The 58,439-nt window shown below is 36.7% G+C and overlaps 1 protein-coding gene across 2 annotated transcripts; it reads left to right on the top strand.

The window, feature by feature from the left end:
* The first annotated feature begins 11,983 nt into the window (after nt 1–11,983).
* TMPRSS11A (transmembrane serine protease 11A) lies at nt 11,984–57,347 on the top strand. 2 transcript variants are annotated; one of them, XM_036021297.1, is made up of 10 exons: nt 11,984–12,223; nt 20,431–20,552; nt 22,367–22,485; nt 32,107–32,174; nt 34,127–34,287; nt 40,901–40,939; nt 43,042–43,213; nt 48,756–49,015; nt 52,237–52,379; nt 54,123–57,347. In XM_036021297.1, exons 1-10 carry the CDS (start codon nt 12,213–12,215, stop codon nt 54,282–54,284), a joined length of 1,257 nt encoding a protein of 418 aa, XP_035877190.1. In that variant the 5' UTR covers nt 11,984–12,212; the 3' UTR covers nt 54,285–57,347. The 2 variants fall into 2 exon arrangements, with proteins under 2 accessions (XP_035877190.1, XP_035877198.1); XM_036021305.1 differs by lacking the exon at nt 40,901–40,939 and having other exon boundaries at nt 11,985–12,223.
* Nucleotides 57,348–58,439: the final 1,092 nt, after the last annotated feature.

The following is a 58,439-nucleotide window of genomic DNA, read 5'->3' as shown; positions in this document are numbered from 1 at the left end:
TTTATATGCACACACACATATATATATATGCATATATGCACATAGGATAGTTGCTCCCTCCAAATAAAACCAATAAGATAAACTATAGAAGAAACATGAATTCCAGGCCAGAAAATTATAACAGAAGTGAGAGACTAGGAGACTGTGCTTTCCTGAACTGGACTATGCAAGGAGGGTGGGCAGCTGAAGCCTGGAGTAGAATAGGAACACTTAAAAGAAATGCTAAGTTTTACTCTCTTGTCCTCCCAGTACCCTGCCTTTCCTGATATTGCCTTGAGATAATGTTCTCTTGCTTTTCATATCAGAAACCAGTCACAGCAATCCAGATCAGAAATTTTGGAAGTATCAAGGCAGATGCCTACTAAGGAGAAGAATTTCTAGAAAAGGTGATAACTAATAAGCTACTTTCATGTATTCTCTTCCTACCCTTGCTCCTCCAGACCTCCAGGGCCAGTGCTGTTTCCTCCCAGTGCAGCTTCACTTGAAGAACCTAGCTCTGTAGCTGCTCTTCCTGTGGTCAGCCTTCACCCACAGGGAAGAGCCAACATTGAACTTCTTAGTTATGCTCTGGGCCACCCCACAGAACATACCCCTGAAGGGTCAGTCTTCCAGTTTCACACAACTTATCAGTTCTATGTGCCTCAGCCTCTGTATTTCTTTCTCCACTCTGTACCCGGACAGATAGGGCATTTCTGCTTCACTCAGCCTTGGCTATTGCTTCCTCAGGCTAAGAGTCACCCTAGAAGCAAGTTTGCTTCATCTCCTTGGGTCCTTGCCAGTGTGTGAAATACCATATATAGAGAAAGTCAATGAATTTTTATTTATTCAAATATCTTCCATTCAGCCCTCCTTCATCAAGCATCCTCAAAAGCCAATGTCAGAAACAGGAGTGTTCTTCTGTAGACACATACTCACTAATTTGTATAGCATTTTCTGTGCATAGTCTTCTTGCCCCCTTGCTGCTAGCATGTACTGTCCATTCCTAGCTGACTTATTGGTCTTGTTGTCAATTGAAGAGGTGGGAATATCTCTTGTGGAGGCACCTGTTCTCTTGCAGGAGAAAGGGCTTTGCAGCATCTTTCAGCAAGGGAGAAAGGGCTGGCTCTCACTAAAGAATAAGGGACTACTTCTGCAAGTTCTGAGGGTTCAGAACCAATATCCTCATGACATCCATCCACTTGTCTCCACCTTACACCTCAAAGTCTTAGGTTTTCCCAACCATAGCTCTGATCTAAGCATAGCAGATCTGCTTTGACTAAGCATTCTATCAAATTTTCAGCCAGATGCTTAGCTGTGTCTACTCTTCCTCTGTAGGAGATTAGGGCCTCTTTTTAACCTTCAACTGATTGCAAATAAGCCTCAGTTTCTCCTTATCCCTATGCAACAGGGCATGTTGGCAGGAACCAGCCAGCTCTACTGTATTTGTAAGCACTTTTCCTTCTCCTTTTTCAGTGACTCAGACCACTGTACTTGCAGTGGTGTCTGCTCTACCAGAAAGTTTTTGCAGGTCACTGCTGGTGAAATCTTTAGTCAGTCAGCTACTACCTTATGACAGGGATTATCTGTGCTCCACATGCCTCTTACACTGGTGTCCTCTTTACCCAACGGACAGTGAAGTAAGTTAGTCGGCCCTCAATTTTCTTGGACTGCTCAGTAAGACCACAAGATGGGATTTGAGGTAAAAGAGAGATCCTGGAAGAAATTTCAGTGAAGAATGGAACATATGCTAGAAGAGTCAAAAATACCCTTCAGAAGGCAGTTCATGTCTGACCCCTGTGCAGTAAGCAGGAGAGGAAGAAGAATCAGATAGGGAAACTCTCACATGGCAGTGTCGTTTCAAGAAAATTTGGTCAGGCCTCTGGGGAGTCCTCAAGTCAAAGTCACCCACCAGAGGAGTCCCAGCTCTCCCAGGCATAAGATTGCTTTAACAACCCTGCCATGCTTGACCATGGCCTGGGAGAAGCCTGGAGGAAGCAGAGCTACAGTGTGAGTGCAGTGGTGAACTCAGAGCACCACAGCTGGGGCCGTATATCAATGACATTCTCCAGAGCTGGAGAGCTGAGAGGTGCATTTCCACCATTCTCACAGCTGTGTATCCCTGCCTAAAACTATGCACAAAGGTAGACTCCAGAAATAAATTAGAGACACAAGTAAGAAGGAAAAAAAGAATATTTTTATATATTATATAGATCATATATACATACGATTGTCTTTGTGACTCAGGATAAGAAACAGATTGTTAAGCCAACCATAAAGAGCATCAACTGTAAGGCAAAAAAATAAAACATGCATCTGACTAGTCACTACTTCTGTTAGGTAAATATCCATAGAATGGGAAAATATATTTAATGTCCCATGACCTCCAAATTCTATAATTTTCTGTATCATGCACAAGTGAATTTCAAATTATATTACAGTACACTTTCTTCAGATTACATTAGCTGGAAAAGTTTTAATTTTCCCATAAAATTTCAAGTGCAAACAAAAAATCATGAACATGGGTATTTTTCACTTGACATGGGTTTAGCTCTGAGAATAGCAGAAGGAAAACACATTAAGTAACGCTGCCAGTCTTCACAGACTTCAGAATCAATGACCCACCTCTATTTAATTGTTAAAGGATGGAGAAGGTTTTGCTCAGTTTAAATAAATTTCTCAAGGTTATTAGAGTAAGTAGTAAAGAATTAATCTCACATTCTATGCAAGATAACCAACATAGATTTCATCTTTCAGGATTGCAGGCAATAAAAAGATTTAGTACCTTAATCATTTGATTTAAATAGATTCTTATACTGTAAAACTTACACTTGTAACTAACTGCATGATCATTTTTGATTAAAATAAGTGCATTAATACACTCTCCTCCTCCTCCTTTTTCTCTCCCTCCTCCTCCTTCTTCTTCTTTAATTAAAAGTGTGGACAGTATGGGAGTTATGCCCATGATATTCCTAGCTCAGTATCCAAGCCACGCTCTTTCTTTTTCAGGGAGCTGAATAAACAGTCTCCTCCTAAACCTCCAGGACAATAGCTTTCATAAAAAAACAATTCTCAGGAGATACAGAGATGCTAGCAAGTGGGATTCTAGGTATGCTCTGCTCACTTCAACCAGAACTACTCCAGTGTGATTTCTTTCATGTATTTAGCTTCAGCATACAATTCAGTTAGAACAAATGGTTCCATGGCTTCATCCATTTCCACCTCAAACAACTTCTCTAATTCATTGTTTTAGGAAGGCATTCATTATATTTTGTGACCCAGTTTAATAGAAATAAGAAAAGAGCTGGGGTATAGATCTTGTGTAAAATGGAGGGAAAATGTAAAAATAATCAATGTAGGTCATGATAAGTCAATGGACAGGGGAGACACCGAAATGGATAGAAGGGAATTAAAGAACAGTATTTGATATTAGTATATTGAATTTGAGGTGTCAGAAACAGATTCATATAGAACTACTCCAGGAGCCAGACATTTAACACAGAAGAAAAATTACAAACGTATTCAAAGATTTGTGGGTAAAATTCATACCAGTGATATTTGGATCTGTGGCAGTAGATTAGAAAATATAGGGGACAACATTCATAATATTGAATTTGGCAATTATTTCTTGGTTTTGGCAAAATGAGAGACAACAAAAGAAAAAGAGATAAATTGGATTTCATCAAAGTTGAAAACGTTTCGGCAGTAGGGGACATTATCAACAGAGTGAAAAGCAACCCATGGAATGAAAGAGAATATTTTTAAATCATATATCTGATAAGGAATTGATAGCCAGAATATCTAAAGAACTTTTGCAACTCAACAACTAAAAAACAAACACCCAAATTTATAAATGACCAAAGTATTTGAATAGATCTTTCTCCAAAGAAGATATACAAATGACAGTAAGCATATGATATGATGCTCAACATCACTAATCATTACACAAATGCACACCAAAACTACAATGAAATACCATTTCATAGCCATTAGGATAGGAAAAAATACCCTGAAAATAAGTATTGGCAAAGATGTGCAGAAAATTCAACCATGTATATTTATTGCTGTCAGAAATGTAAGATGGTATAACTGCTTTGGAAGTGGTATGGAGTGCCTTAGCCCATTCTGGCTGCCATAACAAAAACACCATGGACTGGGTGGCTTAAACAACAAAAAATATGTAGTCATATTTAAAATACTCACATTATGTAGTCTGGGATGATCAAGATCCAGGTGCATGCAGATTTGGTGTCTGGTGAGAACCTGCTTCTTGGTTTACAGATGGCCATCTTCTTGCTGTGATCACACCTGGAAGAAGCAACAAGAGAGCTCTCTGGGATCTCTTTCAATAGGGTCACTCTCATGACCTGATCATCTTCCAATATCACATTGAGGGTGCTCTAATACCATCACATTGAAGGTTAGGATTTCAACATATAAACTTTGAGGAAAAACATTTAGTCCATACAGGTGGCTCCTCCAAACATTAAGCATAACGATACCATATGAAACAATAATTCCACTTCTGGGTATCTAACCAAAAGAATTGAAAGCAGGGACAAACATTCACAGAAGCATTATTCTCAATAGCCAAAAGGTGGAAGCAATTGAAGAAGCAATCAACAGATCAATGGATGAACAAAATGTGTGTATTCATACAACGCAATGTTATTCTGCTGTAAAAAAGAAAGAAATTCTGGCATGTGCTACAACATGGATGAACCTTGAGGACATTATGATAAGTGAAATAAACCAGGACCATAAAATTTATTGTATAAAGTACCTAGGCTAGTCAAATTATAGGACCAGAGAGTAGAATGGTGGTTTCCAGGGACTGAAGAAAGGGGTAATTGGGAGTTAATGTATAATGGGTACAGAGTCCTAATTTGGGGAGATGAAGACGTTCTGGAGATGAATGATGGTGATGGTTGCGGAACAATGTGAATGTGAGGGAACACAGAGAGGAGAGAACAGACAGCCACCATGTCAAGATTGAGGCAGAGACTGGAGTGTGCAGATACAAGCCAAGGAACTCCTGGAGCCACCAGAAGCAGAAGAGACAAAGGAGACTTTGGAAGGAGTGTAATACTGCTTACACCTTGTCTTACTATAAGCCCCTAGGTTTATGGTAATTTGTTATAGCAGCCTCAGGAACCTAATACATTATGTATGAAGAAAGGTCATTGGCTAAGAGTGAGAGAGTGGAAGAGTAGCTAAAAGGGTGGAAGAAAGAACAATGGTGAGAATTGTCCAGGAGTGTGGGAAAGTCAATGGCCTGGAAACCTATAAAATGATTGCCTGCAGCATTTGGAGCTACTTTGGGATCAAAAACGGGAATTTAAAATTAGATCAATCAGTTTGTGTAGTTTTCTACAGGTCTGTTTATCTGCACAAGCATACAGGCAAAGAATCATAGAAATTCAGATTTATTCAAGGTTATCTTTTCATTGAGCAAGTATAAAGTGAAACAGAAGTAAAGGAACTGACAATATATATAAAGACAAAATTTCAATGATTGTCTTTTTTTTAACTACTCTAATCTCCATGTACCTAAAATATACCCTAGTACATCAGAGGAACAGAACAAATATCTGTTTAATGCATTACTTAATGGCATGATATTTACCATAGTAGGCTTCTCTGGAATAAATACAATACAGTGGAATCTCAGCTGCTATGTGCCATGGTTCCTTAGCTAGGTGACACTTTTCACTTGTTCCTTTACTACATGACAATGTCTGAAAGTTGACAAGTACCATTTATTTGCAATTATTATAATTTCATTTGTTTTTCTATTTTGACTATGCATATGACATAATTTACAATCAGTAAGATTCACCCTTTTTAGTAAAGTTTTATGAGTTTTGACAAACACATACAGCCTATCGCCACCACCACAAAATAACATTTTCTTCATTTCTTGTAGTGAATGCCTCCCTTCTGCCATTAGACTCTGGCAGCTCTGATCTGTTTTTGTCCTTATAAGCTGTGCCTATTCTAGAATATCATATTAATAGAATCATGCAATATGTAGCATTTTGAATCTAGATTCTTTTGCTCAGTATAGCCCCTTTGAGGTAATCTCATTTGATTTTCATATACATTACTATTATCAAAGGAGGAAAATGATAGAAAGTATAGCTCTAAGCTATAGCTCTAAGCTATACTTTCTAGGAACTTAGAAAGTATACTTAGAAAGTGTACTAAGAAAGTATACTTAGTTAACTTACTCAGAGCTATAGTTAGTGATGGTTAGAAATTTGGTTCCAGTTTTATTTGTTTCAGAGTTGTATATTTCATATTTGCTATGCCATATTGCCTTCTGTTAGCCAATGGCTCATTAAATCTTCACCACCAATTCTTGAATTTACCTTCATATTCAGTGATTTAATCCTTTTCCCTCCTGTAAACAAAGACCAGAAAGCTAAGAAGACAGAGACATCAGGGGCATTAGATACATTCTAGGCCAACTTTCTGCCATGTGCTGCCATGCTGACATTCAGTGCAGTCACGATTTTATTCTAACACCATTCACAATTCAGTTCTTACATGTACCACACAGCATGGGTAGCATTTAATATGTACATGTTCACTTAATTCTTACAATAGCCTGGAAAACTATTATTAATTCCATGTACAGAGGAGGAAGCTAAGGGGCAGAAGTGCCAAGTAGCAGTGGTGTGGGGAGCCAGGATTTACGGACGGCTATAATTCCCTCTAAAGACGGAGCTTTGGAAAGGAACCAGGCCTTTTGCCACCTGCAGTGGAAGCTGCCATTTAGGACCAGACCATGTGCTAGGCGGTGTCAAATACATTATGTCATTTCATTCTCACAAAAGTCCTGCTCACAAATGGCATTAGCTCATTCATACAGGAGGAAACTTGCTCAAAGGGTTGAAGTAGCTTGTGCAAGTTCCCCTATCCGAAGTCAGAATTTCATTCTAAATCTATGTCTTTTTTCAATATTCCATGAAGCTCTGTGTCAGGGAAAAAAAGGAGGAAAAAGATGGAAGGGAGGAGAAAGGGAAGAAAAGGAAGGGAAGAAGGTAGATATGTGTGTTCCTTCCTCATTAGTTCAGTCAAAGGAGCTTCACTAAGGGTTTCTCTGTTAAAAACAGTAGCTAAGAAAATATATGCATATAAATTAAGCAGTCCTAAAAACATTACCTAAATTTCTGTAGTGCTTCCACTGCACAGGCCGCTAAGCTAAGCATTTTACATATGTTAACACATTTACATTTCAAAAAGCCCTACAAGGTAGTCACTATTATTTATTTATTTATTTATTTACTTACTTACTTATTTATTTGTTATTTGATTGTTATTCTATTACAGTTGTTCCAATTTTTCCCTGTTGCTCTCCCCTGCCCCATCCCCATCCCCACACTCCCACAGTCAATCCCCACTTTGTTGTGCATGTCCATGGGTCATACATACATGTTCTTTGACTTGACCCTTCCCCTTTTTGTCCCCCTTATCCCCCTCCCCCTCCTCTCTGGTCATTGTCAGTCTGTTCCCTCTTTCCATGCTTCTGGTTCTATTTTGCTCACTTGTTTGTTTTGTTCATTATGTGCCTCCTACAGGTGAGATCATATGGTATTTGTCTTTGACCACCTGGCTTATTTCACTTAGCATAATACTCTCCAGTTCCATCCCTGCTGTCACAAAGAGTAGGAGTTCCTTTTTTCTTTCTGCTGTGTAGTATTCCATTATGTAGATGTACCACAGTTTTTCTTATGTAAATGTCCACTCATTTACTGATGGATGCTTAGGCTGTTTCCATCACTTGACTATTATAAATTGTGCTGCTATGAACATTGGGATACATAAGTTCTTTTGAATTGGCATTTCAAGATTCTTAGGGTATAATCCCAGCTGTGGGATCACTGGGTCAAAAGGCAGTTTCATTTTTAGTTTTTTGAGGAAATACCATACTATTTTCCAGAGATGCTGCACCATTCTGCATTCCTACCAACAGTGTACTAGGGTTCCCTTTTCTCCACAGCCTCACCAGAACTTGTTTCTTGATTTGTTAATGACAGCCATTCTGATGTGTGTGAGGTAGTATCTGATTGTGGTTTTAATTTTCATTTCTCTGATAACTAGTGATGCTGAGCATCCTTTCATATGTCTATGAGTCCTCTGTATATCTTCCTTGGAGAAGTATCTATTCCAGGGCCTTTGCCCACTTTTAAATTGGATTTTTGTCTTCCTGGTATTGAGTCGTATGAATTATTTATATATTTTGGAGATCAAACCTGTGTCTGAGGTATCATTGGTAAATGTGTTTTCCCATACAGGTGGTTCCCTTTTCATTTTGCTGATGTTTTCTTTAGCCATGCAGAAGTTTTTAATTTGATGTAGTCCCATTTCTTTATTTTGTCCTTCATTTCCCTTGCCCTGGAGGATGCTTTGGCAAAAATATTGCGGCATGGGATATCTGAAATTTTACCGCCTGTGTTCCCCTAGGACTTTTATGGTGTCATGACTTATATTTAAGTCTTTTATCCATCTTGAGTTTATTCTGGTGTATGGTGTAAGCTGGTGGTCTACTTACATTTTTTAACAAGTACTTGTCCAGATCTCCCAACACCATTTATTGAAGAGGCTATTTTTTACTCCATTTTATGTTCCTGCCACCTCTGTCAAGTATTAATTGACCATAGAGATTTGGGTTTATTTCTGGGTTCTGTATTCTCAGATCTATGTGTCTGTTCTTATGCCAGTCTAAGCTGTTTTGATTACAGTGGCCTTGTAATATAGTTTGATGCATTGTGATCCCTCCTACTTTGTTCTTCTTTCTCAAAATTGCTGAGGCTATTCAGGGTTGTTTTTCATTCCATATAAATTTTTGTGCTATTTGTTCTATCTAAATCTGTAAAATGTATCATTAATATTTTAATAGGGATTGTATTGAATCTATAAACTGCTTTGGGTAATATGGACATTTTAATTATATTAATTCTCCCAAACCATGAACATAGTACATGCTTCCATTTATTTGTGTCTTCCTTAATTTCTTTCTTTAGTGTTTTGTAGTTTTCTGAGTACAGGTCTTTTACTTCCTTGGTTAAGTTTATTCCTAGGCACTTAATTTTTTGTTGCTTTAGTAAATGGGACTTTTCCCCCTAGTTCCTGTTTCTGATATTTCATTGTTTGTGTACAAAAATGCCTTCAATTTCACACGAATTGACTTTGTATCCCACTGTTTTTCCAAATTCACTTATTAGGTCGAATAGTATTTGGTGGAACCTGTAGGGTTTTCTGTGTACATTATCATGTTATCTTCAAATAATGACAGTTTTACTTCCTCCTTTCCAATATGGATACCTTTTATTTCTTTTTCTTATCAGGTCACTGTGACTAGAACTTCCAAAACTATGTTGAATAAAGGTGGTGAAAACAAACACATTTGTCTTGATCCTAATCTTAAGGGGAAAGCTTTTAGTTTTTGCCTATTGAGCAAAATGTTAGCTGTAGGTTTCTCAATATATGGCCTTTATTATGTTGAAGTATGCACCCTCTACTCCCACTTTGCTGAGTGTTTTTGTCATAAATGGCTGCTTTAGTTTATCAAATTTTTTCAGCATCTATTTAGTATGATCATGTGACTTTTGTCTTTCATTTTGTTTATACGATGCTTTACATTTATTGATTTACAAATATTATACCATGCTTGCATCCCTGGGATGAATTCCAGTTGATCATGGTATATGATCTTTTTAATATATTGCTAGATCTAGGTTGCCAATATTTTTTTGAGGATTTTAGCATCTGTGTTCATACTGATATCGGCCTGTAGTTTTCTTTCTTTGTTGTGTCTTTACATGGTTTTTTAATTAGGATAACACTGGCTTCATAAAAAGAGTTTTGGAGTCTTCCCTATACTTGAAATTTTTGGAGCAGTTCAAGAAGGATAGGAGTCAGCACTTCCCTAAATGTTTGGTAAAATTCACCTGTGAAGCCATCTGGTCCAGGGCTTTTATGTGCTGAGAGTTTTTTGATTACTGCTTCAATTTCACTAGTTGTTATCAGTCTATTCAGGCTGCTTCTTCTTGATTCAGTTTGGGAGTATTATACAGTTCTAGAAATTTTTTCATTTCACCCAGGTTATCAGATTTCTTGGCATATACTTGTGCATAGTAATTTCTTACAATTCTTTGTATTTCTGTGGTATTGGTTGTAATTTTTCCTCTTTTGTTGATGATTTTATTTATTTGGGTCCTCTAGTCACTACTATTTGTATATTACAGATGGCTAAGATTTGAACTCTGGTACTCTGATTCTGAAGAGTTTATCCACTTAAAGCACTATGCAGTATAAACATTATTTCAAATGTACTTTCCTTAAGTGTTAGAAGCAATAACTGCTGAAAATACTTATTTAAAGTACAGTTTCCCTTTAAATGGGTACAATGGGTAAGTTATAAAATTATAATCAAATCTGAATAGTACATTCATACTTCATCTGGCTGTCAAAAGAATAAGGTAGAACTGTATTTCCTAACATAGAAAGATCTTCAAAATAAGATTATACCCTAAGAATCCTGAAACACAAAAGAACCTATGTATCCCAATGTTCATAGCATTACAATTTACAATAGTCAAGTGCTAGAAGCAACCTACATACCCATCAGTAAATGAGTGGATCAAAAAACTGTGGTACATTTACACAATGGAATACTATACAGCAGAAAGAAAGAAGGAGCTCCTACCCTTCATGACAACATGGATGGAACTAGAGAATGTTGTGCTAAGTGAAGTAGGCAAGGCAGTGAAAGACAAATACCATATAACCTCACCTTTAACTGGAACATAATCAACAAAACAAACAAGGAAGCAAAATATAACAAGAGACATTGAAATTAAGAACAATCTAACAATAGCCAGAGGGGAGGGAGGAGAGGACAGTGTCAGGAAGAGTTTTCAGGAGCTACTATAAAGGACACATGGACAAAACCAAGGGGGTGGTTTGTCCATGGACGTGGGTGGAAGCAAGGGAGGGAGGTAGGATTGGCTGGGGTGGGGGAGCAGTGGGGGGTAATGCAGACAACTGTAATTAAACAATAAAGTAATAAAAATAAAAAAATTAAAAAATAAAAAAGAACAAACTGACAGTAACCAGAGGGGTGGGGGGAGGGAGATAATGGGGGAATGAAGGGAAAGGGTTATCAAGGAACATGTATAAAAGACCCATGGACAAAGCCAAAGGCAAAAAGGATTGAGGGTGGGAGGTGGGGGTCAAGTGGTGGTGGGAAAATGGAGACAATTGTACATGAACAATAAAAAAAATTTAAATAAAAATAAAAATATTAAGTAAAAAAGCTGCAAAAATATGTGCAATATGATACTGTTCAATTAATATCCATGTGTTTTTATAGATATAAATGTATGTGTGTAAATACTTTTTATGCTTTATAAAAAGATGGACCATTTTAGGACAAGATTAAACAGAGCTTCAATTTCATTACTAATGTTTCAATATTCACAAGAAGCAGGTACTTATGTTATTTGTCTAATTGAAAATATTATTTCTTCCTCGGATGTCTTTTTGTTCTCTTTATTTTGTCTCCATATATAGAGAGCCATATAATATACATGTAATGTGTATAACATAAATGTGAGTTATAATATATATATTTATTACATTGTCATTTTGGGAAAAATTTGATTTAATATAAATGTATCTATATGTTCTCTCAGAAATAGGTATTTTTAGAAGAAAAGTAATATATATTAATAAATTCTCATACCCCTGTGATACATGGAGGTAGTTGTTTTACAACAAAAAAATTTAAAGAGCATCTCTTGAGTGAATATAGATTTTAAGGATATCTGGTTGATTTTATTCAGAACTTTTATGTGAAGGCTTCTTTAAGATATCTGTATACCTACCAATAATCTTCTTTAAACTCTTAATCCTAGTGCATTCCTTAGGTATTTCTCATGCAAGTCCTTGCAACCAGTTTTTTCTCCTTTGATGAAATTAGTCAATACTAGAAGAGGTTATTGCTTTCTTGTTGGAACTATGCTATGTCTGAGCTGTTTTCTTTGAGCTATTCTATAGGTTGAGGTTTTTCTGTCCAGACTTGTCGAACTAGTTTCATTTCAACTACTTGTAATTTGTTTCCTTATTTCTTCTAGCTGTAGAACTTTAATATATCTAGAGATGATAGTTGATTAGAAAGACAAGTTCAGTGGGCGCATGCTTCCAAGATCATAGTTTTTCTCCTGTAGATGATGTATCGGTAAGTTCAGTTTTGTTTTGTAAGTGGCTTGTTTGTTCTACTGTCTGTCAATGGCTAGTTCTAGTGTATTGGGCAACTTCTTGGGAGGTGTCCTCAGTGAATTCAATCTGTATTGGATTTTGTGAGATTTCTGGAATTATTATAGCAGATGGATTACTATCTATATTTAAAATCAATATTTTATATTAAAAAGATCGTTGTTAGCATTATTTCATGTTGCCAATTTTAATAGCTGGGATCTTAGAAGTTAATGAAAACTATATTACATTGCATCCTGATTGACTCTGATTTGGTGGGGAGATGAACAGTGTTCATTATTTTTAAAAAGGCTGTTAGCAATCGGACTAAATGTAGCTTCTTCATGGCACTTCCCCTTCAGCTGCTTTTTCTTGTACCTTAAAGACAGTCTGTGGGAAGTAATGCAGACTGGGTGGTCAACAGCTCTGGAGACACCTGCCTTCATCACAGAAATGTAGGGACCTTGAGGAGAGAAAAAAAACCCAGGAGATCCAGATTGGGGAAAACATGTTCATTCTCTAAAAATGTTTTCTATTCAAAATTAGAAAAAAAAGAAAACTGTGATTTATTTCAAGGTTTTTGTTTTTCAAGTGGGGTTTGCTACATGCAAAGGAAAATGAAAAAAATTTCTTGACATAATTTTATATACAAATAAAATAGAGATTTTAAGCCTCCATGATGACAATAATACTTCACCATTAGTTAGGTTTATGCCATTTTTGAAACATATTTATTTGTGTTGTTTCATTTAATAGCCAGGACACCCTCGTGAGATCAGTAGAACAGGTATCGTTAACTCCCAATTTTAAGTGAGAAGTCTGAGGGAACCAGAAGTGAAGGGACCTGCCAGGTCCACAGAGCTGTGTGATGACAGAATCAGAGAGTCGCAATGCACAACTTAAGCCCAGGCTTCCTGGACTCTTGCAAGTGTTCATCCTGGAAAAGTTCAGCTCCTTAGTGAGCACATAGTATTTGTCCAAGTGTCTCTGATATCTTTAGAAAGGGTCTAGAATGTCTCACATATAATTGGCACTCTATAAATATTTAGTAAACAAATGAGTAAACAAATGTAAATGACCAGCATTAATGTTTTGCTTACTAAAATTCATTGATTTTTGAAAATGCATATGCAGTATTTATGGAAATTATGAAGTTGTAAAGGAGTAGTTTCAACCTTTCAGATTTCACACTCCCCAAATTACTCTTTTAAAAATATAAAGTCTCATGATTATAGACATGAAAAGTCGTCCTTTCTAATGAACATTTGTGTTTATTAGAATGTTTTCAGTTTTAGGGAAGCAAATTACAGAATAATATTGGAAACCAATGCTATTATTAAGGACACCCATGACATTTGTTGGTACAGAAAAGGGGCAGACAGTAGGGAATACCAAATGTTTATAGTTCCTTTAAGATAAATTCAAGGAACATTAATCCAGGGTTTAGAGGATTTGCGGGAGGTGGAAGTTCATACTAACAGGTAAATTTAAGGATTGAGGCAAAACAAATACTTATAATTACCGATATTCCCCCAGCTTTCAAAAGTTTATGTTATGCCACTTCACTTTTACAAAAGATCTACATTAGTACCTGTTTTTGTTAACTGAAAGAAACCCAAAGAGGATTTTCGCTTTTACAAAAAATTTTTTAAAAGGTGAAAAGCAAAAACATTCAGTGTTTGAATTGCAGTGAGCCATGACAGAGGCAGTCTGCACCCCAAGCAGCAAGAGTGACACCATCAAGCTCAACATACTTCACGCAGGCTGTGTATTTATCATCATCATTCCTGCCTTACTACGTGTTAGTGTTAGTTCAGGTTTTATGTGTCATTTGGTATAATTTTATAGGTTATTTTGGAGGTCTGGGAGTGCTCAAAATGTTTTATTATAAATTAATAAGTGCTTCTTTATTTTACACCATTGCAGCTTACAAAAGCTTCCGTAGGAATACTCTACTTCTAGAGAGAGGGGGAAACCAGTGCTAAGACATCCTATGTCTCACCTACTAATTCTACAACACATTCTGCCATCATCCTCACCATTCCTACTTCTCTGTTCACAAAATACACCACACATAACCCTTGTCAAAATATACTTGATTTTAACCTTTGCTGTTTTTGCCATATTGAACCTTAGATCTCTTCTCTGTGGGTTTAGTGATCCTCTTCTCTACAGCTCAGAGATGTCTTCAGCTTTTGGACCTTGCTGTGAATATCCATTTGCATTTGTCTTGAGCAATAGCCATCCCCCTACCTTCCATAGAAATGTATTAACTGGGTGAATCACTCACTTAAAATCTCAGTTATTTCTCTCATAAAAGATAAAATACCAAGTGACTTCTTCATCTGAGACTGTTGTCCTTTGCCCAGAAGTCTGCATCTCTCCCTTTTCCTATAGTTTATTATTTTTGGCATTGCTTAATGAATGTAAAAATTAGGTTTCTCCTCTCTATTATCATCCTTTAGAGAAGAAGATAGTCCTGGGAAAGTCTTTACAAACATTCATGTTTCATATTCTAATTTCATTCTGAACACTCATTTTAATCAACTTGTTAATTTTCTAAGTCCATTCTCTAACATAGTCAGAAACTCTGACCCCAGAGTTGAAATCAAAACAGCGAAGTAAAACCTTCAGGTTTTTTACTAATTACTAAACTGTATAAATTATCAATTAAACTTTACTCTTTGACTAGTTTTCAGCAAACTCATAGTGCTTACTATGTGCTATATATGTGATACATTATAACTGCTCATTTAATTCTTGTAATAATCCTATGATTATGTACTATTTTTATCTTCATTTTATAAATGAAAAAGTACTTAGCACTACTGCATCATCACAGGCTAATGAAGTGAAAGATTTGGGATTTGAGGCAGCCTGGAAACAGAGCTTAACTGTTAAGATATTTTTCTTTTGTTGTGGTGGTCTTTTGATAATTTTCAAGAAAAAATAACTTTGGCTTTTAATTTAAAATTTGAGTAAAAGATTATTATTGCTAGTTACTCAGTACTCCACAAGCTGCAGTGACAATCACATGAGATAACCCATAAGAAAAATCCTGACCCAGAGATTTTGATATGCGTTCAAGTCCTTCCTTTCTCACTTCATTGCCTCCCTCTGGGTAGTATTTACTGTCACTGTTTACTGTCATGTGGGAAAATTGAAATTCAGAGGGGCCTCATAAATTTTTCAAGATATGTGTTAAAGTGTTACAGGCAGGGAATGTAGCCAAACCATACCCTACCTAAAAGGCAGGGCCATCTGCAACACAGGATGTCTACGGATTTGTCTAGGCAGGTGAAGATTTAAAGACATTTTTTAATCTTTATTTCAGAAAAACTCTGTGTTTTTCTTTACTTTCACACTAACTACCACGCTCACAGCACTCCTGACACCACCTGTGTGGGGGGTTTCCCCAAGGAGTTCTCCAGCACCAGCTGTCCCATAATTCAGTTCAATTCTGACACTAACCAGAGTTAGCATGGATCCCATAGGTTAAGGTCTCCGTCCCATAAGACTGCCCTTGGCCCACTTCAGATGCCAGTAGAGAGTCCAGGCTGTTATCTGTACTGCTGACAACTGGCTATAGATCGGAGTTTCCCACAATGTCCTCCCCAGACTTGATTAATTTGCTAGAGCAGCTCACAGAACTCAAGAAAACAGTTTACCTACTATGATAGATTACCAGATAACTACAAAGAATGTTAAAGGATATAAATGAACAGCCAGGTGACAGAATAACACACAGAGGTCCAGAATGGTCTTGAATACAGGAAATACTGTCCTTGAGGAGCTGGATTGCACACCCCCTCCCAATATATAGATGTATTCACCAACCCAAAAGCTCCCAGAACCCGATACTATTGGGATTTTTATAGAGGCTTCATCACATAGGTGTGATCAATTATTAACTCAATCTTCAGCCCTTCTCCTCTTCCCAAAAATAAGGGGTGAGAGTTGGAGCTGAAAAATTCAAAGTTTCTAACCATGGCTTAGTTTTTTTGGTGGCTAGTACCCATCCTGAATCTATTTGGGGTCCCCACAAGAGTTACCTCATGAGAACAAAAGACCTCCCTATTATCAGGAAATCCCAAGGGACTTAGGAGGGGGGAGAAGAGAATCCTAACTTTTTGAAAATTTATGAAAATTTAAAACCAGTGGAAAAGAAGGGTATGTGAAAGTGGAAACAAATTCGAGACCCACAACGAAGATGGGTAGTCTCTGATGAGTAAAATAACCTTCACTTCACAAAACCCTCCACTTGCTTTTTTAAAAAGACTTTATTTATTTATTTTTAGAGAGAGGGAAAGGGAGGGAGAAGTAGAGGGAGAGAAACATCAATGTGTAGTTGCCTCTTGTGCACCCCCCACCAGGTACCTGGCCTGCAACCCAGGCATGAGCCCTAACGGAACAAAACCAGTGACCTTTTGGTTCAAAGGCCAGCACTCAATCCACCGAGCTACACCAGCCAGGGCACACTTGCTTTTTTTATTTTGATTTTTCTTAAATTTATTGGGATAATATTGATTAATCAAATTATATAGTTTGCAAGTGTATAATTCTTTTTTTTGACTATACAATTCTATAGTACATCACCTGTATATTGCATTGGGTGTTTACCACCCAAATTCAAGTCTTTTTCCCTCACTATATTTTTGACTCCTTTCACCCTTTTACTACCCACTACATCTCCTTCCCTCTCATAACTACCATACTATTGTTGAGACTATGAGTTTTTGTTTTTGTTTTTTTTATTTATTCATTTGTTGCTTTCATTTTTATATCACACATATCAGTGAAGTCATATGGTTCTTAACTTTTTCTGTCTGACTCATTCATTTAGCAGGGTCCATTCATGTTGTTGAAACTGACAGTATTTCATCTCTTCTTATGGCTAGTAGTGTTTCATTGTATATATGCACCACATCTTATCTATCCAATCATCTATAGAAGGACACTTCCATTGCTTCCATGTCTTGGCCAATGAACAGGGCTGCAATGATCATGAGGGCACATATATCTTTGCAAATAAATGTTTTCAAATATTCTGGGTAGATGCTACCTTCACTAGCATTAGGAACATGGAAATCAAAACTACAATGAGATACCACCTAACGATGGCTATTATCAACAACACAAATGATAACAAGTGTTGGAGAAGTTGTGGAGAAAAAGAAATCCTTATTCATTGCTGGTGGGAATGTAAACTGGTACAGCCACCATGGAAAATAGTATGGAGTTTCCTCAAAAAAAATTAAGAATAGAATTCCCATATAATCTGCAACCCCTCTTCTGGGTATCTATTCACTTGTTTTTTATGCTGTTTGAAATTTCATACATTATTCCTTTGGATTAACAGGAAGCTTGTTCTAAAAAATAAAAAATAAATTACTCTCTAAAGGAAGTTTGATATCACAGAGAAAAATGGGCTTTGAGTGCTAGTGGCCAAAATTAAGTTCTAATTCCACATGATGACTGTGTGAATTGAACAAGTTGTTGCCTGTAAAATGAAGGTAAATAATCCTCCTGGTGAGAGTTTTGGAAGATGAAATGTTATAGTATAGCAACAACTCCTACAAAGTTAACAATTCCATTATTAATGGTAGCTCTTATTCTTATCAATTTTAGTATGAAATGATCATTCTAAAGTAATTACAGGGCATCCAGACACATATTCATATATTAGGCCCCCACAATAGGATGCTTTTCTATAACAAATGGTTGACTTCAGTGGCTCAGAGGGAATGATAATTTTCATTGGTGAAAGCAGAGTTTGGCACTTTGGTTCTCTAAGAACTTCCCTCTAGGTTCATTCTCCAGGTTGGAAAAGAGAAATGGTTTTCTGCACCAAATGGCTCCCAGGAATTTATTCATTTAGCACCTTTGTCCAATTACATTAGGAGTTAAATAGATGTTTAGGTTGGCCTGGAAAACCAGTAATTTGTTTTTAAATCAGATAGCATATTTTAAACTTCAACAACTGTCTTTATGAATGAAGAATTATGGGAACATAACCTATCTTTTTTAAAAAGATTTTATTTATTTACTTTTAGAGAGGGAAGGGAGGGAGATAGAGAGAGAGAGAGAAACAACAATGTGCGGTTGCTGGGGGTCATGGCCTGCAACCCAAGCATGTACCCTGACTGGGAATCGAACCTGCAACACTTTGGTTCACAGCCCGCGCTCAATCCACTGAGCTACACCAGCCAGGGTGGAACATAACCTATCTTTAAATCAGCATTTGTAAAACAATCACACTTATCTACATTTGCAAAATGATAACATCTATAAGAAAGCCGAAAAATAATCCTGAAAAAGGAAAGATTAGACCTTGTAGGTAAAATTATAAAGGGCATGTGGTTGACTGGGCAGTGAGCCAGATTGGCTGCCTTCAGGGAAGGCCTTTCTAGAAAAAGGTAGATCCACTAAGAGCAGGAGAGCCTTTTGTTAATTCAAGTCATCTTTGAACCCACATGTAAGGGAGTCTCAGCCTAAAGCTTGTTGCTGAGGACATGGATATCCCAACTCTGATCATTAATAATTCACACTACTCTATATATTCTTCAAGAGTTACAGGTTTCAGTCTGCAAGACTGCAGAAAGCGAAGTCACAAAACTATTCAAATTATTACCATGTTTTCATTGACAACATCTTTGGAAAAATCAGGTCAAGAATATACTGAATAATCAAACTTAATGAAGTTGTAACAGATATGAAAAATTGGATTTCATGGAATGCACAGTGCCAACTAGGTCATGGTGAGGGATTAATTTTATCTTTCTTACCATTTTAATTTCCAATAGTTCACTTTGTATTTCCTCGAAATATTGCTTGGAAGAAAATTTCATAGACTTTTAATAATTGTGTGTTATCATACAATTCCATTTTAATAAAACAGTTCTCCACCACCCTCACAATTATTAGAGAAGATTTACATCCCACATGCTTTTTTTTTTTGAAGGCTATAGGTCTCTGTTCATTTTTATGAAAGTCATTGTATATTGTGATAAAATTCTAGGACTGAACCCCATATTCCCATCACTTGGTGTATATATTCCTTCTCTCAGTTATTTGAACACTAACCTAGGTGCTGCTATGAAGGGATTTTGCAGTACAATTAAGGTCTAACTCAGTGGATTTTAAGATGAGGAAATTATCCTTGGTAGGCCTAACCTAACCAGGTGATACCTTTGAAAAGAATAGGGCTCTACCTGGAGAGAAATTCAGAACATGAGAGGGACTTAAGGAGAGAGATTAACCATTGATGGCTTTGAAAATGGAGTGGGCCACGTGCCAAGCAGACAAATTTAGAGTTCCTAAAACTCCTTCATCCTAGCTTTTGTCCTTTGTTTCTTTTTGTGCTTCTGAAGGACTTAGAAACATACTGATAAGGTTCTCTGAGGAAATGAATGGTCAAGTAAATGAAGAATTAATGAGTGACTAAATTAATATACAAATAACAAATATATTTAAAAATTAAAATGCCATTGATGAAGACGCAGTCTGGCACAGAAAAAATTGTGTCCTAGGAGTGACAACACATGAATGTAAGGTTACTGCCGGTTCTATTATATTGGGGAAATCACTTATTCATCTCTTGCCCTGTTTTCTCATCTAGAAAATGCATTAAACTGTACTACATAGGATTTAAATTTTCTTTCACTTTTGAATTTTTAGGTTTTAAGCCATTTAAGAGACTAAGTAATGTTGCTCCCCATGGAGCTTCTGCTTCTAGCTTCTAACACCTTAGCTCTTGTCCTCCAAAGGATACACTGCCTTCTGCAGCAAGTTAAAAAAATAAAAGATAAAAAGTAAATGAGATAACAGATTTCAAAGCACTTTGTAAACTCTAAAAGGATAGACAGATAAAAGAGACTTTTTTAAAAAAGGGTTGGAGGAAGAAAGAAGGGTCCTTTTCAAGCGTGTGTTACTTTGGACCACAGTCGAGAGAAATCAGAACTGGCCACCACAGAGAGCCATCAATTACCTCTAGAAATAGAAACCAAAAGCAATAGTATGAATTCCCAAATTCTAATCTTTTTCACACCAAGATGACTTTGACCAAATTTGAAGACAAATGTCTTCTTGCTGGGAAAGGCAGGCTGAAGCAACTTGCACTTAGTCAAGTAGAACCAGCAAGCCTGTAACCGTTACAACATGAGAGTAACTGGTGAGTTTTCCTTTATGCAGAGCAAGAGGATTTGGCAGCCGAAGCCGACGTTTGAAACCATGGATGGTGGCCCTTCTCATTGTGCTATTGCTGATTGTGGTGGCAGTGGCCATCGGTCTTCTAGCTCACTTCTTAGTTCCCGGTAGGTAAAATTATGAATTTTGCTCAGTTTGAGATCATTTTTCTGTAAAGCTTCACTTGCATATATGTAAACATAATTCCATAAAAAAAAAGACCTTTGTACTTTTACCTATAAATGCCCACATTCTGAATATTTTTTATTTATTTAATTATTTCATCAACAAATGATTATTGAATGCTTATTATACACAACCGCTTTTCTGGACACTCAAAAATACAGCACTATGCAAAGCAGGACAATTTCCTTTCTCCTTAGTTCTCACAATCTAGTGTTCTTTTGACAGTCTACACAAAAATCAAAGATAGTAATTGTCTGAAATTTACTAGTAATCATAATTAACAAGTCTAGTCATTCATTATTTATTCAAGTGAAAAGCTGTGATAAATTAGCTAATAAGTTAATTACTGAAATTGGCTGTTTTACCCATCATTTTTCTGCCTACCAACATTTCGATGTAAAAGAAAAGTGCATGTCCAATGAAATAATGAATTTTGAAGTGACTGGTAAACTATAAATATGACACAATGTTGTTAGAGAAAAAAAATTCACTCTTTCCTAAATAATATCCAGGGATATTTGTATTGCCTGATATATTTATAATCACACAATGCATTTTAGAATTCTTCTTGTATTGCATCTTTCTTGCACAGAGTGCAGAACACTTACATTTTTTAACAAATTTCCACAACTTGACTCTGACCCAGATGTATGAGATAAAACAACTAGTCCAGGCGCTAACTTGAATGGTCTTACCTGTTGTCACCTTCCTCAGACTTAATGAGGAAGTGGAAACTCTATGAAGAGATTTAAAGGCTTAAGGCCACAGTGCTGGGGCCTGTATACAACCCAACTCACCTATAATTTATACCAATATCAAAAGATTCTAAGGTCATTTAAATCAATTACACAAAAACTCCTGTACCATGAGTAAAAGGACTAGTAACAGTATGGATTGTAAAAGGAACCACAAAACCATTACATACCCCTAGATGTCCCATTTAGGAGACAGACCATGCTGAGATCCCTGTTTCTCCCCTAGGTCCAGAGCTGGGCCATCCTCACATGTGCCTTCCCTAAGCCAGGCTCCCGAAGGAGATAGCTTGTTTAGTGGTTGCTCTGTTCTCAGCCTCTTAACTGTTTCGTAGCTTTCTAGCCTACCTTGCCCTCGAGCCCCAGCTTTTACTCCTAAAATTACCAAATTCCTCAGGAGTTTCCACGGTTCTCTGTTCTCTTTTCTTTCTGATTAATTCATCCTGGTTACACACTGTTCTCACTTTCAACCTCAGTTTTTCCCCTGCCTTTCTTTTCATGTATTTCTTAGTGTGTCTGGCTCTCACATTACAAACCAAAATTTATAAGGATGTTCCTTTACTTCTACTTCAAGGAGAGTATAAGATGCTATATATTTCAACTCAGCAAGGGGTGATATGCTAACTACACATTCCAGTGCTAGAGCCAGACCGCCTGAGCATAAAACATGTGTAGGTCATTCACCACTTGAATAACATAGAGCAAGTTACCTACTGCCTCTGAGCCTTACTTTTCTCATCACTAAAATGGAGGTGATTATAATCTTAGAGAGCTGGAGTGAGGAATTAATACATGTATAGTGCCCAGAACAGGGCTTGGCTCATAGTAGGCATTAAACAAATATAAGCTGCTGTTATTAATGTAAAACATTAATCATTGTTTTTATGAAACTAAATTAAAAACAATCTCAGCAACATATTCGAGACCACATTAGCCTCATTATAGTTAGATCCTGAACTCTATGCCAAAACCACTTAATTTCCTGTTTTTCCTCCTCATCACAGGCCAGAGAATGGAGTATTATCATGGTACCTTTAAAATTTTAGATCTACGAATCAATAGTGATTCCAGACAAAATGGCAAATATCAACTTAAGGACTTAAAAGAAATGAGTGAAAATTTGGTAAGTCAGATAAAGTTCTTTCTATCATAGAATAATGTGGGTAAAATAGATTTGGTAGATGATTCCCCTCAATAGTTTTCAAAATATGACTTTCAGACTATCTGCATCAGAACCATGTTGCAGGTCCCTAGGTCCCACTCCAGACCCACTGTATCGGTGTCTGATGAGAAGGGGAGGCAAGCACAGGGCTGCAAGGTAATCAGCATGTCTAAGAAATGGGTGATTCTGATAAACCACTCCTTCTGACTTAACCATGTCAATTAAAAGTGAGAGAACTGAGGCCAAGGTATCCCAGCCCATCACTCCCCTCCTTCCACCACATTACCCAAATGGAAAAGTTTACCCATACCCAAAGTGGTTATTTGTAAGACCATATGCTCATTTTGCTGTAATACCACATTTTAAACTTAAAATATTTTTAAATATATGAGGAAAGATGACCATAAGTTTCATTTTATCTTACTAACATAGTAATAAAGTTAAAATACACGGGCCTATTGCATAATATTTCAATGAGATGCTACAAATTTTTAAAAACTAAAATAATGAAATGCTCCTAAAAGGAAAAAAAGTGAATTAGCTGTGTAATAATTCTGTTCAGGATACCTGTGAATGCTCATTTAAATACTACACCCCACTTAACATCTCTGACAAGGAAACACAGAAGCACAGTTATGTTAAAGGGGTAAAAATGACAGGTATATTATATATTTTTCCCCTCAAAAACATTTCCTTTCTTTCTCAAACCAGTTTTTATTTTTCCATATCACCATCCAATCTTTGTCCCAGGCATACTCAATTACAACATACAATAAATATGGAGATGAAGTTTATAATGTATATTTTCAGTTATCATTAAATCATGCACTTTTTCTATATTGAATTTTCATCCCCCAAAATCAATAATTAACATTTATGGACTGATATACATCCTTATATTCTTTTATATTCATAGCACCTTAGAAAATAGGACTTATGATCATTTATTGAGGAATGCTGGGTAAAAATGAGATACATACCCCAGTACTTCCTTTATTTCTCTAATCCTGAGTGGCCACAAAACCTCCTGAATAAAAAAAAAAATTAGTTTGCCTTAGTTAAAAAGATATACGGATTCTTTGAACAATGAGAAATGTTATAATTTATTGGGACAGCTAAAAATCTGTGTTCTCTTTGTTTTCTGCCCAAGGTTGTTGTTATAGGCTAAGATGTTGTCTTTAATGAAGTAAGTGGAAAAGAATGTATTAGCTGTTTTAAGTTTCAGTACAGCATGTATTTCTAGGAATGAAGGACCCTCAGAGGCAGAGGCTAAGTAATGACACATTATCATTAAGGTCCTTCTCTAGTTGTCATTATTCATTATCCTTTAGTTTCATAACACACTCCCATTCATTTTCCTCTGCAGGCAACCATTCTATATTTCATGTGTAATGTAGTCTTTTAATTATATTCATTTTTGCAAAAATACATTTTGTCCTTTTGTGTTCACATGATTTAAATTCTTTGTGTTATAAAGTACTTGTCTTAGTCGATTTTGGCTGCTGTCCCAAAGTATCATTTAAAAACATCAGAAATTTCTCTCTCATAGACATAGCTAATTCTATAGGCTGAGAGTCTAAAACCAGGGTACCAGCATGGTCAGGTTCTGGTGAGGGCCCTCTTTCACTTCAGACCACAGACTTCTGGGTATACCCTCACATGGTAGACAGCAGGGAGCTAAACAGCTCTTGGAGTCTCTTGTATAAGTGCACCAATCCCATTTATGACCTATTACCTCCCAAAGGCCCCACCTCCTAAAATCTTTGCATTGGGGGTTAGGATTTTAACATATGAGTTTTGGGGGTAAAGAAATATTCAGTCCATTGTATCACTTTTTTCATACTTTTTTAGTCAGATTTATTAAGATTGCTGTATGTTGTTACATGTGCTTGTAATTAGTTGCTGTTAAGAGCTACATAATGATTTACAGTGAATGTCTACCATGTTTTACCTCCTGTTCATTATTCCAAGAAATGCTGCACTAAAAAGCCTCCTGTTTATCCCTTTATGAACCCATGCAAGCTCTTCTGGAAGCAGAATTACTGGGTCATTAGGTGTGCATACACTTAATTTAACTAATTGGTGCTGGGTGCTCTTCAGAATGGCTGACTCAGTGTGCACTCCCATCTGCAGGGCATGAGGATCCCTGTGTCCCTGCATCTTTGCTAACGCCTGTATTAGCTGGCTTTCCAATTTCTACCAACCATTAAGTTGTATCTTATCTGTGATTTAATTTGCATTTTTCTAATTATTAATGAGTTGGCATGTTACATATACTTGTTAGACTTCTGGGCCTTCATTTCTATAAATTACCTGTACCTATCCTTTGCCTGTCTTTCTATTAAGGTTGTCATATTAGTATTGCTTTGCAGGAGTTCCTTATGTTGTGACATGAACAGTTTGTTGGTGATCGACATTGTACTTATCCATTCTGTCCGCTCTTAATATGAACCATGATATCCCTCATGAAACAGATTCATAATTTTTAAATAATCATATTACCAATTTTCTTTGCCTTATGGTTGTATTTATAAAGTTTTCTTTTATAAATCATTCCCTCTAAGTCTATATTAAAGTAGTCTACTATATTTTCTTCTATTAAATTGATAGTTTGCCATTTTACATTAGGTCTTCAATGTCCCTGGAGTCCACCTTTGAGTATGATGTTAGGTAGAGATACAGGTGTTATTCTCCATAGAGTGAGCCAGTTTTCCCAACTTAACTAAAGACTCTGTTTTCCCAATCAATATACGGTATGATTATTCAGCTCTTTACATTTCTTGGCGTCTGGGTCTTGCAGAAAAGGAAACATGACCTGTCTCCTCACTGCTCCCAGTCTCTTTGGAGAGATGAGAATAATGCATATGAAATCATATAGCATGACATGATATAATTAAAGATTAAATTACATGTTGAAGAAATAAGTACAGAAGAACTTAAAGGAAAAAGGAAGCTCAACTAGGGTTCCCGTGGTCAGGAATGGCTTTGTATTATTTTAGCCCTATTTAAATAAGACGGGTGTCCCTTTCCCTCCACTCCCCACTAAGTTAGCTTTAGAAGAATTACAGGAAGGGTCATGCCTCATCCTGAGCCACTCCTGTTTATTGTTGCTAAATTCCAGTGAATAAAACCAGATTCTTCTCCCTGCCCTATATGGGTGCTAACCAGACAGCCAAGAAAAGCAGGTTATAGGTCCTGTTCTTCCTCCTAACTTGGGATTTACTGATTTGAATGCAAATGGAGAGATAAAAGTAAAATGAATTCATGCTCAGAGACTGCTAAAACTCATTGCAGTTCCTTGAGATATTGGCACAATATCTCATTTTTCACAACATTCTCAGAGTAGACTCCAGTAACCAGATACCAGCAATTCATGATATTCCCAAATAGGTAGGTCACTTTCATTATTATTATAAGTTTGAGCAGGGTCACTGACAGATGGAGTACTTCACTTAGAAAAATATATTTCAGAAATATCAAGAAATAGTTTGAAGTTATAGTGCCATTCCAAATATGAAAGTTACAAATTCATAGCACTGTAACAAATAACAATAGCTAACATGTATTGAATGGTAAGCACCACACTAAGTATCTTATGTTATTTAGTTAATTCTAAAAAATAGCCTTATGAGGTAGGTACAATTATCATCACAGTTTTACAGATGAGAAAACCAAGGTACAGAAAAGTTAATTTACTCAAGATCATAGAACCAGTAAATGATATAGTTAGGACTTGAGATGACAAGTTCTTAACCTGTCATCCATAAGAAACATCTATGTGATTTTACTTGCCATCTACCATCCCATAAGGTGCCAGAAATCAAGTAATTATTCCTGATACATTAGTCTCTTTCAACTACACTGTCAACATGAGCTAGTGATCATCATCTGCACGAACAAAGGCAACAGTTGGGAATTTTCTTATTGGGGCTCTCCCTCCTCCCAAATATACTACTTCTATACCCAAAACAGTTCTAAATTTTATCCCCTTTGTACCCAGAAACCCCAAGAACAGGGCCAGAAATGATCCTCAAAGTATCCTTGAGTCTATGTATGTAAAGTTGAAGTGACAAAAACACTTAGAAACGGAAAGTGATGCAAGGAGATGAATGCAGTTAGGAACACTCTCTAAATGAATTAGAAGGCAACGTGAGAATTGGCTCAGATCAACACTGAAGCAGGAAGTTCTACTGAGAAGAAGCAACTGGGTCAAGGTAAACCTAAATTTAGCAAAGGTGTCCGGCTATTTAAAGTTTGGAACTGCATAAGGTAAGAAAAGTAAAAGATGCATGGAGCTACCTGGTGAAGGGCTGCAGCCCTATGCCTAGAAAGAGCAGATTGGACTTGGAAGCTTGAGAAAAAAATAAGCAGATGTTATCAAGAGACTTTATATTCAGAGCTTAGAAAAATCACATATAGAGAATGGCTGAGTTCTTACTTGAGACCTCAGACTTACTTTTGTTTTGTATTTATAAATTAGACATGATGAAAAGAGGAAGATGTGTAACACTATCTCTGCTTTCAATGTCTTTAATTTGAATCCTGAAAGAAAAAGCTAGTTGTATATTTCATGTCAAATCTTAATTCAACACTGAAAGGGAGGCATTATTACTCACACTTTACAGATAAGAAAACTAAGCCTCTGAGGTTAAGGTTCACAAATAGAAAATGATAGAGGGGAGATTTGAAACCATACAGGTAACTCGAATGTATTCTCTTTCCACTAAATTGGTATACTGTCAAGAAGAACCTCAGCTAAGAGAGAAAACTCAGTCCTATGTTAATGCATCTCTCATTTACTATTTAAATCCATAAAGATTATGAATCTCATATAGTACTTGATTGCTTTTACTCAAGCAACATATTGTCTTCTCATTATATAAAGATGTTATTATCCTCCTTTCTTTACTTCCCTGTATCAGTTTTTATCCAGCTTTGTTGAGACACAATTGACATATAACATAGTATAAGTTTAAAATGTAAAATATGTTAATTTGATACACTTATATACTGTGAAATGATTATCACCATAACAATATTAATTTTTCCAATCCATGAATACAAGATATCTTTCATTTGTTTTTGTTTTCTTCAATTTTCTTACAGTTTTCAGTGTAGAAATCTTTCACCTTCTTGGTTAAGTTCATTTTAGGTAGCTCAATATTCTTGGTGCTATTGTAAATGGGATTGCTTTATTTATTTCTTTTTCAGATACTTTGTGGCTGATGTATAGAAATGCAACTGATTTCTGTATATTAATTTTGTGTCTTGCAACTTTATTGAATTCATGGATTAGTTCTAATAGTTTTTTGGTGGAGTCTACAGGATTTTCTATATATAAGATCATATTTCAGCAAATAAAGGCAGTTTCACTTCTTTCTTATTTGGATGCCTTTTATCTCTATGTTATACTATGTTGAATAGGAGTGGTTTGAGTGGATTCCCTTATTGTCTCATTTCTGGCCTTAGACAGAAAGCTTTCAGCCTTTCACTGCTGAGTATGAAGTAAACTGTGGGCTTCTTACCTATGGCCTTCATTACGTTGTGTTATGTTCCTTCTACATTCAGTTTGTCAGGAGATTTTATCATGTCAGATGTTATATTTTATCAAATGCTTTTTCTGCATATATTGAGATGATCATGTGATTTTTATCTTTCATTCTATTAATGTGTGTATCACATTTATTAACTTACTTATGTTGAACCTTTTTGTATCCCAGGGATAAATCCCACTTCAGTGTGGTGTATGAACCTCTCACTGTGCTGCTGAATTTGGTTTATTAATATTGTTGTTGAGAATTTTTGCATCTATATTCAGGAGGGATACTAGACAATAGTTTTCTTTTAGTGTCCTTGTCTGGCTTTGGTATCAGGGTAATTCTTGCCTTTTAAAATGAATTTGAGAGTGTTACTTACTCTTCAATTTTTTGTAAGCACTTGAGAAGGATTTATATTAATTAATCATTAAATATTGGATAGATTCACTGGTGAGACCATCTGGTCCTGGGCTTTTCTGTGTTGGGAAGTTTTTGATTACTTATTCTGTCTCCTTACTTACTATTGACCTGTTCAGATTTTCTTCATGATTCAGTCTTAGAAGGATGTTTATTTCCAGGAATTTATCCATCTCTTTTGGGTTACCCAATTTGTTGGTATATAATTGCTCATAGCAGTCTCCTGTGCATCTTTATATTTCTGTAGTATGATTTATAATGTCTCCTCTTTCATCTTTGATTTTATCTACTTGAGTCTTCTTTCTTTTTTCTTAGTCTCACTAGAGGTTTGATTATTTTGTTTGTCTTTTTAAAAAAGACAGCTCTTAGTTTCCTTTTTCTTTTCTTGTTATTCTTCTGATGTCTTTTTCATTTATTTCTGCTCTGGCCTTTGTTATTTCCTTGCTTCTGCAAACTTTGGATATAGTTATTTTTCTTGTTCCTCGAGGTATAAAGTTAGATTGTTTATTTAAGATCTTTTTTTCTTAATGCAAGCATTTACTGTTATGAGCTTCCCTCTAAGAACTGCTTTTGAGCATCCCATAAGTTCTGGTATATTGTGTTTCCATTTTTATTTGTTTTAAGGTATTATTTTGATTTTCTTTTAACCCATTGGTTGTTCAGAAGTGTGTTGATTCATTTCCACATATTTGTAAAATTTCTAGCTTTTCTCCAGTTATTAATTTCTACTTTCACACCATGATAGAAAAAAAAATTGTTGATATATTTTCAACCTCCTTAAATATTTCCTAAGATTTGTTTTATGACCTTGATCTACTCTGGAGAATCTCTGTGTGCACTTGAGAAGAATGTATAGCTTGCTGTTACTGGATAAAATGTTCTGTTAGGTCCATTAGTCTGACATATGGTCAAGACATCAGAAACTGCTTTTACAGCCCATTAGTCCATCTCCAGTGGCCAGTTTTCAGTGGCTTAACTATCTCAGCCCTGAAACTCCCCCTATGTGAGTGCAAAGACTGCTGTGAGATTGTTTAATTGGGAGCATCTGACAGTGAAAGATAGGCTACGTGTGTAAGCAGAGTCTGGGAATGATTATTAATGGCTGGGTGAGGTCTGTTTGTTTGAGTTGACAGCCTCTCCCTAACTCTTTCATTAAACACCCAACTAACCTCCAATTGCCCTCTTAGAATTTAATCTCAGTGCAATTACCGGCATGTCAGAATCATCGAGCCTAAGAGATACTACCCTGAAAGGCAGTCTTTTATTCAATGTTAGGAGACTAACACCAACTACAAAAGTCTACAAATGCCTTCAATGGGGAGTAGGATAGATTTAGAAATCACTTACTCTATTAAGTGGTATAAATAATAAAATTATAATAAGCTGGCACACAACTTTAAAAAAAAGCATTCTCCAAAATTTCTAGGAATTTAGAATTCCAAAATATTGGTAGAGTCTGCATGTGATCCCAGACCTAATCAATGAGGCAGAGTCCTAGAATTTGAGTTATAAAGAAAAAACTTCTTTATTTCTATGATCACTGAAGTTACTTCTACCTGGATCCTTAAGTTATAATTTCAGCTCCTATCTTCTCAGTTGGACCGTTCAAAGATAGAACTGATACTGGGTTTAGATATTCTTCTCAGCAGCCATGTTGCCATATGAGTGATATCATGCAGAGCCCAAAACTTACTCCAATACCTTCACCAAATTACAAAGGGCCAAGGGATCAACTGTGGTTGGAATTTCAGAGGATAATTACAAACCAAACTTTTTAAAATCTTCAACTGCTTTTAACTTTTCTTCTTTTCAATATTTGTCACTTTTATCCCTGTTTTGTTGTTGTTGCTTGTTTGTTTGCTTGTCTTTGCTTTTCTTTTGGATTTCCCTGGAATACTGAGTAATAGGACTGGCTGTGGGTGACAAGAAGAGAAATGATTATAACGATGGCACTCTTGTCAAACTGTATCTTCCAAAACAGTTTTGTTTCTAGTGTGTAAGTTCCACACCTCCTCAGCCCCATTAAGCTTTTCTTACTTAAATATAAATAAAACTGTATTTTGGATCCAGCAATTTCTGTTTTCTAAGCACTGCCTTTAATCTTAAATGTACAGCTATTTTCCAATACACATCTTTACAACTTTTATACTTTATCTTTTAAAGCCAACTAACTACTTATTTGATAACTTTCTATCATATTTTCTATAAAAGGAATTGAAGTGAAATGTACATTACATTTAACAGGCAGGCTGTTGTATTTGATGAGAAGAGATGCACCTACAAACAGAAGACCTAAGTTTAAGTCCCAGTTTATTATCTGTGCAATGCCAGAGAAATTCATATAATGTCTCTGAGTCCTAGTTTCCTATTCAAGTAAAATAAGAATCAAAATTCTTAGTTTATAGCATTATTGTAGGGATTAAAGGACATCATTAATTTTTTTTCTCAAGCATGTATGAATGCTTGATAATGCCCAGAAAGTCATGAATTCCTTGATTTTGAAATAGCCTTCCATTTATTTCCATCTTTTATGGTTTTCAAAATGGGAGCTGGTCTTCTTGCCCCTTCCATAAGCACATAGGACATTGTTTTTTCTGCACCTGTGGCTCATCTACTACCAAATGTGAAATGCAGCGCTAGCATTTCAATGACACTGTTGCCACCAAGTGGTCACTTGAGGATTCTGCAAGCCAAAATCTATGCACCATACATCAGGGCATAATAATGCTAGGACAGGCAATTAAACATGTGCATGTGGACCAAAACAGTAGTTTCTCTTCTCCTTCCTTAGTGACATAACCTGAGTAACACAACTTTTATCTAACCTGCAATACCACCTTACTCTTTCTTCCTTTTTGATTTACCCTAGAACTCACAATCAACAATTTAAAAATCCTTGGTTCTCTCCTAAATCCCTAATCCCTCTTTCCTATACATACAGCCAAAGACCTACAAGGGAATCTGAGACCTGAAATGCCCAGGAGACTGGGAACCACTAGGAGTTAACTACCATGATACATCCAGTATTTTACATGTGTTGAATACTTAAAACCCTAGGAGCAGTATACATATCTTTGTTTTGCAAGTTAAGAAACTAAGACTCAAATTGGCTCAATCTGTGAGCATTAGGAGAGGCTTCAAACCCAAGAGTGAGCCAAGGTTCTCTCTCTACTGCCTCTCAAGCGTCCTCCCCCCATGGTCCATTCTGCTCTGCACCTTTCTGCGTTACCTTCCATGGGGTTTAGGTGTCTTCTACCCAAGATGCCTGCACCAGCACATTCAGAATCACCTAGTGAAATTCTTGCAATATGAATGCCGAGGTACCTTCCACACCAATTGTAACTAAACCTCTGGAAGATAAACTCCAGCATCTGTAATTTAAAAAAATAAAAGTTACGGGAGTTGGGGGAGAAAACTGTACTTGAACAATGATTGAAATAAAAATAAATAAATAAATAAAAGTTTCTACAGATGATTCTGTTGCACTGTGAGTGTAGAGAACCACTGGTTTAAATGATGATATTGCTCATGTTGTAAATTTTTTTTTACTGCTTTAACATTTAATTAGGGGTATATTCTTATGACAAAATACATTATTGACAGAGTTTCTCTTTTGTTGTAATAACAGGTGGATGACACATTTATAGATTCAGCCTTGAACGAGCATTATATCAAGAATCGAGTAGTCAGACTGACGTATGTATGTTTGGGCAAAGGTGGAGCCACAGTCTAGGGACAAAGGGCAAAGGGGACAGGAACCCTCATGGAATGTGCACCCCTGTGAGTGAGGCTCTTGGTTAGGGTCCCTCATAAACATCATCTCTACAACAGTCTCAAGACATAGTGTTGACCTACACTTTGTAAAGGAGAAAATGAAAACTTGGGGAGGTTAAGTGATATGTTCAAAGTTTCCCAAATGACAGTTTTCCCAAGTGACAGAATGAGGATTCGAACCCTATCAAGTGATTGCAAGGCCTGGAACTACCAGAATCTGTGGTCTTGGGAAAACCCAGTAACATGTCACTGCAGGCACAAAGTTGTATCTTTCTTGGACAAATACATCATTTCAAAAATATTAAGAAGGCAAAGTTGAATACCCTATGGGATAACGAGATTTACCTGTAATAAGGCCCCAGTGTCAGGAAGCATACCTAAACAAAAAGATGTTTCTGTTTTAATACATTTTTTGTTTGTTGTGGTTGAGGGGGAAAACTCATATCAGTTACAGAAATTGCTCAGAGGTTTCAATTTTGTTATTTGGAAAGCACATAGCAAAACATATACGTAATAGGTGCAAACCTACAGGCCTATATGAGTCATCTTAAAGAAAATGAATATATCCAGACAGATGTATTTGAAGGAAGTAATCACTTTTCTGGCCAATAGACTAATGCCTATTAACAGACTTATTCCAAGTTGCCTCCACCTTTACTGAGTAACTAGTGATCTCCAGAAAAATTTTATAATATAAATTTTATAACATTTAAGATATAAAAAGCACATATTTGCTGAAACTGTCTACATTCCATGCCTTCTATTTTCAAATTCTGATTTGCCATAATATTCTAACAACATTATTGTATTCTTATGAACTCCTTTGAATTTGTAGCCATCATCAATGAATCGTTGTGTGCATCCAGAGAAATGCCACCTTGTAAACAATGTGTTCCCTGGGATAAAATGGAGAAAATTACTTGGTCATATGCTTTTTAAGTTGATGTAAAATTCTAATTATTAATATCTCCATATTCCAGAGCCTAAATGCACCACAATATATAAAAATGCCACGGAATTGATATGAGTTCCTTTTTGTAGTCAAAGGATTCCAGAAAGTAAGGCATTCATATTTTTTAGAGCTTGAATCTTATGAAGTGTACAAGTAAGAGACATGGTGGATCAAAGCACATGTTTTAATTTTTTAAAGACATTTAACTGTTTTCCTACTTTAAGAGTATATAAAAATTCGGTCCCACAGGTGGATGGACTTGAACCTATTTATATTTTTTAAAAAGTTAAAAAATTTGATATGTTTAATCTGGAAAAGACTTGGGGACCAAAACATCACTATCTTCAAATATTTTAGGTGGAAAGGGATTGATGTTTTATGTATGTCTCACCTGGTAGATCTCAGCTTAATGAATGGACTATGTAAGGAGATATATTTCAACTCAGATTGAACTCTCTTAAAGTCAGAGCTGACCACAGAGAAATAAGCCTCTTTAGGGAAGTAAACTTTCCATTATTTTAATTACTGAGCTGGGGTTAGAGGGCCACTTGTCCTAGAAGCTGCAGAGGTAATTCTGGTGTCAGATAACGCTGGCCAAAGAGATCACTAAAGTTTCTTCCAATTCTCAGAGTTTCTGATCTCAATGATAATTTTTTGATGACTGAGTCTTATTTAACTGCTATAACAAGCCTTCAAATTAATGGGCAAAATGCACTCAAAAGATAATGAAAACTTGAAGAGAGAGCATACGAAATAGCCGTGGGTCAGAAAGTCACATGTGAAAGAGTGCCAGTGGGAGAGGATTGGCACTTGACATTTTCAGCGATTGAGGCATACTTCAAGGGAAGAAAATAACAGGAAACAGTGTCAGATGATACCAGATGTATCCTTGAAATAATTATCTTTCTCTTGTGTCTCACAGTCCAGAGGAAGATGGTGTGAAAGCAGATGTCATTATGGTGTTCCAGTTCCCCTCTGCTGAGCAAAGGGCAGTAAGGAAGAAGAAAATCCACAGCATCTTAAACCAGAAGATAAGGAACACAAGAGCCTTGTCAATAAATGCCTCATCAGTCCAAGTTGATGGTAAGTAGGTACCTTTTGATGTGATGTGAGATTCTCTATTAAGTTCATTTTATGGCTAATCTTTAATTTGCATGCCATATTTCTATGCCAAATAATAGCTAGAATATAGATAAAAACTCAAGTTAAAGTAAAATTTCAAAGTTTTATTATTCTCTAATGAAAGCATGTCTGAAGTTAGTTGTTAATAGATTTTTCCTGTAGAAATTGACTGGTGCTTCTACCATTGACAGAGAGTTCATCTGACCCAGCCACTGCCTCCACAACTAAGTGAAAATCTAAGCATTTAGTAACAACTGCTTTTCTGGGAGACACATAAACTCATGTTTTGACTTTTTAAAATGTGAATAATTTTTGTATATAGTGAAATTATAAAGTTTTTGTTTTCTTTCTTCCTATGAGCATTTGGAAAAATGGTAAATTAATTTTGAAGCCACTAAAGCCATTTTATAAGCAATAAGTAAAAATAACTAACCTAAAAAAATTATTATAACTATGATAACATTATCACTTCTCTAAAAAAGAGAATCAACCTTTATCAAGGCCCTTTCTATGCCCTTTACATGCAGCATCTAATTTCCAGATTCCTATGAAGGAGGCAAATTCACTTTGATTGATGTGAAAGAAGGACTAAGAAACTTAAAGACTCTAATTATTAAAAAGAGATAAGATTCAAATCTAGGTCTCTCATTTATTGAGAGTCTCCATTTAAAAAGCTATGTGGTCAAACGCATGTTAGAAATTCTATCTTAAGATTCATCTCTTGGAAATGCATTCCTACATTAGCATAGTAAAAACTCTGAGGAGTCCAGTTAGACAGAAACCTGTTTACCCTTGTACATTAAGCTGCTTCCACAAGCATCTACTTCCGGCAGAGAAGTGCAGATTTCCCCTACAAATTACTAAGGACATCTATTTGGAGTCACAGAACAGAACCAGAGTGACTAATATCACATGTGAAACAGGACGCCCTGCCCTTGTCAGGGTCTGGCTGACTCTTGAAGAGAAACCTCACCAGGAAGCGAAAATCTGAGGGAATGGGATGGGCAGGAGCTTGCTGATGTGGCAAAGAGTCATCTACTCCCGGAATAAAGCTGGGGACCTCTCCCAACCCAAGAGGGAAGAACCTGTCAAGGGCTGAATCTACTGTGTTTGTTAAGTGGGAAAATAAATGAATCAAGGTTACAAAATAGTGGCAACCCTGATAAGTTACATGATATGTTCTGTTTAATTTCCAATAACCAGTTAATTTGCTGGGAATCTAAAAGCTTGAGCTATCTGAAACCTGAAGTAAGGCATGGAATGATCCTGGACTGTCTGGCCTTTTTGCTTCTTAACAGGCTGAGTTTGTAAACTGCAGTTTATTTTAATGACTGTAGTAGATTAAAGGACAGGATGTGCTGATGGAGAATCTGATTTAAGAGTTACCTGACTAATTCTAATTCCAATTCCACTGAGTCGCTGCAGGACCACCCAAGTAATTGAGCCATGACCTTCCCTCTATTTTCTCCATATTTTCCTCTATAAAATTGCAGTGATAATGTTTATTTTTCCTGAAATCATAGAAATACCATGAAAATGTAGAAAAAAATCTCTATAACATGGAACATATAGGCTATTTCCACTTAGAAAACTAGTACCATACATAGCGCATACACTTTGGAAATCTGAAAGCATCAATGTGAGTGATTGACTGGTAGCATAGAAAAAGCTAGAACCTTGAAGGTTTCCAAATTTCTAAATGTAAAAATAGCAGTGTTTACTAACACTTAGGAAAGGCCCGTTTAGTGGAAAGCTCAGTAAGAAACCTCAACACAGTTCTTAGAGGCAAAACCATTGCTCTCTAAGAACACAATTTCTGGGGACTCCCAGTGAATAGAAAACTGCTGCCCGAGATTTGGCCATAATTTGTCAAATATGTGTTTTGTTCTGACAAATAACTGTGTGGTGTGGGTCCTTCACAAAATGCAGTGTTTCAAAGCAAAGCCAAAATCAACACCTTTGCACTGCAAACATGGCCATGGCTGTGGAAGAGCCGCTCACTGCCCACATGCAGTGTGGGCGCTCCAGTTCCCGTCATGTCACTAGTAGCGTGTATAGCCCTTGACACTAGCTGCATTACTCCTAACTCAGAAACATGTTAGAGAGTTACTTTCAAGACTAGGGTGTTATGTTTCTTTGCACTCCTCGACGTGAAAAGTGAAGAGATTGCTCAGAATTAGAAACCTTTGATAACTAGTTACTTGTGTATAGGTAGTGTGCCTCCAGGTGTAGTCATTCTCCCTAACACTTCAACCCTTAAAAACCCAGTTACACTTACAACCGTTACACTTCGCCTGATATCATTCCTGGAAAGGGGATATTTGCATCTTGCTCAAACTAAGCTGAGGAAGTTTTAACTGAAGAATCTAACATTATACTGTTTTCCATTCTAGTTCACTACTAATATTGGACATATTAAATTAGTTTGTTTAAAAAAGTGAAACAAGAAATTTCCTACAAACTACATTTGACAGAACATTGAGTACTTTCCATAGAGTAAGCACTGAGAATCTGTCTTGAGAAAATGATTCTTTACCAGTGAATGACTTGGGCATGCCTTTAAGGCTATCTTTGAAGTCAATATTTTCAAAACTCCTACTTTGCAGAGCTTATCATCACTAGTTTAACAAATGGGATTGATAGAAGGTAAGTAGAAAAAAAAGCATTCTTATTTTACACAATAAGAAGTTAGATGCAGAGAACATGAGTCTAAGAAACATGCCACTTAGTAGAAATTTGTAAAACAGTTTATCTTCATTCTGCTCAGTAAGTAATTTTATCTTGAAAATTGTCGTAGGTTTTGGCAATCTTCTACCAACTTAAGTTTTTTCCTTTTTAAAGTTTTATCTTATTATGTTATTATGGGTGTCCCAATTTCTCCCATTGCCACACTACACACAGAAACCCCCACTCCCACAGGCAATCCCTGCACCATTGTTCATGTCCATGGGTTATGCATATAAGTTCTTTGGCTACTCCATTTCCTATACTGTATTTTATATCCCCATGGCTATTCTGTAACTACTTATTTGTACTCCTTAATCCCCTTACCTCTTCACCCATTCCCCCATATCTCCCTCCCATATGGCAACCATCAAAACTCTTTCTAAATCCATGACTCTGTTCTTTTTGCACAATTAGTTTGTTTTTTAGATTCAACTGTTGATAGATATGTATTTATTGCCATTTTATTTTTCATAGTTTAAATCTTCTTTTTCTTTTTTCTTTAACATTTTATTAATCTCTTTAGTGTTGATCTCTAGTGTTTTTTTAAAGCAATCATTTTTTTAAAATTTTTTAAAAGACTTTATTTATTTTTAGAGAGGGAAGGGAGGGGGCAGAGAGAGAGAGAGAGAGAGAGAGAGAGAGAGAGAGAAACATCAATGTGCGGTTGCTGGGGGTTATGGCCTGCAACCCTGGCATGTACCCTGGCTGGGAATCGAACCTGGGACACTTTGGTTCCCAGCCCGCGCTCAATCCACTGAGCTACGCCAGCCAGGGCTTAAATCTTCTTTTTCTTAAGTAAGTCCCTTTAACATTTCATATAATAATGATTTGGTGATATTTAACTCCTTTAGTTTTTTCTTGTCTAGAAAACTCTTTATCAGCCCTTTGATTCTAAATGATAGCTTTGCTAGGCAGAGCAATCTAGACTGTAGGTCCTTGCATTTCATGACTTTGAATATTTCTTGCCAATCCCTTCTAGCCTGCAAAGTTCTTTTTGAGAAATTAGCTGACAGTCTTATGGGAATTCCTCTGCAGGTAACCAATTGCTTTTCTCAAAGGTTTGCTTTTCTTTTGCTGCTTGTAAGATTATCTCTTTAGCTTCACCCTTTGGCATTTTAGTTATGATGTGCCTTAGAGTGAGCCTCTTTGCATCCATCTTGTTTGTGACTCTTGGTGCTTCCTGGACTTGCATGTCTATTTCCTTCACCAAATTAAGAAATTTTTCTTTCATTACTTTTTCAAATAGATTTCCAATTTCTTGTTCTTTCTTTTCTCCTTCTGGCATCCCTGTGATGCAAATGTTAGAATGCCTGAAGTTGTCCCAGAGGCTGTTCACACTATCTTCATTTTTTTGGATTCTTTTTTCTTCTTATTATTCTGATAGGTTGTTTTTTGCTCCCTTATATTCCAAACCATTGATCTGATTTTCAGCTTCATCCATTCTACCATTGTTTCCCTGTGAATCATTCTTTATTTCAATTAGTATATCCTTCATTTCTGACTGGATCTTTTTTTATTCTGGTGAGGTCCTCACTAAGTTCCTTGAGCATCATTATAACCAGTGTTTTAAACACTGCATCTGATAGATCGCTAATCTCCATTTTGTTTAGTTTTTTTTTTTTTTCTGGAGTTTTGATCTGTTCTTTCATTTGGTCCACATTTCTTTGTCTCCTCGTTTTGGCAGCTTCCCTTTGTTTGTTTCTATGTATTAGGTAGAGCTGCTGTGACTCCCTGTTTTGGTAGCATAGCCTAATGTAGTTGGTGTCCTATAGGATCCAGTGGCACAGATTCCCATGTCACCCAAGCTGGGTAATCAAGGTGCACCCTTTGTGTGGGCTAAGTATACCCTCCTCTTGTAGTTGAGCCTTGATTGCTGTTGCAGGTCAGTGGGAGGGACTTACCCAGACCACTCAGTTGTAAGGACTAGCTGTGGCCACTGACCATGGTCATGACCACGACCACCTCCTGCCCTCTGTGGAGGATCAGCTGTGCAGATGCAGGGTGATGGTTCTCCATTGTGGTCTGTAGCTGTCTACTGGGTGTATAAACCCTAGGGTTTCCCAGATTGTACAGGCCAACATCAGCTGCCACCTGTGTTCTGCCGAGGGCCACCCTGCCTGAGTTATAAAGCAATCTGAGATTGCTGCCACTTGTGCTGTGCTTGGAGATTCCCAGGGAAAACCAAGTTGTGAATCTAGGCTGGCTGCTTCTAGTACCTAGGCTGGGCCCACTTAGCAATAGGTACCCTAGCAATGAGCTAGCTAGGGACTTATGGAGGCTGACTACTGCTTGTTTTAGAGGATTTAGGAAATTGTGAAGTATGAGCCATTCATATGAAAAGTTGCTTGGGTGGACCCATAAGTTGGGTGGGCCCACAAGTTGGGTGGGACGGAGTCTCAAGGGATCTCCAGGGTGGGTCAAACAGTGTTAACCATGTTGATGGAGCCTGTGATATGGCACCAGGCTGCTGGCACTATGGCTCTGCGGCTCTGTGGCTCTGTGGCTCTGTGAGGGGAGAGTTCAGAAAACAGACAATGGCCTCTGCCTGCCTTTCTGTCTGGGAGCAAGCTGTCCCTAGCTCCTGCCTTGATGCCAGACACTTCATTTCCTCCCTGTATGCCACTGGTACCTTTCAAGCTACCTTTCTGGTACTGGTGCTCAGAGGGAGTGAGTCTGAGTAAATCTGGTATGTTGGTTCTTTAAGAGGAACTAGTTGAGGCTCCAGAAGTTTCTTCCACTGGCTGAGTCCCAGCTGGTTTTTGCAGCCAGGGTTATAGGAACTTATCTTTCTGGTACTGGCACCCTGGGCAGGGTGGCCTGGTGTGGGGCTGGGATTCCTTACTCCTGAGATATCTCTCCTATTATTTCTACCCACCACATGTGGATGTGGGACCACTTGTTCTACATCTCTGTTCCCTCTACCAGTCTGGATGGATGATGTAGTTTCTTTAATTCCATAGTTGTCAGACTTCCATTTAACTCGATTTCTGACTGTTCTGAGTGATGATTGTTCTATAATTTATTTGTAATTTTGATTTGGTTGTGTGAGAAGGCAAACCATGTTTACCTATGCCATCATTTTGACTGGAAGTCTCCCAACTTAAGTTTAAGTGTTCATGTTTTCTGTATCAGATTCCTAACTTTGTTGGAAATTAACAGAATTAAGATTAAGTTAGATTCCTAACTTTGTTGGAAATTAACAGAATTAAGATTATTGGATATAATCTTAATTTATATCCAATAATTGACCTTTGCCAATATATTCATCAGATGTTGGATAAGAAAACACAGTAGTTCATTCTTCAGAAAAAAAGCATTTTGATAGTTTAGGAATTGTGTTTTAAACACAGTTTTTGTCAGAGTTTTTAAAGTTTTTTTTTTAATTCCTAAATGCTTTCACCAAAGAAAGGCTTATATGAACTCTTAAATAGAATAGGTTAAAGCAGATCTATTCTGATTAAGTCTGTGTTTGAGCCTCAAAACCCCATCTACTTGTTCTCTCTTTCCTTGATTTCTCTGTCTTCTGAGGCAAAATCCAAAGAGGCTTTATCCCACACCATTGGAAAACCACTGCTCAAAAACTGTTTGTGAGTTTTAATTATCCACTCTTTGTGCCTTAATCACCCACTGCTTGAGGTATTAGACACCTACCTAATTGAAGGTTGCTTATACGTCTCTATAAAAAGTATACCCATATCCTATTGTATCAGATAGCCGTTCTCCTGACTGATGAGTATGTTCAACTGTTTAGAATATATATATGGTCAATATTCTCTGATAATGAAGGTTATGCAGGCCAATCAAGAGGATATCAAATTATTATTACTTGTTCTATTTTGTTTTTCAGCAATGAGCTCATCAACAGGGAAGTTAACTGTCCAAGCATGTAAGTCTAGTTAGCTAATAAAAACAAGTTCAATTTTCTATATCAGAAAGGATAATATCTTTGAATATTACCTCAGAATTTCCCATCAATGTGCAACTTTTCTTTGGGAAAGAATAAAATTCTTTATAGAAATACTTTAGAAATACTATAGAAATACCTTACAATATAGAAATACTTTTTTTCTAACTCTGAGACAGATCTTTTCTCATGTTAAAAAAAAATAGTTTAATATATGCATAGCCCATACATACAGACAATGGTGTGGTGATGGCTAGAGGGAAGGGGGTTACAGGGGCCAAGTGGAGGTGGGCAAAGGGGGAAAGCAATGAGGATGTCTATAACAGTGTAAACAATAAAAATAAAGTTAAAAAAGGAAAAACATTTCATATGGTTGAAATTTTGAAGCAATTTGAATACGCTACATATATTTCTGGTTTGGAATAAATGGACTTGCTTTTCTAAATTTTTAAAATGCTATTAAAATGTGCTTTCTGCTGAGAAATAAAATAATGAGAAAGTGATAAGTGGGGAGATCAACCCCTATCTGTGACTGACCTATAAAACTTGCTTAGTATATCTCACCTTCATGGTGAACAGCAGCTCCACTTTCTTACTTTGTGTCATTGTGGTCAAAATTTTCAAAGGTTTTATAAAAGTGATGATGAATTTGAGCAAAGGTGTTTATGATTTCACCTATGTATCTTACAAACACACCACACTATACATTTTCTTTCTTTCATTCATTCATTCAACAAACACCATTTTAACATCTACCAAGTTCCAGAAAGTAAATATAATCAGAAGTGACATGATCCTACTTCTAAAATTAAGAATTTGAAGGTAGGGGAAGACATAAATAAATCAGGAAATCTTAAAATATTATGATAAATGCTATGACAGAGAATGTCCACACTGGTATGACAGTAAATCACAGTCAGCTAACCTCATCTTGTCCAGTCAGAAAGGGACTCAAGACAGCAAAGAGGAGATGCCATGTGTCAGGTGACAAGTGGTGTCCTGGACAGAAGTAGTATGTAAAAATGTCTTCTGAAAAGAAAGTACACGGTCATTTCTTGTAATTGTTCCAGTGTGGCTGGAACATAGAATGGGGGTTGAGGGTATCAGAAAAACCATGATGAATGGTGACCAAAGGCCCGAACCATGCTGTAGCATTTCAGTATCTGGAGAGCAGTGAGAAATCACTGGCGGGTTTAACTCATATTGTGAAGACCACACAGTTTTCAGTGTGGGGAACAGATTGGAGGAACAAGACTAGATAGAGTCAGGGAGATAAACGGGGACACTGTTGCTGTCTTCCAGATAAGAAAAATGGTAGTGCAAACTTGAATGATGGCAGAGTGATGGAGATTTCTAAAATGACTGGCCACAGTTGGAGTGTAATCAATACCAGTAAAATAATTTTTTTTGATACCTAATTAGTTGGATCAAGAATTGAAGCGACTATATTTTCTTTGTTAGCACCATACTTTAAACAGATTTAATTCATAGCAGGACCCCTAAAGAGCAAACCAATCTCTGATCTGGAGCACATAACAGAATACATATTTATTCTCACCAAGAGTGAATGTGGTGTTATGTGGAGACATGGGACCCTCATCCCGGAGAGTGAGAGACTGATCATGATACATTCAACTCATGCACACTTTATGAACTAGTCACTCAGAAAAACATACAGGAGAAGGAGTTCCAACAAATAGGAAGTTACTTGTCTGGTCACCTCTCTTCTGAAAAGTTTATGTCAAAGTAACACTGTTGAATCACCTAAAACTGGAAAACAATGATCTTATATGAGCTTCCAGGACATATAGATAACTGACACCACAAAGTCTTAGGATACACACTTTGTAGTGTGTCAACCCTTTGCGGCTGTACATAGCTTCAGTAGGCAATATATAGCCACATCTATACATGTAGGGAGAGAGCAAAACATCAGTATATCAATAAATACAGAGGATAGCTATTAATATTGAGCATATTTAAATAACAATAGATGTAAATATTGCATTGTAATACTCTATTAAGATCTTTGTATCAAAAATTATAGAGACATTTCTATAACTTAATGATCTCATCTCTTTCAGGTTGTGGTAAACGAGTTGTTCCATTAATTGCCAACAGGATAATGTCTGGAGACATTGCGGCCAAGGCTGCCTGGCCGTGGCAAGCTTCCCTTCAGCGTTTTAATGTCCATCAGTGTGGGGCCACTTTGATTAGTAATACATGGCTCGTCACTGCAGCACACTGCTTTAAGAAGTAAGTTACAGACCTTAACTTAGACCCCACTACTGCTAAAAAAAAAAACAACTTCTAAGTTTTATTATGTTCTGACTGATAAGTAATACTTCCAAATATTACTGAGGTAAAATGAGAAACTCCTTTCAGGTTCTTTTCTAAAATAATGTTACACTTGCATACTAATTTGGAAAGTTGGTTGGTGTGGGTATAGTAGTCATTATTCTAGTGCTCACAGAGTTCTAAAGAAATCGTGTAAAGAAGCCAAAGTCATCCTAGCACAAAGAATTTACTATTAACATATATAATAAGTACTTTCTCAAACAATCCTCTTCACTTGATACTAGTGTCTGTTTCTGCCAAACACTTGGGCCAAACTCATCCTGATCACAGATAAATTAATTACAAAGTGAACTTGAAATCTTCAATAGATGGACAATGTTGGTAGCTGTGATAACAGGGAAACGATCAATTCAAATTTTGTAGCACTGATATGAAGAGCTGATGGAATTATAGCAGTTCACAACCAAAATGAGAAAATTACCAACATGAAAGAACACACTTTGAAAAAGATCCCTCTGAGTAACTAAAGATTAAGACACCCGTGGGCCACCCAACGAAACCTTCATATAAGGTTTCTAGTGCCCTCTGGACCATGGTACTGCAAAAGGCAAACCGGAAGGAAAGATAGCATTTCTGCTATCATACAATTGTTTCAGATGAACAGTTAACAATTCTTCACACATTCTAAGCATAGTTACAATATACATTCTCTAAATATAAAATGATTTTTCATAATTTTAGTTTTACTTTTCAAAAAATAGCCAGTCACTTTTTTATTACTGTTACATTTTAAATTTTGGATTTCTTTCTAAGTAGATTCACTTTATGACCTTTCTCCAGCACCAAATATCATGGACATAACAGGGGTTCCTGGTCTTTCTGTAAAGCAGGTGGCAGGAGGATTCAGGGAACAAAACACTGATTGTCCCAGACAGTAGGAGAGCTGTGCCTGATCTCTGTGATCTTGGACAAGTTATTAAATCATAGTGTGTTAAAAATAGATGGACTCATGTTCCTCTGGAGCCCTAAAACCCTGACTTTTGATATTAGAGTAAATTCTGCCTTCCTATGAGTCTAAGTCTTTTTAGAGACTTGGATCCTTGAACTTCAAAAGACATGAGAACTCAATAGGCCAATATGTTAGAAAGCATAGAAATCTTTTATGCAGGTACCTAGTGTAGGACTGAATATCTCAAAGTGATGGAGGGTATACTGCTCCAAAGTTCACCAATTTTGTGGTAGATGGCTCTGCTTTTGCAAAGGTCTTTATAACACCAGTGACCAAATCTGCACTCGAATAACTTCTATCCATTGATATTTGTTCTTTCACTGATAAAAGGGCTATTCCTGCATTTCTCCTTTTTAGGCAAAACATTATAAAATTAGTGGGAATATCCAAAGCATATGTGAAAATAAACATCACTACTTTATTTCACAGCATCAACTTGCCCATGTCTGCTTCTTTTCTGAATTTTCTCGATTTTGTCAGTGTCCCTTAAAACATGCTTCCAAGAACTAAACACACTTCTCAAGATAAGTAATATAATTGATATAATGACAAAGTAAAGTAAAAAGGCTTCTGGGGAAATTAAATACGTTGAATGTAAGGGTAATAGGTAGCTCAGTAACTAAACGATTCTTATCAAATGATGATGGTTAAGAATTGCTGTAGAAAGACTGAGGATACTTTTTATGGCTCATCAAAGACCTCAACCCTGCAGCCTATCCAAAACGGTATATTTTGTAGTCTTGGCAGGTGATGTGGAAGTAATCCCCAACAAAGTAGATGATAGCCTGCACTGGAAAGGAAAAATAAATGTGTGGGTTTGAAAAAAGGAATTTCAAAGGACTTTATGTTAGAGTAATAAGCAAGAATTAAATGATGAAATTTAGTAGGTATATATGTAAGGCTCTAACATGGATTGTAAAAATCCAAGTACATCAGTACAGAAAGCAGATACATGCTTTAACATGTGAAAACTGCTCAGGAATTTTTGTTGGAAGATATACTATGAGAAGGCTGTTCACAAAACTACATCGTGATTTAGATTACATTAAAAGAAATGTAAAAACTACAATAAATGAGATGTCAGATTCGTTGTCAGTCAGATCCTGCCTAGAATGGCGAATTCTGTCCAGGACAATACACCTAACAAGAACTTGACAAAATGAAATGCTCTTAGAGTAGTGGAGAGTACTGGGTGGTAAACAACGTTGCTGGAATATCCATACAGCTTTGCCACTCAAAGCATACTTCACAGACATGCAGCATTGACATAACTAGGAAACTAGTTAAAAATGCTGGATTATGCTCAGTGAAATAAGCCAGTCAGAGAAAGACAAATATCATATGATTCCATGTATATGTGGAATTTAATGAAAATAACTTGATGAACAAAATAGAAACAGAGGATAAGTGCAACAGACTGACAGCTGTCAGAGACGAGGTGTGTTGGAGGACTGGATAAAATGTGAAGGGATTAAGCAAATGTATATATTACACACACACACAGACACATACAACAGTGTGGTGATAGCCAGGGGGAGAGGGGGATGGTGGGGTGTGGGCTGTGGGCTAGGTGGAGGCAGGCAAAGGTAGGTGATGGGGATGGAAAGAGACTTTGCTTCAGGCAATGAGCACATAATGCAACGTGCAGATGATGTGTTATTGAGTTCTACAATTGAAACCTGTATCATTTTGCAAACCAATATCACCCCAATAAATTTAGTTTAAAAATGCAGGAATCTCAAGCCCTATCTCCAGCTTACAGAATCAGGCACCGAATTTTGTTAGGCTCCCCATGTTATTTATTTACACATTAAGGCTTGAGAAACTGTTCTGGAAGACCATTTTATCCTGAGAACGCTCTGGCAGAGATGACACATAATTATATTCATGTACCTGAGATATTTTCTTGTGGAAAAGAACTACATAATCAAGTAAGAACTTGTCAATAGCCACAGACACTTAAAGACGAAAGGTTCCAAGGTAAAGAAAGGACCCTAAGGCAAAGGTGCCCCAACTGCAGAAGGGCTCAAGTGCAATCACCACTTGAGAGTGTTCTCATAAAAACCATTATTTACATAAGCCCCAGTGTGTCACAAACACATGGTTAGGTTCTTAAGGTTCGTTTTATATGATTCTTGCACCCACCTCACTTGGTAAACCTCACTTAGTAAGCTCTTTTTCACTGAGGGAAATAAGGAAAGTTAAGTAACTTGCCCAAAAGCCACAATGTTAGGAGATGGTAGACTTGAACACAGAATCTGTCTTCCTCATTGCAAGCCCCATCTCTCAGACACTGGCTCCGTGAGAGAACTAAATTACTTGGTGTGGTCTTTTCTACTCAGATGAGTTGATGTTATTGTAGTATAATATTGAGTTAGTCCTTTAAGGAGCCTCATTATGTGCTTTTTTTAAAGCTCAACAATATTCCCATATCCTTTTTATAGGGATGGTTTTCAAACCAAATGTCATCACTTTCAATTTCTTACAATTTATTTGGGGATCTAAATTACTGTTTTTATATTTATCACCAGTAAATTGCATCTTATTGATTTGGGGCCAGATTTAAAATTTTTTAAGTTTATTCATAATCTTCACTTAGCATCTCTCATGTCAGATATTTCTTTCTGGTTTGTAATCTACATATGTAGTTAACACAACCTATATTAAATAGTGTCAAACCATTGTTGGAAAGTGTTAGAATGATCACTCCCATTTGAGTAAATACAATTCTGTTCTTTTCTGTTCCAAGTTCAAAATATCTAATTTATGTGAGGTTCATCTAGGCATGATTAAGTTGAGAGGACAGATTTGCACCAATAAATCTCACAAAAGACTGATTTATAAATAAAAATGTCTATTTATGCTACATAAACAATTGTTTATAAACAAATTTTATTTAGCTTTACTCATTAGTATGTTTTCACATCAAAATTATGCATAAAAATAAAACTTTAAATTACTTTAAAAATAAAAATAATAATCCCATCAGCTGTCAGTTTGGACTTAAGTTCCACTGATATGCTTATAATAAATGCTTCTTTCTATGATACTACCTATTAAGAAATAATTAGGTTGAGAAACAAGTCTTTATATGGGCAGTATTTGTCTCTTTGCTTATACCTTGTGGATAATGTTCAATTAATTAACTAAGGAACATTTATCTTGTTATTAATAAATAGATTTGGGTGAGGGACATGTCCTATAAGGAGAAAAACAGAGAGAGAAATAGACATGTGATCTAGGCAAACAGTATAGCCCATCTAGGCCTTATTTTCCTTACTAGATGATCTTCTGTTACTAGATGACCTTTCCAATCCCTATATGTACAATTATCCACCAGTTACTGAAGCTCATAAGCTAAAGTCACACACAATCAACCATCTCTCACATAACCATTTATCTCATCCACTCTTACCCTCCAACAATCTATTCTCCAGAAAGAACCAATATGATTTTTCAAAAATCTAAATGAGACTAAAGTACTGTCATCTTAAAATCATCCAGTGAATTCCTGTGTCATTTGAATAAAGGCCAGGCACTTTGTTCATGACCTGTAAGACACTCTGTAAGCCCTGGCTGGCGTAGCTCAGTGGATTGAGTGTGGGCTGGGAACCAAAGTGTCGCAGGTTCGATTCCCAGACAGGGTACATGCCTGGGTTGCAGGCCATAACCCCCAGCAACCGCACATTGATGTTTATCTCTCTCTCTCTCTCTCTCTCTCTCTCTCTCTCTCTCTCTCTCTCTCTCCTTCCCTTCCCTCTCTAAAAATAAATAAATAAAATCTTTAAAAAAAAAAAAGAATACCAAAAGACTAAAGATCACATTCTCTATTTAAAAAAAACAAAGGCACTCTGTAATCTGGTTCCCACCCACCTCTCCAACCTCATCCCCCCACCAACCTTCCTTTGCACCTTGTACTGCAGTGCATGTGGTGAAAAACTTGGGAAGTTTGTCTGGAAACTGGTCTTCCAATCTTCTCACAGGTGACTGTCCATCAACCATGTATTAGCCTAATTGTCATATTTCAACAGAACCTTCCTTAACTACCCCCTGGTACTCTATTCCATTGATCTATTTTATTTTACTCATAGTCCTTATCACTGTTTGGTTATTTATCGATTTCTTGATTTCATTCTTTTCTTTCACAAGGAAGTAATACTCTCACCTCAGAGAACTTTTCTTTCTTATTCACCATTTTATCCTCAGCACTTGGAATAGTGCTCAGCACATAAATGTTCAATAAATATTTGATGAAGAGATAAATGACTGATATTTTATGTGCTTTGCAATTCTAAAATTTAATAATTTGTATTAGCTCAAAGATGCTGTTTATATATGTTTTGTCTTTTAAAATAATAGCACTAGACTATATTTAAATAGTAAAAGAAAGCTATTATTGCAACCAAATATTTTCAGTATGGTATTTTTTATTAGCCTACATACAATTATTTTTGTGCAGTTTGTAGTCTGTTCATTTCTCATCTTTCCCAGTAGTGCAAATCCACGTCAATGGACTGTTAGCTTTGGAACAACCATCGATCCTCCTTTGATGAAAAGAAATGTCAGAAGAATTATTGTTCATGAAAGGTATCACTCCCCAGCAAGAGAGTATGACATTGCTGTTGTGCAGTTTTCTCCCAGAGTTGCCTTCACTGATGACATTCGCCGGGTTTGTTTGCCAGAAGCTTCTGCATCCTTCCCACCAAATTCAACTGTCTATATCACAGGATTTGGAGCGCTTTACTACGGTGGTGGGTATCTCAAGAAAGGATCACAGAGTAGTACTAAGCCTTGTTTAGAGCAGCGTGATTTCATTTTCCCATCAATGTCATCCCTGCTGGCCATTTCCACACAAGTTGGTTGGATTAGTTAGGGCTCCTGTCTTGCAAGTGACAGAAATTCAAAATCAGATTAGCTAAAGCAAAGAATAATGATAAAATGGCAAATGTTGCTCTTGTAATTTGGGAATCAAGAAAGGAGTTTAGTCTGGCTTCAGATACAGCTGGTTTCAGGGCTCATGATGTCATCAGGCTCTAAATTTCTGCATCATTCCATTCTCTGGCTCTGTTTTCCTTTTCCTATGGAGAGATTCCAGCTTCTAAGGTGGCCATCAACAGCTCAGGGTTCACACCGTCTTTACCTACAAGATCCTGAGGGACGAACACATCTCTCTCTTTGCCAGAATCTGTTACTCCCTGAAAGACCCCTTTTGGCCCAGTTTGTGTGCAGGAGCACTCTCATTGGCTGGCTAATTCAGATACACAACCTAAGCCTATACCAAGAAAAGCAGGTCTGTGATTGGCCGCCTGGTCAGAATCACATGCAATGGGGAAGAGGAAGTTCTAAAAGGGTAGGCTTTAAAAGTCATAAAAAATGTTCCTTCAGTTATACCAAACTCTATCTCTACATGCTGTTCTCTATACAATGCCAGGTATACATTGCTATGTTGTAATCCTCATGCCCACCTTCACTCCAACACTCCCTCACACCGAGCCCCATCTCTGTGGGCCTTCTTTATCCTTTCCATCTCCTCCTCTCAGTTTTCCATCTCAGACTTTCACTTTCCTCAGTGGCCTTACAAAATTTTCCTTTGCTGAGCTACAATCTCCATTTGCAGCAAAATCTGCTTCACAAGAGGCTAATTTTAAAGTGATCAGAACTAAGAATACTGTGTAGAAATAAATCATCTCTGATAACAGTACTTCTATTGCTCTCTCTAAGATGATTTAACTTGATAATGTTAATTAATCTCCTAAGAATAAAAATGGTTTCATTTTTAAATGTTTTTGGGCATACTTAGTCAGACATACTCTGGATTCTGAAATCTGGTCCAGGCATATACATATACAATAGCAAGTGTGTTTCTTTAACTCTGAGCTTCAGAAGAAAAGAAAAGGTTTTCTGAGAATGACAAAATCCATTCACAGACCTCTATGCAATTTATATACAATAAATTCTAAAGAATACACCCTTAATTCTCAGTCTCTATTAAGAAACTAGGAATACCTTTCACTAATGTGGCCAAGAATAGATGCCCCATGTGCTTTCATTCCATATTATACAAGCTGAGAAGTGTGTTGCTTTTTTAAGGTCATATTACCAACCACAGAAATTATTATCCATAGTTTCATAACACTTCCAGGGGTGACTGAGTGGAGCTGTAGGCTTGACACCCTATGTCTGCACTCTACCTAACAGGTTTCACCCTAAGACAGAGTTTGCAGGCTCTGCTTCCCTGATGATGATGGGAGGGGCATGCTGGATTCCCATTGGCTGGTGGGATGAAATGATCCTGGCTTGGAGTTTGAGGCTGGCATAGAATTATACCAGGCATAATACTTTTTAAGTAGCAATAAAATTTAACTGACATGTGTATGACTCTGTACTGAACAATAGAAGACCCACTTTTTCAAGCACCTATGGACATTCGCCCAGATAGACCATATTTACATCCATAAAACAACCCTCCACAAATTTAAAAAAATTAAAATCATACATAGTATGCTCTCTGATCATAATGAAATCAAACTAGAAACTAGTAACAGAAAGATAACAGGAAAGTCTCCAAATGCTTAGGAATTAAACAATACACCTCTAAATAATCCATAGTGCAGAGAGGAAGTCTTGAGGAAAAATTTAAGTATACATAAAACTGGATTAAAATGAAAACAACATATCAATATATGCAGAATGCAGCTAAAACAACGCAGAGAAGGAAATTTACAGCAAATGTGTAAAGTAGAACAGCTGAAAGTTCTCAAATCAATAACCTAAGTTCCCACTTCAAGTAACTAGAAAAGAGCAGCAAAATAAACCTAAAACAAGCAGAAAGAAGGAAATAATAAGAATTAGAACTTAATAAAAACAAAAGCAAGAAAATAATAAAGAAAATTAATGAAATGGTTCATTCCTTTCAAAATATCTACATTTTATGAGAAATGTTATCCAGTACCCCCACAATAGTTGAGAAATAGTTCAGGGAGTTCCAGGATTTATTTAAATAGCAATCAAGGTGTTGAATAGGGTTGAGGTCTCATCTGCAGCTTATTGGTTGTTGGTGGAGTTCAGTTTCTTGCAGCTGGAGAACTTGTGGCAGCTTGTTTTTTCACCATCTTTGGAAAAAAGTCTTTAAATTCAGGAAAGGCCTAAGCCCTCTCTAAAAGGGCTCACCTGATTAAGCCAGGCCCACTGTGGATAATCCATTCTTTTTGAAGAACTCAGGTCAAATGGAATTTATCTTAATTACGCCTAAAAAATTCTGTCATGTATCCCTAACAACATAATCATAAGAATGCATCCATTATATTCCAACTAGGGGGAAGGAGATCACAACGGAATCGTGGGCATCATCACTGAATCCTGTATATTATAGTGTCAGTTTCCCAACAACGATGAGGTTTGATATAAAGTATTTGTGCACACTTGTGATAGTCCTTGCTTGTACCACAGGCAATTGTCTTCCAGCCATAATATTGGTTTCTACAACCCCTAGTCTATAATCTGGAGCCCCAGACTTACAATACATAGAACATGAAATTGTTGCCTTTAAATGTTATTTTATGTGTGAAAGTTCTCCATAAAATGTAAAGGATAAAATAAATACACATGGTATTACAGTTATTTTATCAAGCCAAGAGAGAAAACTATGAAGACCTACAAATACAAACTTTGTTTTTTAAAATGAATACCTTCCTAAATATATAAATCAATCATTTTTAACATAAAGATACAAAGATTTTCCAGTAAAAGAAACAAAACAGTTTTAGGTATTTATAAAAATGTGATGAGGATAAAAATCATTTAAATGTGCCAGATTTTACACAGAATATTTCCCCTCTGGAAACTGCTTACAGCCTCATGCTGTGTTGACAAATTTCTTACAGGAAAGATTCTAAAAGTATCTGCTCACTTCATTCTAGCGAAGGATGCTGATCATAAACACTAAAATTACTTTGTTGTTGTTTTTTTTAAGGGGAATCTCAAAATGATCTCCGAGAAGCCAGACTCAAGATCATAAGCGATGATGTATGCAAGCAACCACAAGTATATGGCAGCGACATAAAGTTTGGGATGTTTTGTGCAGGATATCTGGAAGGCATTTATGATGCCTGCAGGGTAGGTGGGAGAGATTACTTTTAATATCATTGACTCAAAATTTTTTTATCTGGCTTAATAAATGTTCTATGTTCTTTATACTAGTATAAAATACAGACATCTTGTCAGTTCAACAGTTTCTAAATGCAAATTTCACAACATACATATTTTAAATGTTTTATTAAGCAAAATGAAATGATCAGAGTTCCACTGATGCTATCAAACAAACTAACTATAAAATTAAATTTTCTTAATACCCAAGTTCAAAGATTCATAAAACTTCATTTCATTAAAGGGCTCACATTTGGAAAGGATACAATCATGAACAATGAACTATGATGTCATGTCATAAATGACATAATGAAGAGAAAATATTTTTAGCTTGAAGGGAAGATTTCATAGCAAGTTATCAGAGGGATCGCATTTCAATGAGGCCTGAAGGATAAATAGCACTTGCACAGCTATAGAGTAAGAAAAGAATACTACAGAAAAGAGGAAGAGCACAGCCACAATTACAAAGGTGTGAAATTACAATTCACATTCGAGGGGGCCCCAAGTAATCTGCTGGGTTTCAGCCTAAGGAGTGGGGAGAAACTGCAAACACTAACAAGGTGGATCAGGCCATGTCATGACTCTGGAGCTCCACCATGTCCTCCTCTGTCATCCAGTATCTGTCCTGCACGTATGTGTTCTAACAAGGTATACAAGTGTGTTTCTTCTTAGAGGCACTTGCCTTATACTGTGAGATCCTTGAAAACACAAAGGAGATGATTCTACCTGGGGAAATGATTCGAATGGTATTGATATCAGGTGGCGCAAGCCCTTCCCCGAGTCCCACAGATTTACACAACATGGGCAACCTCTGTCAGGAAAAGGTATGCCACCTACATCTCTATGTAGCATACAGGCTGGACAAGAGCAGGATTGACACACATCTAGCCTCAGTTGTTAAGAATATGGAGGAAGGCAGCTAGGATTCGGGGAATCCTGAGAGAGGTGTATGCCTGACAGACGGGGCAGGTAGCGCCAGGAGTTTAGGAGCAGACAGGATGCGGGAACCTAGGCAAATGGTGAGCTTAAGTGATAAGTCTCAGGAAGGACTGGTGGTCATGAAGAGACTTCCCTGGACTGGGGAGCAGAGATAAGATTCCTAACCCATGACGGTGCAAGTGAGTGATAAGACAAAGCTGGAATCATAGAAAAAATGGGAAAGTTATTGAGGAAGGGACTCAGCCACAGGGGTCCAAGACAGGAATACACTGATTGCAACTGGGTGCATGGCATGTGGCTTAGTCTGTCTGAGAACAGGGAAGTCCAAGCACCCTGCTTAGAGTCAGAAGAAAAATGACATCAGCTTGACTTTCTGTGTTACATGCTTAAAATTTGCTAAGCGTGGACCTGAAGCATCTTACCCTCCTCCTCCCACCAGGGTAACTATGTGAGGGGTAGATGTGTTAACCTCATGGTGCTAGTCATTTCACAAAGTATAGTATGTCAAATCATCATGCTGTTCACTTTAAAGATATACAATTTTATCTGTCAATTCTGTATCCATAAAGCTGAAAAACAAAATGTGAAAATTGAAATTTCATAGGTTTTTAAAGACTTTTGTAACTTTTAAAATCCATGTTTCAGTTAATTATCCTAAAATTGGTAATCTATACATATGCTTAATAATAAAATATGTAGTTCATTGGAAAATCTTAAGTAATAAGCCTTATGTTTAGCTAATATTCTTTATCTTCTTTCTTCATTTCTTTTCAGGGTGATTCTGGGGGGCCTTTGGTCATAAAGGATGTTAAAGATACCTGGTATCTCATTGGAATTGTGAGCTGGGGAGATAACTGTGGTCAAAGGAACAAACCTGGTGTCTACACAATGGTGGCGTATTACCGACACTGGATTGCTTCAAAAACAGGCCTCTAAGTCACTATGCAAGTTAGACACGGAGAGCTGTCTGCAGGCCAGGCCTGTGTGAGAGTCCAAGCACTCAGGGGATGTAGTTTAATGGAGTGAGATTAATGACTGGATCTAGTGACACAAGGCACATGACATGATTTATTTTAGAATCACTTTAATCAACCAAGAACCCATAGCTAGTTCATAAAGGATTTAAATTCGTAAAGTAGTGGGTCAGTTAGCCTGATCTGAAAAACACAGCAGATACTGAGCTCTTTAAATCATGCAAGCAGGAGTATAAAAGAGGAGCAATGCAACTTTTTGTGGATTATCCATGAGGCTTGTCCAGGCTGTCACCTTAGGTGAGTAACATTTTAAACTCTCAGGAGTTCAGAAACCTTTATTCAGGAGTAGACAAAAGTGGATTTACAGTTATGAGTACAGGAAACACAGAGTTTATTATTATTTATTGTTATATTATTTTTACATACAAACAACTGGAAGCCTACCTTTGCCCACCCCTATATAATTTCCAGAGCTCACAAATACTTTTTTCTCATTATTCCAGGTTTTCCAAAGAGATTTTCCACTGTAAGAAAATTAATTTTTTACTTACAGTGTCATTGGTGGGTCCTTAAAAAAGGAAATTATATCTGGGAGAAAAAAATATTGTGATAAATTAAGTCAGAGATCTTCTAAACTTTTTCTTTCAGTTCTAACCTAACTTATTTTTGGTGATTTTTTAAACACACACACACACACACACACACACACACACACACAGATATCCCCACCCTGCAGATACACTCAAAAAAAGCCTGAGTAATGAATGAGTATATAAATTAACTAACTTGTCAAAAATGTATTTTTGTTGCAAACAATTTTGGAGAAGGTGATAGTAACTTCATGGGCAATTCCTAAACAGAGGCCAAAATTTTGACATTTTATAGATGCATTCACATGTTTGGACCAACAGGAGTTGACTTGGTATATTATTAAAGGTGAAATGCCTAGAAAAACAATGAGAATTTGCCAGTACGTTGAAGAATCAAAGAGCAATGTCCTTCTAGATAAAAAAGTTTCTTTGTATCGCTGCAGCTGATTACTCCCTAAAGCTCGTGGCAGTAGGCTGACTACTGCAACCTTGAAACCCTAGTTAAAAAATGTTGAATAAATATAACTTTTGAGGGCCTACCACCCAAAACACCTGAACAAAGTGACCTGAAAGAATGCCTATTCCTCCTAAACAAAGTGTGCTGTGAAGACATTAGCACAGTCAGGCACACATGCTCCGTGATGCAATTAAATGAAGGTTTTGTGGACACTTGCTGTGCATGACAACGCCAGCCAAACTTTCAGCTCTGCAGGTGGGGTGTCAGTCATTCGTGCAGTCCACATAAGCCAAAGCACTGGAAAATTGAGTTAATTTATAACAATTTCCCCTCGTGTGCTATTGAGAAGGCATAAATATAACCCTAAAATAATGGAAAGGAAATTTACAATTTACACACACACACAAATAATTGACCTATAACGTAGACCCATAGAAGTTTAAAATTTAGAAAAGATTGTGCAAGTCATGCAGGCCAACACATGTGTCGGAGAACTGAAGCCAGGAAGCACAAATGACTTAGTAAAAGTAGCCTGTATCCTCCAGGGGCTGCAGACCCAGGTACCAACTTTACATGTCCTTTTCCTTACAAAGTATCTTTCTGATTGCCTATATTTACTGAACCATCAGATCTATAAAAATTACAGCAAGTGCTATTATTGATTCTGTTTTAAATTTGGGTACTCTTAAGAAAATAATTTTAAATAATGGAATTCACTTAAGCAGCTTGTTGTCGATTCTCTGAACTCACTTCAAGACAAAATTGCTTCTTTATGTATACATAAAAATATACACAGCCTTACAAATTAATCTATATTTTGGTGGTATATAATTCTGACTTTTAATGTTAAGGTTCAAAATGATCTTAGAGTTATAAACTTTGTAAGCTTTGGTGCAGCATTTCATTCTGGGTCACATGTGAGCAAATACTGATATCTCATTTTAAATTGAATAATAAAGTCAGTGGTCAGAGCATCCTATAAAGAATATCACTGAGTCGGTGTTAGACCACAGCATGAATCTTTCTTTCAACAGCTCTTAAGGATTGCATTTCTTTTAATAACAAGTTGGGGTCACTCTGAAGCATTTGTCAGTCTTGGTGGTTTTGACATTTTGGCCTGGATAACTGTTCAGAAGGGCTGTCCCATGCAGTGTAGAATATTTAGCAACCCCCTGACCTCTGCCTACTAGATGTCTATAACACACTCCCCCCCCCAAAACCGTGATAACCCAAAATATCTCCATACATTGGGAAATGTCCTCTAAGGAGTAAGCCTGTCTCCTATTGAGAACTACTGTTTGTATTTGATTTTTTTCAGAAATTCAATAGATACCTCTAATTTTGATATTGATTATTCAAAAACTATAGTCTCCTAATCAAAGTGATCATTCATTATCATGTTCCTAAATAAAATAGCAACTACACCCCTTGGTATACACCCAAATGAGTTGAAAACTTATTTCTATACAAAGACATGCACACAAATGTTTATAGCAGCTTTATTCATATATTTCTAAAACTAGAAAGCAACCAATATGTCCTTCAGGAGGCAAATGACTAAATAAACTGGTTCATCCAGACATTAGGATATTACTCAGTAATTAAAAATAAAAGTTATCAAGGTACAAAAAGACATAGCTCAAACTTGCATGCATATTACTAACTGAAAGAAGTCAATCTGAAAAAGCTACAATCTGAAAAAGCTACATACTGTTGGAATCATACTGTATGATTCCAACCACATGACATTCTGGAAAAGGCAAAACTATGAAAACTGTAAAAGATCAGTGATTATCAGGGACTGTGAGCAAGAGAGGGATGAATAGATGGAGCAGAAAGTATTGTCAGGTAGTAAACCACTCTATATGATACAACAATGGTCATCAAAACTCATAGAATGTCAATACCAATAGTCAATCCTAATATAAACTTTGGACATTAGGTTATAATGATGTGTCAGTATAGGTCCATCAATTGTTAAAAAAAAAAAAGTACCACTCTGGTGGGAGATGTTGATAGCTGAGGAGGCTGTGATAGCTAAGGAGGCAGTGTGTGTTGCAGCGTGTGGGTACATGAGAGCTCTTTGTACTGTATACTCAATTTATTTGTGAATCTAAAATTGTTCTAAATATAATGTCTATGGTGCTTTTGGAAAAGCTGCCAAAGCTTTGAAGACCCCTGGAGAAGTGGTAGAATACAGAGGAATATTGAGTTCTGGATAAAGCGGTACAAGAAATTAGTATAAGGGAATTATTCTACAGCTGAAGAGTTCTTTGTGGTTGAATTACATTCTTAGCAAAAAATAAAAAATAGTTTCCTAATTATGAAGTTGAAACTCTTTTTATCAATAGATTTAGGCAGAGAACAGGAACTAAAAGTATTTTTTCTACATAAACAGCTGAATATTATGTAACTCAAAATCCCATAGAGACTGCTGGTGATAAAGTGCAGGGACTAACAACTTCAGGGGGTATGGGAGACCTCCAGGATAGTGTTTTGTCAATGTCAGTGAGGGCATAAAAAATAAACCAAAGTCATCAAGACTCAGAAAAGACAAACAAACAGCAGTACCTCAAGTTACCCTAACCTGTCCTTAGCCTTGAAATAGGTGTTCTGGGTTTGGGCATGCTAGATGATGTTATGTTATGTGCAAGGTCATTGAAAATCCCTATAAAACCTGAGGAATATTTTTTAGGGCTACAGTGGTCAACTAGAGTAGTCATCACAGGATACAAAAAGCACTTTGTTGAGTACCACTCTGTCTGAGTTATGTGTTCACTGACCTCATAGAATTGGCTGCACTGTGGGCCTCCCAAAGCCATCTCAGAAAGCTGTGGCATTCAGCTAGGCACTATTACCCACAGTTCTCCTGCTATCCTTTGAGGGGTCATCTGCTTTAGCTGGAACCTGGAGCTCAGTGACATCCACATTCTCAAGTTTATTAGATTTCCCTAGGAAACGTTTCTTTTACCTCTCCCTGGTCACATGGCTTCCAGAACTGGAGGAGCTGTCTGGCAGTTTCGACTCTCTACTCCTGTGAACGCACTGACACTGCACTGGAAGGAACCAG

The sequence above is a fragment of the Phyllostomus discolor genome, chromosome 1 (genome assembly GCF_004126475.2).
Source record: "Phyllostomus discolor isolate MPI-MPIP mPhyDis1 chromosome 1, mPhyDis1.pri.v3, whole genome shotgun sequence".
Lineage (NCBI taxonomy): Eukaryota > Metazoa > Chordata > Mammalia > Chiroptera > Phyllostomidae > Phyllostomus > Phyllostomus discolor.
The sequence above is the reverse complement of the archived record's forward strand: the minus strand, read 5'-3'. Positions and strand labels throughout refer to the sequence as shown.

What these genes read in the sequence shown, in the direction of transcription:
- TMPRSS11A (XM_036021297.1), top strand. An exon ending in CTCATCAGTCCAAGTTGATG is followed by an intron (nt 34,288 to 40,900) that starts GTAAGTAGGTAC and finishes TTTGTTTTTCAG; the next exon opens with CAATGAGCTCATCAACAGGG. An exon ending in GCATTTATGATGCCTGCAGG is followed by an intron (nt 52,380 to 54,122) that starts GTAGGTGGGAGA and finishes ATTTCTTTTCAG; the next exon opens with GGTGATTCTGGGGGGCCTTT.